We start from the raw sequence: 72,089 nt of genomic DNA, 5'->3' as shown, positions 1-72,089 counted from the left end.
TTAATTATGGACCACACTTGGCAATGCTGAGGGTTACCTCTGGCCCTGTACTAAGGAATTACTCCTGTTAGTCTTTGGAGACCATCTGGAATGCCAGGATCGAACCTGACTTAGCAAGCATTCTACCCACTGTTCTATTGTTTCAGACTCTGGTGTTTATCTTGTCTACTCTCTCTTTCTAGTCCATCCTTCACTCTACAGCTATAAGGGGCCTGCTCAATGGGCATTTGATCGGTCATTTCTCTGCACTGCTCCAAGCCATCAGCAACCTCCTGTGATTTCCTCATTCTAGGCATAAGCTTGAATTCTTACCAGGGTCAGTGACTATTTATCATCCAGGTCTCTTCAGCACTTCAGCACTCTTCAGTTCTGGATCAAATATTTGTGATTTTGATTTATCTTTTTAGGTTAACCCCCAAAGTTATATATGTTTTGGGGGTTCCTAAACCTGAACTAGTCTTGATACCACCTGATCCCTCTGCTTCTCTGATCTGAGTTCCCACCTTACCTCTAAGCTCATATCATTTCCTGTTCATCTTGAGCCCTTGCCAGGTTCATGCTCATCTCAGGGCCTTTGTATATGCAACTCCTTCTTGCCTCAAAGGCCTTTCTTCTCAGTTCCTACCAAGCCTGCTTCCTCACTTCCTTCAGTGCTTTCTTCAAAAATATCACCTTGCTGATCAAATACTTATAAATTGTACCTCTTCCCCCAACCAACCTCATTCCCTTGTTCTGCTGACTGCTTTAGTTCTCTGGAAGTGCTGATCATTGGTCAGCTGGCTTTCTTAACATCTCTCTCCAGTCATCTTTTTCAGCAGTTGGGAAGCCCCCAGGGATGCCACGTTAGTTTCTCAGGTTCCTGCTGCCCTTGGGCTTGCTCAGTTTTTGCCACTGACTGGGGTAAACACTACTGAATGCACCAAATGAACATGTCTCTGCAGGGTCCTAGGCAGGGTCTTTAAGATTTATTCCACCTCACCCTCCATCTTTGTCCTGCCTCCTGGTTTGCTCTGTAGTGGTGAGAGTCATTTGTGGGAATCATGTGTAAAAGTGTTGAAAGGACTTGTTTTGCCTCTGAGTTCAGCAATGGGAACTTGGGGCTCTCTTGGGGCTGTGGCACGGCTTTATATGGGAGAGGAAAGGGATCTCTGATGGAGGAAAATCCTTCTCTCCAGCCCTATTAGTCTGGAGGGGGCAATGAATGAGTGCTGAGTAGTCTGTGAGATCTACTAGCACTGATTATTTCCCCATAAAAGTCCAGGTCATGGAACCCCAATCATGCCTCTTCTCTGAAGTTTCCTTTCTCAGCTTCTTGTTTTTATTTTTGTTTTTGGGTCACACCTGGCAGCGCTCAGGGGTTACTTTTGGCTCTATGCTCAAAAATTGCCCCTGGCAGGCACGGGGGGACCGTATGAGATACCAGGATTTGAACCACTGTCCTTCTGCATGAAAGGCAAACACCCTACTTCCATGCTATTTCGCCGGTCCCCCAGCTTCTGATGCTGAGATCCCACCACTGCTGCTTCCTTCTTCAGGTGCATATTCTCTTCTGCAGTATCTTCCTCCCTGTGTGCAACACATGTGCACACACCTTCCATATCTAATCTAGCTTATAAGTTAAGGACACACTTTCTTGAAGCAGGGCATAGTCTTGATTCTTGAAGAGTTTTCTTTTCCTCCAGAAGCTCGAAGTCTGAGGTTCCCAGGGATTCCCACCTCACAGCAACAGTTGGGTTTCCTTGTTCCAGCCTCATCTGGCATCTGGGCATACTTCCTGTTCTGCCACCTGTATGGTGTGGGTAGAGATGTCTGGAGGAGCCTTTCTACCTGACATCTTTTGAGGGGACAGTGTGCCCTGGACCAGCCTGCTGGGTGCCTCTGTACCCCTCATCTGGGGCCTTTGGGTAGTCTCTAGTTGTGCAAAGGAAAATTTAAGACCTTTCTTCTCTGGAGAACTGTGGGACGTGTGTGTTTCCCTGTAGAGTGCATAGCACCCTGTATTCTGGACAGGAAGGGAACAGGTATGAACCAGCTGTAGGAGGTGGGACTCCAGCTTTTTTTTGAAGGAGAGTATTATATTGGTGGCATTGTCAGAGCCCCTAAAAAGCCCCCCAGTGGGTCCTGCGCTGCATGGACAACTTTGATGGCCCCTAGGGATGGAACTTCAATGGAGGGAAAAAGTTTGCTCATGCAGCCCTGTCAGTGGAGGAACTGAGCTTCACTTTCCAATATGGTATGGGGTCCAGAGGGGATGAGTCCAGAGGCCTCAGGCTTCTGAATTCTCTCCCTGGTGCACAGTGACCTAAGTGCAATCCTATAGTGCCACCCTCAACCTCAAGCCCCCTTTCTAAGATCCTTACCTGTCCTAAGGTTTGTTTGGGACCCATATCCCACAGTGCTCAGAGATCACACCTGGCCAGTGACTGCAAAGCAGCGAAGAGCAGAGCAGAGGTCATGTTGTCCCCACAGTGCCCCAGCCAGGGAAGGTGAGATAGGAGCTCATGGATGGATGTGAACAGCTGGCACTGACTGATTAGTGCTGTACGGATCTCATTTCCTGCTCACTGTGCTTCAGCTGAAGCTATGTGCTTTAGGTATGCCCCACTTTATAGACTGGGGAATAGAGGTCTACATCACCAGGTTGTAGAGGGGATATTGCACAATTGTGTGTAAGTCTGTATATGACTCTGATGTGTGTGTTTATATATTTCTATGTCTCTGTTTGCATAGGTATGTCTCTGTATTTACATGTCTGTGGAGGTGTGTGTCTGTGTGTGTCTATAAGTGAATGTGCACCTCTTTGTGTCCACATGTCTGGCTGTGTATGTCTCTGTACAGCTGCATGTTTCTCTGTATTTGTGTGTGGAGTGATGTAGAGTGTGAGTGAGCTGGATGTAAACAAGGCATTAGAAAAGGCTTCCAGGAAATCTGCCCAGCTAACAGGGAATAAAGTAGCAACAAGTGTCTGAACAGAGGAGAGGGCAGCAGGGCGGGCTCTGTGAGTAGAGCCACAGTGCAGCCATCAACAAGCCTGTAGTGTCCTAGGCTGTCATAGGAATGAGGTTCTGTGTCAATGTCAGGGGAGTCTGCCGAGGGGTGGGCCCAACTTTGGGGCATGATTCATCTGTAGATCAGGTCCAAGCCCTCCACTTCCACAGGCTTGTTAGAAGAAACCATGAATTTGGATCTAAGTTTGGACACTGAGATAGGCTCATGGTGAATGCCCTCTGCCAGCCTTTAGGATTATGGGCAGACAAGGAGGATCCTCTGTTGGCAGGTGCAGAGAGGGGGCACTGGCACGGGGTGGCCTGTTCATAGGACTGGGACCCCAAGGAAAGGGGGGACTGCTCCCCCATCTTATTCAGCAGCCCTTCCCCTTGGTGTCTTTTTGCCAGCCAGGCAGAGTGGTAGCTGCTGCTTTTCTGTGCAGAGAGGCAGGTGCATGAGTGGAAGGATGCTGGCAAGAAAGCTGGCCCCAAGGGGCAGGAAGGTAGAGGAGGAAGGCGGCTGCCATGCCAACCTCCTCCTGAGAAGCAGGACCTCAGGATCTACATGCACTGAGGTCCAGTGCATTGAGAAAAGGTCCTTCCTGCCCACTGCCCACCTCTTTCTTCTCTCCCCAGACTCTTCTTCATGCTCATGTTTGCTCTCACTGCAGCTAACTACTGTGGGGCTTGAACACCCACAGGTGAGTTGATCCTGCCTACCAGTCACCAGAGACTCTCCCTTCAAGCCCCTTTAAGAAGAAACAGTGGACTAGATACTTCCACAGCTTAGCAGTGATGTTTGCTGATGAAGTAGTGGGAAGGGGGAAGGAATAGTGGTATAAAGATTGATTATTTTGGGGATGGGGATGTTGCAAGGGCTGGTGGTGCTCAGGCCTTACTCCTAGCTCTGTGCTCAGGGTTCACTCCCGGCAGTTCTCAGGAGACCTTATGTAGTGCTAGTAATTCAAAATTTGGGGTCGGTTGCATGCAACCCTAGCCCACTGTACTCTCTTTCTGTGGTCCTAGTAGTGGTAGGAAAAGTGATTGCTTCAGCATTGTCTGGATATTTCTTCTTATGGGTGGTTTCATCGCTGGGCACCTGGGCCTTTCTTTAGTAAATGGATGTTGAGAAGTTTTATCCCATTGCTTAAGAATGAAAATCCTAGGGGCCATAATGAAAATAAAAAGATAACTGAATGGGAAGCTGCCCATTGGGGCCAGATACTCCTTTCCTGTTCAGGGCCTTTCAGCCCTTTAGGCATGGAGGAATTCTTGAGAGGTACTCTGGTCACTGCCGCCAGCTTGGGCTCCTGGAATTAATTGCAAGGACTTACAGAGCACTTGATTGATGCCCATCCAACGATGACTTTGTTCAGGCATTTAAAATGATAGAAATACTGGTTTGATGCTAGGCTTTATAGAGGGAATACCTAAAGCTGAAAACTACCAGGAAATATTCTCAAGAGTCCTGGCAACGTGTCTTTTGGATCTCAGAGCCAACCGACAGGGAGCATGGCAATGAAGTCTCTGTCCAGTCAGAATATCTACTGTGGGAGGCCCACGAAAAAAGCCTGTGCTGGCTGAAGGGACAGGGGGCTGGTGATCAGTGAGGAAGAATGGCAGTTCTGCATCCATGCCCAGCTTTCTGTGTTCCTTGGAGGTCAATGGAGGACCCCTGTATTCCAGGGCTCCAAGTATGGATGTAAGGTCTTCAGGTTAGTGACATGGGAGTTGAATGTGGTTCTGTAGATGTGCTTTGAGCTCATATGGTCTGGATAGACCACCACTGCCCCCCCCCCCCAAATTATGCATGCTGTTTCTGAAGACCTAGTGTAAAGTAATGAATCCAGTATGAGTTAAAGTAAGACCATCTTCACTTCCTCTATCATAACCAACAAAGACTCCATTTTCTTCCCTTCCTCTACCAGCCTCACCTTGGAGGAGCAAGAGTTTCAGAGGCCAAAAGGTGCAGCTTGAAATGGAAGGAGTTAGACATTTTAAGTTAGACTTAATTTGCAAATCAAAGTATCTAGTTACTTGTTATTGGTTGGGCCCAAGATGTTGCGAAGAGAAAGGGGAATCTGACAGAAGTTAATGTAGATTAGAGACACTGTTACATCTGCACATTTCAACGAGCTGTGGTACATTAGACTAAAAGCATCAGCTTTCCAAATGGCATGGAGTATTCTTAGTGTCAGGCATTCTTCTAAGTCTTTCCACTGACCACACCTAGGAGAACAGATTTCCATTTTGGGAAGGGATTGTTTTGAGGCCATACCTGGCAATGCTGAGGGGTTACTCCTGCCTTTGCATTCAGAAATTACTCCTGGAAGTGCTCAGGGGACCATATGGGATGCCAGAAATTGAACATGGACTGTCCACCTGCAAGGCAAATGCCCTACCTACTGTACTATCAGTCCGACCCCTGAGTTTTCATTTTACAGATGAGGAAGCTGTGCACAGGCAGCTTGGGGGTGATTTTGGCCGTCCTGTAGCTGGTCAGTAGGAGAGCGAAGATTTATGTTGAGTAATGTGCAGGCCAGGTGACTCATGCTTAAGGATGTTTCTAGCTCTGGGATGCCATTTTGAGGCTGTAGCATAATCAAACTGGGAAACTATGGAGGGAAGGGCTTATGGGCGTGGGGTGGGGGAGTGCCGAACTCAGTCAATTCTGAGTTCATATACATGATCCATTTCTCATTATGCCATTTCACAGATAGACAGGACCGAGGGACCAGTTGGGTCCACCTTTATATTCCACTTTAACGATAAAAGTGAAATAAAACTTGTAGTTCATTCTCCCTGCTGGCTTCTTCAGACTCGACTCAAATTCCTGTCATGGGAACTCAGCAGCCTACAGTGCGCTGTGCGTCTGATCTGAAGGAGGTGTATGGAGGCAGAATCATCTAAGTCAGGGACCTTTTCTTAAGGCTGCTGCCAAGTCACAGGAGTGGGGTTTAGGGAACAGGATTCTGAACTTGCCCAAATGCCCGTGTCATCGGCAAGACAGGTGCTGACCGTGGTGCTGAATCTGTATGTGGCCCTTCCTCAGAATCATCTAAGTCAGGGACCTTTTCTTAAGGCTGCTGCCAAGTCACAGGAGTGGGGTTTAGGGAACAGGATTCTGAACTTGCCCAAATGCCCGTGTCATCGGCAAGACAGGTGCTGACCGTGGTGCTGAATCTGTATGTGGCCCTTCCTCAGAACAACGCCTAGCTGAGTGGAGAAAAGTGTGAGGGAAGTTTGTTTTTGTTTCTGACGGCCTGGCCAGCATAAAGGCATTGGGCTGTGTTTCTTAGGACAGCTCTGAGAACTGTGTTCTCCGTGACCTTATGGAAGGTCATTCTACTGCATTGACATTTTTTCATGTTGTCAACTGGAAGACTAGTTCAACCTAAACCTATTTCTCTCTGAATTGAAACTTGATCCTGTACTGGGGGTTCAATCCTTATAAAGAGTGGGGGCACTGGCTGCTGTGAATGGAAATATGAAAACAGGACTAATTAGAGTCTTAAGGATCCTGGGGGTGGTTTCACAGTACTCTCTTAGGTCATGATTTTCTGATTTCAGGCTCGTATTTTACCCAGGGATCCATGCTCTGCACCAGAGGGTATGAGATCTGGGGAAGGTAGTTGTACAAACAAAGCAGAGCTACTGGTTTTGGAACCAGGCTGACTTAAACTTTAGGCCCTGCTTCTTGATCTAGAAGGGCAAACTCAGCACCTCAGCTAATATTGTTTGTGTATATTTCAGGAGTGGCTAGTGAGGCTAGTGGTACTATCTGAGGGGTAGCATCCTGGGACCACCAAATCAATGCATTTTCTGCATCAGAAGGCCTCCTAAAATTCCTTTCCTCTTCCCAAATCCATTTGGTCTTGGTATTAACAAGTGTTCATTGAGCTCCAACAGATGTGCTTCTAAGATTTCTAAGACTGCTGGACCTGGCAATGATCTTGAAGATAGACATGATACTCATTTGTAAATGTAAAAGGCTAAACACCAGTGAAAGGAGGGCTGATAGTAACACTGAACCTGCTTCATTTGGAGACTCACTTGGCCTCTGAAAGTTACCAGGCCTTTCCCAAACCTTCTTTCTGGCCTAAGAAATGGGGATACTTATTACTGTTGTGACGTGGAGAGAACAAATCGTCATTTTACAAGGGCAGATATGTCATTTTAAACAGGCTGAGGGAGCCACTGGGGCAAGGAAACGTGAATACTGTAGGAGGTGAAAGTAGAGAAACTTCAGAGGAGATTCTTGTCACAGTCATAGCAAACAGTGAGGTTGACACTTTCTTTTGGCACCTGGTAGCCAGGTGGAGGAAATGGATAGTTTGTATACAAGCCAGTCTCAAGCTTTAATGTGCACACAAATCTCCGGGGAAGCTTGTTAAAATGTAGATTCTCATCTAGGAAGTGTGGGTGGGACTGAGATTCTACACGGGGAAGCTTGTTAAAATGTAGATTCTCATCTAGGAAATGTGGGTGGGACTGAGATTCTACACTTCTAACAAGTTCTCGGGTGATGCTGCTGGCGCTGCTGGTCTCAGTGATGAGGACAGAGAACTTCTTCCTTCTAGTCTCAGTAATGAGGACACGGAACTTCTTCCCTTCCCTTTTCAGGACTTCTCAAACTTGCCTGTTAATATGGACTGCCCTAAGAACTTAAAATAAAATCCTATGGCAAGGCCCTTCCTTAGTGGTATATATCTGAGTCTGGGTTGGGAGCCCATGTTTGATATGCATCTCTGGAGGTTGGCTTGGGCCAACCTAGCTCCAGTGCTTCTTGTGGCGTCATGGCCCATGACAGATATCTCACTCACTGGACCTCTGTCCCAACGCACCTTGCTGGAAAGGTGGGAAAAGGGAGCAAGGCCACATTTCTTGGCTCCCTCACAGCTAGTCTTAGAAATGATAAAAGTTCTAACTTGAATACATTCGACTTGGCCCTGAGGCAGGAGCTATGCAGAGCAGGGGCAAGATGGCAGGGAGGTGAGGCTGAATGATAGTACAGCGGGCAGAATGTTTGCCTCATGCATGATTAACCCGGGTTCAATCCCCACTGTCCCCAATGGTCCCTGGAGCCTGCCAGGAGTAACCCTTGATCACCGAGTGTGGCTCTAAAAACAAAAATTAAGAAGAGATGGCAGGGTGGAAGGGGTTTCCTTTCAGGGCTGAGGAAGGAAGGTGCTGTGACTGGAATTATCTTGACCCTCCAGGATCATGATAATGTGATTGATTCTGCTGATTTCTTTATAGAAATCTTTATGTTTTGATTTAAAAAACAAATTTGTTTTCTGCATTTAGATCCCAGGACTGACACTTAAGCAGCCCCCACACCTCCTCTCTTCCTTCTAACTTTTCATTCAGCCCCTCAAAACACTTTATATGCACCTGGGAGGTCTCACTGCTCCCCATGTGCCATCTGCCCCTGTGGATACAAGCCTCACACACACCTCACACTCACGACATCCACATAATCTACCACTTGTGGGGTATTCACAGCCAAGGCCACTCCCTGCATTCTAGGGTCTGTTTTTTGTCACTTGGGTTCTGGTGCCCTCCTCCCAGTGGTCCCATCTTCACGACCCCCATTTTTACCCTGGGCTTTCCCTCTACTCTTTAAGTCAGATTCAGGGCACTATAGCTGTTGGCATTTGGATTGAGATTGGTGGAACCTGGGACTAATCTAAATTTGAATCTCATGAAAGGTGCCGACTGCACTAAGTGCTATAATCTGAGGACATGCATGTAGGGGATCGCCTGCTCCTCAGAGGTGGGACCAGTCATATTGGAACCGCTGAAGAAGTCAAAATTAGAAGGTAACAGGACTCCCAGCATCAGACCCTGAGATTTCCTCTCTGTGAAGAGAGGCCTAGTTTGGTAATGACATCACTAATGATAGGAGACTTCGAGTGAGGCCGAAAATGGAGGGGTGAAATGGTTTGCTATTTGTTTCTAGTGAGGACCACCAAGAAGATGGGCTCTGTTTTGAGCACTCTTGGCATCAGGATGTGACTTTCTAACAGGTTACTCAGTACATCAATCCAATGGGAATCATGGTCAAATGTGAGCACCAGGAGAGTCAGAGGGCATGTAGGAGCTGCCAGAGCTGGTACAATGATGGCACCTCAACAAACTGAAGGATTTGAACCAGACCTTCTATATCTAACTGGATGAACCAAGGCATTTCCGAACCAGTTGAGACCATTAAATTCACAAGACCTGGAAGAATCATGGTCCCTGACAGGCCCTTTCCTATACCATATCCTGCTGAGAACCTTCCCCAAAGTTAAACCCAAATTTGCTGTGCTCACCAGCTATGAGAATCCCAACACCAAAAGCCAGGCTCTTCTTTCCAGAGGCAAGTGGCTCAGCTCTCTTGTTTAGTTTAGGTCAAAATTCTTAAAAAAAAAAAAAAAAGGCAACAACAAAAATCAAAGGACAAACCCATGAAATACCATGTCACACCCACCAGGATTTGCTGTATTTATGAGTACCACGTACTGGTGAAGACGGAATCCTCAATTCTTATCAGTGGAAATGTAAAAATACAGCAAAAATATAGCTTAGCTGCTTTGGAAAAGTCTTAGAAAAAAAAGGACAAGTCCCTAGAAAATTACATGCAAGTTGATTCTGCAATCCTGCTCCTTGATGTGCACCTGAAAAAATGGAAAACACGTCCACACACAAACATCTCTACAGATGACCACAGAAGCCTTGTTCATAAGAGCTCAAAAGCTGAAACAATCAATGTCTACTAGTTGTTAAATGGATACGCAAAATGTGGTGTATACCCCAAACAATGGAATGCTATTTAGCCATAAAAGAATGTGGTACTGATGATACAAGAACTGTTGTACAAGACTAGACACAAAAGGGCCACATACTGTGTGATTCTATTATAAGAACTCTTCAGAATGGGCAACTCTTTAAGGGTAGAAAATAAGATTTATGGTTGAGTCTGGGAGGATTGGGTGAGGTTGGGGGAGTGTGCATTGTGGTAGTTGTCAACAAATAATGAGTTTTGTTCTGGGGTGGTGAAAATGTCCAGGAGTCAAACATGGTGATGAACATACAACGCTGAATAAACTGAAAACTACTGAGCTGACCAGTATAAGGAATGTGAATTATATCTCAATAAAGGCTTTTTTTTTTTAAAAAAGAGGAACAGTTTATTACTGTCAATATTGATTGCTGAGGCTTAAGCTATTTGAGTTCCATTAAATATACACTGAAACCATTCCAATTGGCTGCCTGGTGAATGCTTATGCCTGGAAGGAGGGCAGTGGTCCAGCCCTGACAACTGAACTTGCAAGTGCGTGTAGGCCCTCTCACTTCCCTCACTCTACCACACAGATATGAAGAGTTAGGTTCCTCAGTGTCCTTGATGCAAGGAGGCACACCCAAATGGCTGATTCTGCAGATGAAATCACTTGAGTTTCTGCTTTCAGAAAGCAGAATCACATAGGACTCTCTGTTCAACCTCTGCAATGATACAATCCAAGGAGCAAAATGTATTGTTTTAATCTTGGGTTTTCCCTTGAATCAGGATTCTCAAAGTGAACTCCCTTCCCTTTTTATTGGATGGTTCCTTTACATTCTTTCTTTTACAATAAAGATGTTTTCATGAACAAACTGTCCTAAGTTCTTTAACAAGTTGTACGATGCAGCTTAAAACAAAAATATTCCACTCTTGCTGGCTTTTGAGGTCTGAAGACTCTGGTGATCAATTGTAGTTCTGCCTCACCTGTGGGTCTTTCTTCAGAGTGGAGACTTTGAGGCAATCTTTTATTTAATCAGTACGCGCGATGGAGTTTTCCAGAAAAGCCCAGCATCTGCTCATCCTAACCACCTGCATCCAAGTCGACCTTAGACCTGCTCTGGGCCTCTGGGCCACTTTTGTTCACCTCATAGTTCAGTCACGGGCAGAGCAGACAGGAACTCAAGCTATGTATGGCACATTTACAGGTCCCTCAGGAAGGCTCCGGTAGATTCTTACCTAGAAACACATACAAAGGCCCACCCATGTTCAAATCTAGTTATGTAGTGACAGTTATTAGTGCCTTGATACTTGCCTCTAGGCTGATTCTAGGCCAGCACTGGGTTCATTGCTGTCATGTCTGACCTCAGGTTGAAAGGATCTGGAGATGACCCAAGGTCAGGTGGGCCTTGAGAGAGAGGATATGGCTTCTGAGGCTGGGGTTCCTTGGGGGTTAAAATGCCTTTCTGAGCTGTTAGGTTGCACATCCATTCCGGCCATCAGTATCTACCAAGGGCTTCTGAATTTGATCTGCATACCTCAATTCTCCTGCTTCTCCTGAATTTGACCCATACACTCAGATGGACACTGTGGTCTTGTGCTCCTGTGTAAACTCGCACTGGGATGAGGGGCTGAGTTCTAAATGCAGCAGTACTGTACTGCACACAACTATGAACCTCAAATCTTTTCCTTTGGCCCCAGGTTATAGGTATTTCAACAGACAAAAGCAGGATCAATGTTTTAGAGCAGGCGATATTTCAGAAGCTGACAATAAAGACTCTGGGAAGGGAATGGGCTTTCTTAAGGTTATTCAGTGGCAAATGGTGGCCATGAAATAAGCCTTCATGTCTTTATTCCTCTGCTGCCCGGGCCCAGACTCAGATGGACTGAACGGACTGGCGTGGACAGAGTGGAGGATTTGGGCCATCAGAATGATGCAATATTCTGCGAAGTACCTGCCCCTCTGAAAGTCATTTTTGTGGCCTATGGGATTTCCAGTCACTTGTTCCTCCCCAAGCAGCCAGATGGAGGGAACCCACCTTAGTGTAGTGACATTGTGAGAAAGTTAAGACAGGAAAGAGCTTGAAAAGAAATGGGAGAAGCCAGGTAGCCTCACAGGCTGTGAAGTCTCCTAACTGGAAGGAGCTGTGCAGAAAAGAAAAGTGGGAGGCCGGCAACACAATTTTTGTTTTGACATTTGGTTCTTAATAATAACATCCAAAATGCGTTCTGTTCTTATAGCGCTGCAACCGGGATCGCACTGGGTAGAGGACATCTGCTGCTGGAGTCTCTCATGGGGAGTGGGGAGGAGCTGGTAATGATGGAGGCACGGATTTCTCCTTGGGACCTACGTGCAGCCAGGTGGTAAGTGGCAACAGGTGTTTTGGAACTGATGGGCGGGGAGACAACCAGTCAGCCTACCAGTGCCGAAACTCCCTGGCTACAAGAATATAGGTGCTAAGAGGGTCCGTGGCAGCAGCTCCAGGAGAGTGGAGGAAAATCCGGGTTGTTACATTCTTGAGGCCTTCACAGAAACATGTCATCGTAGCCAGGCGGGGGCAGGTGGTCGGGGTTAGGTCTGGAATGGAAAGATGGGCTAGTGAGGAAGACGGATGGAGGCCCAGAGTACAAAGGTAGACGGGGCTATGAGCAGAGGGGTCTGACCTAGAATGATATGGAGAGTCATGGAGTTATATTTAGTTTTGTGGAGAGGGGAGCCAGCTTGCTCAAGGATCACTTCTGGCTTTGTGCTCTGGGGACCATATATGGTGCTGGGGACTCGAACCTGGGTCAGCTATGTGCAAGGCAAGTTCCTTAGCTGCTGCACTGTCTCTCTGACTCCTGGTTCAGTTTTACAGCATGAGTCAGAAGGCCCGGTTTTGAATCTGAAGTCTCACATACCAAAGAAGCAACTTATCTTTTAGGCCCTAAAGTTAACTTCTGTGAAATGTGGACAGGGGAGTCTGTGAATGGTTTTTACTTTCTCTTAGGTGGAGGAAAACATGGGGGAAGGGAAGTCCCAGGGAGACCTTGCAACAGGGGTTGGGGTGGGGGGGCCTGGTTGCTGCCACTAGGTGCTACTTATTAGGTATGTTCTTAGCATACCTGAGTTGATACCTACCCAGATGGGCTAGTTCCAGTGGGCCCAAAGGGGTCAAAGCGAGCTCCGGGGGGCACAGCGCCTGGAGGAAGCCGGTTTGGAAGACCAGAAGATGGGTCGATAGGTGCTCTCGGGAAGCCAGATCTCAGGGGGTCCACTATCATGCCACCCCTCCGGCACCTGAGGCAAGAACACAATGAGTGAGCAAATATGTCAAGTAGCTGAGGAGATGAGGGTCTTGGGATGACTGGGACAACCACTCTGGGGTCCAGCAGGAAGTGGAAAAGGAAGGAAGACACAGAGCGCCCTTTACTGGCATGGGTGAGTGGTACATGTTCATCTCTGCAATCTCCCTGAGTTTAGTAACAAGAGATTCCTGCCATGTTCTACCATCAAAGAGGTAGATGGAGGACAAGGTGCCCAAAATTGCCAGGCAGATGCAAAACCCTAACAAGGCTCTGCAGGACACTACTTTGGATGTGAGAACTATAAAGGCTCTGAGACAATTCCTGATGATAGTTAGCAAAGCTTTTTTGTGTGTGTGCAAAGAGTCCAAGTGCAATTCCAGAAGACATGTGCTCCTCATGGAGTTATATGAACCTGAATTCATGATTGAAACTAGTATGAATGAGCTGATCTGACACTCAAACTTGAGGTCACTGTTCAAATTCCACTGAATATTTAGGTCGGTAGACTAAAATCCAGACTGAAATAACTTAGATGTTATATACACGCATAACTTAGATGAAAACACTGAGTCTAATGGGAATCAGAGATCTCAATAGCCTGAGCTGCTGGCTCAAAAGTCACTGACCCAGTGCATGTTCTTTTATTGTTTTTCTGGACCATACTTAAAGGTACTCAGAACTTACACCTGGCTTTGTGCTCAGGGACCACTCCTGGTGGGGCTTAGGGGACCATATGGAGGCTAGGGGCCAGAGCAATACAATAGAAGGTAGGAAGGATGCTTGCTTTGCATGCAACCGACCTGAGTTTGGTCCCCACCATCTCATATGGTCCCTGTTCACAGCCAGAAATAATTCCTGAAAGCAGATACAGGAGTATACCCTGAGCACCACCAGGTGTGGCCCAAAAAGGAAAAACAAACAAACAAGAACAACCATGCAGCAGCTTCATGCAAGGTGAAGCGTCTTCCTGCTGGACTATATTTCTCTGACCCCAGTATATATTCCTTAGTCAGCACCTGGAAAACCCTGCAATTTCTTTCTATTACAGGGAGGGCTGCTGGCATGCACAGGGCAAACGGGGCCAGATAAGAGCAGAGCAGAGCAGAGAGGCAGGCCCAGCAGGCTCAGTCTTGGCCCTCTCTGCACTTAGAGCCCTCCCCTCCTCTGCTCTGGGCACAGCAATGATTTCTCAGTGGCGCAGTAGCCACCGCCTCCTTCACCCACAAGGGGGACTGATGAAAAGCTCTAAAATTAGCAGATGAGCTGGGGCTGAGAAGCTGAAAGTATGAGTGAGGCTGCTGCCACCTCCCCAGCAGTACTCACCCAAAGGGGTCTAGGTCCTCTCCTCCGACAGCAAATGGGCCCAGGGGATCACACCTGAAACAAACAAGGGACAATTACCGCATGTCCCTCAGCAGCCAGGCGCCTGGGCTCCCTAAGGCCCTGAGTCCAGGCCCGTGGGGTCACAAGAGTACTCGCAGGCAGTGGGAAAGGGGAACAGCCCTGTCTGAGTCCACTGCTCAAGGAAAGTTGGAAGCAGAACCTTGCCCAGGGGAGCCACAACAATGCGATGGTAGAGCAGGAGAAAACATGCTGCTCCTACAGCAAAGGCATGGAGGATACTGACAACAGGGCAGATACAAAGATCAACAGTGCCGGCCTCCAGATAAACTGTATTTTAACCACACTTTGCTCAAGTTCTTAAGACTGGTGTAAAGGACCAAGAACTTTGGGATCAGGAGAATATTTGTATTTGTTTTGGGGGCCACCCCTGGCAGGGATCACGGCTTATTCCTGGCTCTGGACTCAGGAACTACTCCTGGTAGGGCTTGGGGAACCATATGGGATCAAAACCAGATTGGTGGCATGCAAGGCAAGCATTCTACCCCTGTACTATCTCTCTGGCTCCAGATAAAAAATACTTGAAGCCAAACACTAAAGAGCTAAGAGCTAAGATTTACAGGACACCAGGAGTGCAATGAGAAGGAAGCTATAACAAAACTACATAATCCTTTCCACTGGAGCTCCTCCTGAAATCAGAATACTATAGTGACCATATACTTGTTATATACTTTACACCACTAGACCACCAAAACCACTCAATCTCTTAGAGTTTTTTCCTTAGTTTAACCACCACTCGACTTCCAACAACCAGTTTTTGGCCTGTAAATGCCTTACACCAGGGACAGAAGTGAATCCGTGTGCTCTGTATGCCATTCTCTAACATATGTACACATAAAACTATATTTAGTTTTCCGAAGTTTGAAAAGTATCTTTACATTCTTAAGCCAATCATTTCGAGTCCATCTTAAAGAAATGCAGAGGGCCCAGAGTGATAGTATAACAGGTCAAGTGTTTGCCTTGCACATGGCTGACAATGGTGTGATCCCCAGCACAGTTCTAGGACCTAGAGCAACACCAGGAATGATCCTTGAGTGCAGTGTCACAAGCAATCCCTGAGCACTGCTGGGTGTGGCCCCCAAACAATGAAGGAATATTATAATTATTCATTATAATAATTCAAATTAAGACATTAGACATCATCAAGACTAATCATACAAGCTGGAACTGTCCTAACTGGGGAAATGTTGGGAAATGTTTATGCTCCAGTGTTAACCAAGATAGGGGATTTATTGTCAATAGCCTAGAGAATCAACTATAAAAAAAAAATCTATGTGGGTGTATATATATAAACATAAGGCCAGAAAGAAGCATGCTAAAAATTATAGCAGTATGTTACTCTTGGGTAGTTTCTTCATTTATGCTCCTGTTTTTTCCCTAAGAAGGATATAGGTACAATAAAACAAAAATGATCTAGTTACTGAAAAAATTTCTTTGGAATTTGCTTGAAATTTGCAAGCAATACAAACCTGCCAGCTTTGAGGCCTCTGGCCAGGCATCAGTAAAACTTCCCTGGCAGATAGTACTGAGTATGACGGTACAGGTCAGAGGCCATTCCTTATTTCCAGCCAGAAAGGAGCCTGAAGTAGGTGTTTCTCCAGTCAGTCCTACCTAACGAGCTAGAGAGGGTATTTTGATTAAGGTATATGTAGTTATGTTTACATGATTGGCTATAAGGGGGAGACATGGTACTGGACATGGGTGGGCTTTCCAATGGGCAAGGTAGGCAAGAAAGTGACTGGACAATCACCACTTACTGAGAGTTTGCTTTGTGGCAGGGGGGCTGTGTGAAATGTAGTTTTAAATATGTGAAATAAAAAATAGAAATTAAATGCTCTATGCAGATACCACCTATTGAGCAATCCTAAGATTCAAGAGTAGAGAAAGATGTACACAGGTCTACAATCTTGGGCAAACCATAACTGGAATTCACAATTTTCACATTTTAGAAAGGCTAGGTGAACACAATGCACCGTGTAACACTGAAGCTTGTAAGATTCCAAGAATCAAAACCCAATATCCATGTGTTTCTGCAGAATGAATGACTATTCACACCTCAGTAGAATAAATTAATAAACACCTGGAGCTTTGTGCCACCTCGGGTCAGGTTTTCTAGCAAACATGGAGAGACACCAATCTTACTAAAATAGCAACAAAACACAATTCTGTTTTCATGGCACTTGTGGATTTTGAATTGTAGGTAAGGGACTATTTGAATTGTAGGCAAGAAACTACCCACAAAAGGAAAAAAGGAAAAAAAAACAAACCACAACCTCCCTCTCATCCCTGTCCTCCAGATGACTAGGTCTTCTGGTTCCATGTAAGTCCTGCCAAAGATAAGCTGCAATGAGAACAAGGTACACCCCAATCCCCAATCTCAAGTACATGGTTTTAGGTGGTAGAGACAAGATCTACCACCTACTAGGCCAGGACTACCCAACTTCAAAAACCCAGGCCCTTTTATAACCCATGCTTTTTCATTCTTATTATTTAAACCCATATTCCTTTGTTGTTGTTGTTGGGGGGGGAGCACATCTGATAGTGCACAGGGTTTATTACTCCGTCCGGGCTCTGTGCTGTCATGTCTCCCGGCAGGACACAGTGTACTCTATTCTTCCCCCCTTTTTTTCATTCCTATTTCCTCATTTCTTTTCTCTATTCAATGTTTTCTTTTGTCCTCACCCAGCATTGCTCAGGGGTTATTCCTGGCTCTGTACTTAGCAATCACTCCTGGTGGTGCTTGGGGTACCATAAGACAATGCTAGGGATTGAAGCTGCATTACTGGGAGCAAGGCAGGAGCCCTGCCGCCATGCTATTGCTTAGCCTCTCTATTCAGTGTTAGCTTGTCTTTCTTTTTGGGGGCCACATCTAGCCACACAACTAGCTCAGGAGCTACTGGATTAATCCTGGAGTTGCTCAAGGATCAGGCTGGGATACACCCAGGCAAAGCATATGCTCAGCTTAAGTTTTCTGGTCCCTAACTAGTGTTTCTGACCAATTTCATCTTAGAGATATTTTAGTATCCGCACAAAGCATTATAATACAAATATGGAACTTTTCATCTTAGAAACATATTTATTATTTCAAGTAGAATGTTGATATCTTATTGGCATACATAGATTCTCTGATCATTAATTTTCCCCTTTGACTATAAAATATTTTGGAGTTCAAGAAAATAGTTTATTAAAATTTCCAGAATACAAGTTGGGTATAGCACTCCCCTTACAAGTGGGAGGCTTTGAGTTTTGATATCCAGCATCCAAAACAGTTTAGTGTTTTCATTGCTCTTTATTGTTTCAAGTTTCTACTACTATTCAAATCTTTCTCCTTAATAATCTTGTTTTTCTTCTACTACTCCTTTTAGTTTTTTGGGTTTTTTTTTTGGGGGGGGGGGTCACACCCGGCAGCGCTCAGGGGTGACTTCTGGTTCTGCACTCAGATATCGTCCCTGGCAGGCTCGGGGGACCACATGGGATGCTGGGATGCAAACCACTGTCTGTCCTGGATCTACTGCATGCAAGGCAAGCACCCTACTGCTGTGCTCTCTGGCTCCTCCTCCTTTTAGTTTTTAACAGTTTTTTGATTACGTATGGCATGGGTTTATTTGTACATTTACTCATATAGGGCTTATTGAACTGAACTTATCTCCATCTATATCATCTCTATAGCCAAATCTTAGTCATTTTTTCAATAGTTCAAATTAATGATCTCCAATAACAATTCAGTCTTTTTTCTCCCTGTATTAACACTCCACTGTTCTAATACTCTAAAGACCCCGAATCAGATTTTTACAATCATTCAGTTGCTAAGTATTTACTTTTAAGTCTTTTTATTCTGTTGAGATAGAATTTCCACTTATCAGACTTCAAGTTCAATGAATTCTCATCTCCATTTTACTATAATGATTCATCAATGACATTAGTTTAGTGGTTTTTTTTGGATTCAACATTTCTATTTGATTTTACTTTGTATCCTCTTTCTTTTTTTTTGAACTTTGCATCATTTCTTTGTTAAAAGACTTCTTGCTCTCACACTCCAGAACATTTTTCATTAGAGGATATGTGTCTATCAGAAAATTCCAACATCCATGTGACCTGGGTATTGGCATATATATAACATGTGAGCCCATCAATTTTTTTTCTGTATCTACACAATAATTCTGTATTGAATTCCAGACATTTTAAGTATTTTCTTTTCTTTTTTGTGCCACACCAGGTGGGCTCAGGAGTTACTCCTGGCTCTACTCTCAGAAATCTCTCCTGAGGTGGCAGACTTGAGGGACCATACAGGATTTCAGGAATCGACCCCAGGTCTGTCCCAGGTTGGCCGCATGCAAGGCAAATGCTCTATAGCTGTGCTATCACTCCAGCCCTGAGTATTTTCTTATAAACCCTTGGTGCAATCCTCTTATTGTTCAAGTAGGCAAAACCCAATTGGGTGTTAGTTCCAAGTTCTGTTTTCAGCGCTAGTCTTGTTTTCAAGGTCTTTGCAATGCTACTTAGTTTGGGGCCATCTATGTGCTCTCCAGGTGTCAGCTGGAAACCCGGCAGCAGGGCACCCTGTGGTTCTGCTCTCAAAACCACTGGCTTGCTACTGAGGGTCAGATTCATGACTGTAAAATGTGCAGGAAAGGGCCACCAGAGTCTATCAACAGTTTTATAGGGTTACTTTTGCAGCTGCTCCCTCTGTGATGTTCTCATCTCTTTCCAGCCCACTGTGGTTCCCTTTTCATCTTTTGGCTAGAAAGGTGGTGCTTTATTTACATTCAGTAAAGCTGAATGAGCACATCAAAAATTGGTATTTCAAAAATGGAACAGGGTTTAGGGAATAGAATTTAAAGATTGATGTAGCAAAGGGAAAAGGGTTACTAGGACAGTAATGACAATGACATTAGATAAAAAAGAATTCCCTTTCAAACAAGTGCTTTTCTCATAGTTCTGCAGAGAAACCTGATGGTGAGGACAGACCTCCTACCCATTCCCAGTTCTCCATGACAATAGAAAGCCTCACCCCACAACCCACCCCTCTACACTCCTAGTCCAGAGGTGCTTCAAATCAATAAATGCTAGAGGCTTTGGCAATTTCTGGTACCTGTGACTATGCTCCCAGGGTGGCTTTTCTTTTTCTTTTCTTTTTTTGTCTCCTTCCTTCCTTCCTTCCTTCCTTCCTTCCTTCCTTCCTTCCTTCCTTCCTTCCTTCCTTCCTTCCTTCCTTCCTTCCTTCCTTCCTTCCTTCCTTCCTTCCTTCCTTCCTTCCTTCCCTCCCTCCCTCCCTCCCTCCCTTTTTCTTTTTCTTTCTCTCCTCTTCCCCCCCTCTCCTCTCTCTCTCCCCCTCTCTCCCTCCCCCCTCTCTCCATCCCCCCCCCCCCCCATTAGGGTAGAGACCCACACTTCAGTTTGCATTGAAGGTTTCCAGGTGTGGGAAGGAGCAGTTGTTATTTCCTATCTGGATCTCAAGCTAAACTGTGAAGTGAAGGGGTAATTAATACCCGGCAGCAGTCAAATGGGCCAGCTGCTGTGCTGCTCCTTCCCTTCTGCCAGCCTTAAGGCCCCACCCCCCGGATGAGGCGTTTCAGAGAAAAACAAGGTGAAACTGTGAGTGTCTGGTTGCCCAGCAACACAGTGGTGTCAGTAGGACTATAACAAAGAAATTGGTGTTATTAGAGAGGTCTGTGTAGACTCAGGAGGCTGGCAAGGAGTAGGGGAAGAAGGCAGGGACTAGAGAGGGAAGAACCAGAAATTCTAAGCATTCCATCTCCTCTTCAAACAATGCCACTGGATCCCAGGTACTCACTGGCTGTTGATTAGGGCTGGGGTAGAAGGGAGAGGACTAAATTTTCTCCAGACTCAGTGTGCACTCATTATACTGACCTGGTAGACAAATGGACGATTTCATGAGCTAAAAAGGATACACTGGGGAAAGCTGAGTCAGACCCACCTGGGACACAACCCAATCTTCACTATCCCACTTAAGGAAACCCAGCCCTCTCCTGTATCCACACTCTTACCCACCCCACCTCCATGTAAATGGGAGATACCACTGATCTTTCAGGGATGTTTAGAAAGTGAGCAACCACAAATGAGATAACTGTCTCAATGGTCAAGCCATGTTGAAGAGGCAAGACATGCAGTAACATTTATCTCTATACACAGGGCTGATGGTGACCACAAAACATTGTCCAGAAAGGACCAAGGTCACCCTGCACACTCTCCCCTGGTCAATACTTATACCTAAGAGCTGTCCAAGTTTAAGGGGGGGGTTGTGTCACACCTGGCAGCGTTCAGGGGTTACTCCTGGCTTTACGCTCAGAAATTGGCCCTGGCAGGCTCGGGGGACCATATGGGATGCCAGGATTCGAACCACTGTCTTTCTGCATGCAAGGCAAACACCCTGCCTCCATGCTATTCTCCGGCCCCATTGGGGAGACCCTTTATATTTATTTTACTTATTTTGATCTGTCTCTGCTGAATAGATCTACTGAGTAGCAGTGAACAGTTACTAGCTTCCAAGCAAAGAATTCAACATGGAACATCCTATATCAAAATCAATCCTGAGACACTTCTGAAACAGACATATCTGTCAGGGACCAGATGAGGACATGGACCTGGAGAGATAAGATGAAAAAGCTGAGATCAGGGCTTATACCTGGCTTATCAGCTGCAGAAGCCTGTGCTCCTAATTGCCACCTACTTCTCACTTCTTGACCTGCGCTGGGTATAGTCCCCTAACAAATGAGTAAAAGAAATCTTCAATCAATGGCAGCTTCTCTCATTTTGCATCAGGTTTTAAACTGTTCATATGTATTAGAACATGTGGCAGTACATTTGATGTTTTTTTTTGTTGAGAAATATCCTGTTCTGCACATATATCACATTTGCTTATCCTCCACTTATCAATAGTAGAGAATTAGGTTATCCCTACCTTTTGGCTATTATAATGCTGTGAAGAATATTCAAATGCAAAACCATTGTACACAAAAATGTGCACAAACATCAAAGTGTTACATCACTGTAGGTTGGGTTTCCATTTCCCAAGTGACTAATGATGTTAAACTCGCTTTTCTCTTCCCCAGAGAAATCTCTGCTCATATCCTTGAACCATTTTTTAGCTGGACTCTTTCTATTATTGAGTTCTAAGAGTTCTTTATGTATTCTAGTTACACATCTCTTATAAGATCATTTGAAAATACATGCTCCCACTTAAGGCGCTTTCTTTTTAAAATTTTCTGGGGTTTGCTTCTCTTAACTGTTTTTGGCTTTGGGCCACATCCAGCAGTGCAGGGGCTGCTCTCAGTAAAATACTTGGGGGTTGCTCCCATGTAGTGTGCAGGGGACCACATGATGTCGAGGATATAATTCATCTTCTACATACAAAGCACGATGCATTCCAGCACTTTGAGCTATCTTCCTGGCCCCTCCTTTTACTTTTTTGGTATCATTCTCTAATGCACAAGAGGTTTTAATTTTGAAAAAGTCCATTTTTATTCTTCCCTTTTATTGCTTTGTTTTTGGTATCTAAGAAACCACTGACACAAAGTCATAAATATTCATTCCTCATCTTTCCTCAGGCATTTAAGGGTTCAATCTTTCATACTCAGATCTATGGATCACTCTGAGTTAGCTTTTGTGTAGTGGGTATGGAAAGAAAGGTCCAACATTACTCTTTCGTATGTAGATGTCCAGTTGTCTGAGCCCCATTTAAAAAGATTATTGGGATCATTTCACGTTTATGTTTTGTTTTGTGTATTTGGTGGTGCAAGGGTAAGGGTTTCTTACAAACAGTTCTCAGAGGATTGCTCCTAGCAATATTTGTTCAACCAGTTTTGGTGCATCGATATTTGGGTTCCGTGCATGTGGCTTTGTTTGGGTCCAGCGATGCTATAGACAGAGCCTAGGTCCTGAATATGTGCCCTGACCCCATCTCCTTGACCCTATTTCACTCTTCCAAGTGAAGCACCTGTTTTCGCTAAAGAAATCCCAAAAGAGGGGCCGGGAAGGTGGCGCTAGAGGTAAGGTGTCTACCTTGCAAGTGCTAGCGTAGGAGGGACCGCGATTCAATCCCCCGGCGTCCCATATGGTCCCCCCAAGCCAGGGGCGATTTCTGAGCGCATAGCCAGGTGTAACCCCTGAGCGTCAAACGGGTGTGGCCCAAAAACCAAAAAAAAAAAAAAAAAAAAAAAAAGAAATCCCAAAATAAAGTTCATTTTTATAGCAAAGCAAACAATAAAAATAGCGTCAGCATTTGCTTTTCAGTGAGCCGTTAGAAGAAACAAACATTGCCGGAGTGATAGCAGCAGTCCCACCACAATCACTTACGTTTTCATTTTTAAAACAGAAAATGTTATTTTGATAAGATTCGATAGATTGCTTTTGTGTCCGAGAACCCAAAACTCTCTCTGCATAAACTGTTTGACACAACCATAAACTGACACAATCTGACTTATGAAAGCTTTCACAGGAATACTTTACTTTCAGAAAGTGTGGGGGCATCTATCTTCACAGCTTCCCCACTGAACTGACTTGGAATCCATATTGAAGTCAACTTGCTCTAAATGTGAATGGGGTTTATTTCTGGGCTCTCTCAATTCTATTCCCTTGCTTTAGATATTTCTCCATTTGGTAATTCCACCTTGTCTTGATCACTACAGCTTTCTAGTTAAGTTTTGACTTTGGGAAACAAGACCTTCACCTACGTTCTTCAAGGCTGTCAGCTACTTTGGTTCACTTGCACTTTGATGTGAATCTTTATAACAATTTCCTATTTCTGCAAACAAATCCTCAAACCAAACCCCCTGACTTCCCTCCAAATAAATTCTGAGAATTTAACTGATTGCATACTAAGATATAGATCAATTTGCAAAGTGTAGCCAAGATTAACTCTTCCTTACCACAAACACAAAATTACATTTTCCATTACAGACATCATCCTTCGTTTCTTTCTACAATGTTTTCAGTCTCATACATCTTTTGTTAAATTTATTCTTAAGTATTCATTTGGGAATTATAAGTTTTCCTAATTTTATTTGTGCATAGCTATTGTACAAAACACAATGATTTCTGTTTATTGATCTTGCATTCTGTCACAATGCTAAACTTGTTTACTGGTTCTAAATTCTATTAAAAGGAATTTCTTGGGATTTTTCCACATACAAAGTCCCAATCAGTGGCAAATAAGAGATTGCTTTTCTTCTTATTTTCTAATTTGGATACCTTTTCCTTTTCCACCCAGTAACTGCCCTAATTAAAATCTCAAATACAGTGCTGTACACAAAGCTGTACAAAAGTACAAAAGTAGACATCTTTGTTTCATTTTTGATTTTAGGGAGAATGCACATAATTTTTCTTTATTAAGTAGGATTTAGTTATGGGCTTTTTGAAACGATCGTTATTGGGTTGAGAAATTTCTTTCTATTGTTGAATGCTTTTATCATGAAAGGGTACTGGATTTTGTCAAATGCCTTTTGCTCTGTCTATTGAGATGAATATGTGGTTTTTGTCTTTTGTTCTATTAACAAGGTATAATATACTGATTTATTTTCAAATGTTAAGTCAATAATCCCTGGGGCAAATTTCATTTGGTTGTGGTGTATGAAAATTCTTTTTATGTGTTGCTGGAATTGTTTTGCTAGTATTCCACTGAGGATTTACATCTGCATTTATAAGGGATACTGGTGTGCAGTTTCCTTGTACTATGTCTGGTTACAGAATCAGGGTAATGATGAGCTCAAAAAAGAGTTGGTAGATATTATTTCTTTGCATGTTTTGGGGCCACATCAGGTGGCACTAAAGGGTTACTTCCTGATCTGTGCTCAGGAATCACTCTTAGCAGGATTGCGGACCACATTCCCATATAATTTCAGGCAAGGCAGGCACCCTACCCACTATGCTATTGCTCCAGCCCCCAGTAGATGTCATTTCTATTTTATAGAAGAGTCTGTGAATTAGCACCAATACACTTATTATTAAAGAAATTATCAAATGGATCAAAGATAAGTAGGAATAGTATAAGAGGCTCTTATGAGCCTCTCCCTCCTCCTCGCATCCTTTCACTTAGTTCCAGTAATTATCAATAGCACATCATTCTCATTTTACCTATGTGCTTTTCCTAATGTCCCTAATTTTTCTGGGAAATGAAATTATTTTAAATCAAATCCCAAAAGCTATCACTTTACCCATAAAGATGTCATTATACATGCACATATATCCATGCAAATATATTTCTAATACTTATTTTATTAACAAACTAGGAATTATTGCACCTGACTAAGCCAGCAAGGTTTCCAACTTCCTCAAATGTTTTAATCTGGGTTTTTAGAATTTATCTCATTTAAGATCCAAGCCAAATTTAACACTTAAATTTGTGTTTAAATTTAATTCACACTCCCTCTCCATTTTCCCCCATGCCACTGAATTTGATGGAAAAAAAAAAAGCCTATCTCAACTTAACCTATAAAACTGTTCATTTACAGGTTTTGACTGAACACATGCATCCTTAACTGTTTAACTTGTTTTATCCCTCCTGCTTCTTTAAACTGAGAGAAGTCAGCTCTAGATTAGTTTCCTGTGAACTTGCTATTGCTATTTGTTAGACAGCGGCTGGTCACCCCACCTGTTAAAAATGGTCTATGGTAGATGGAATGATAGCACAGAGGTAGATTGCTTGCCTTGCGTGAGGGTGACTTGGGTTCAATTCCCAGTGTCCATATGTCCCTAAGCCTGCCTGGAGTGATTCCTAAGTACTGCTAGGTGTGAACCAAAAAATAATTTTTTTTTTATCTATAGATTCAGTTGCTGTGGGCCCAATCCATTATAGTGTTTCCCATGACTCTCTTGCCTAATAATTGTTGCCATTAGTGACAATTTGTGCCTAGGTACACTGTACAGCAGAGCCTCAATATAGTGATTTTACAATTCTTACAGTTATTCTTAAAATCGGACTTTTCTTAATCCTTAAATTAGACTTCAGATTTGAGATTCCCAGGAAAATCTTTATATGGAAATCCAGGAGACATCTCCACTGTATCTGCCCCCGAAGGAAGACTGGTCTCAGGGTATTGCACCTGAGCTATCTCCCTGGCCCTGGGGTTGATATTTGTTGCCATGGTGATTTGAGGATAATTATAGGAAGAGATCAGAGATGCTATATGCTCCCAAAATTCGTAGCAACTTATATTTCATGCAACTTGCAAAGTTTTCTTAGACAATCATAAAGATGTAAAGCCTACATAAACTATCAGAGTCTAAAACTATTTTTAGAAGGACAAAATATTTTAAAAACTTTTAATACATATTTTTCCAGTAATGCAACTATATGGCATGACTAAAGAAACACTGTCTAAGTGCTAGCACTAGTAGAGAAGATAGGGTATTTGCCTTGCATGCAGTCAACCATATGGTTCCCAACAACTGCCAGGAATAAACCCTCAGCATCACCGTTATTAGTGTAATAATAACACTATTATTCTTTTTTGCCTTTTCCCTGAGAATTGGTCATCAGTTCAGAAAAGCAACACTGCTGGTACTATCTGTACTGCTGATACACCATTTCTCTAAATGCCAACTTGATTACTGGTGGATTCAAAATGACTCCACACAGAAGTAAAGATGTCTGACAATGTTTCCCAGTGTAATCTTGTAGGAGAATAACTACACAATGAGATAAACATTCATTTCTCATTTACACTACAGTTAGGACTTTAAACTGACTCCTTCAAAACTGTACTTCCTGTTGAGTTAAGATTATCTATAGGTTTCATCTCAAGAGAGTAAAGGAGATTCATGTAACAGTTCTGAAATGAGCCTAGAGTCTAAGCAAACTGATGGGAGGGAAGCCTGTGTAAGATCTAAAACTTTCCCCAGAGTACGTGACTTTTTAGGACTCAGCCTTAAATCTTGCAATCACTTTCTTTTACATTAAAAAAAAATTTTTTTTTTTACATTATGGCCATAGGAATGTACTAGGAGTGAGATCCCCTGGATCCCATGTCTGGCACTGTGTTATTTTATTAGTGTCTGGCAACTTGGGCAGGCATCTTACCTCTGGTCCTGTCAGAAGAAAACAAGCTGTTCACAATCTTTCAACTGCCTTTTTTTTTTTTTTAATTTCAAAATTTTATTTAATTTTTGGCCCCTATCCAGCAGTGCTTGGGGTTTATTCTTCTCTGTGATCAGGAATTGCTACCAGCAGGGTTAAGGGAACCATGACGGGTGACAGGAATCAAAGCCGGGTCAGTGCCCACAGGGCAAACCTCCTGCCCACTGTACTATTGCTATAACTCCTCATGTTAATACTCCATTTTCCCCACAGAACCCAATATTTCCAAAGACTGTCCGATTTTCCAATTATTACTTGGCAACAATAAATTTCCCTTTTTGGAGTTTAACCAAAGACACATCATTGCAAAATAATGAAACAACAATGACAGTTAACACTCGAGTGGATTATGGCCCCAGAGTACATCTCCCACCAACCCTACGTGTTCCAGTGTCACCATTACCACCGCATTGTGGATTCCGAGTTTGGAAATGCCTTTAGAGAGCTACAGACTCCCTAGTCTCCCTCATCCTTGCTCCTCCCTCAGAGCAGAATTCTCTGCTTCTATTGATGCCACCAAAATTTACAAATAATAAAATACTGTAGACATGACTTGCTCATATCCTGTGATGTTCTGGAAAAGTTCTGCATCTGTCTAAGGAGTCAATGAAGTGGGTAAGACACTGGGACTAAGAGTCTATCCATCTGGGAAATTACTTTTTCATCTTTTCTTACAACACCCCCTCTACTGACGCCCTGGTTCAGATGTCTGTGCACAGTGAGGAGTTTTAAAATAAAGACCGTAAGAAACCTGGGAGGGGAGCTCAGAGTCCTCCACACCTGTCCGTAGCATCTCCCTCTTTGGACAGATGGGATTCAAAGCTGGATGCAAAGATGGCTAGACAGAATGAAAGAACTCAGGGCTCCACTCCATACTCGAAGACACAGATGGTCTGGTCAGAGAGGGTTGGGCAAATGGCTGGACCATCCATCCCAGAATGGTCCTGGCTGGAATCCTGCAAAAGCACAGCTGCTTCCTGGAGGCTGTGTACTCACCAGGGAGGCTGCCGGCTGGTGTGTGGATGGTAAGGAGGAATCCGAAGTGGATCCACCTCTCTGGCAGTGGCAGGGGGAAACTCCCGGTGGGGACTGCTCACTCTATCCTTGTCCCTGTACTCATGAATTGGTGTGATGATTCCAGATATGATACGAGACCGCAGTTCTTCACTATTCTTGTAGGCCCTGTAGGAAGGAGATGCAGTGTCAGTTCTTGGCACCTGAGGGGCAGCCCTACGTGCATTATTTGGGTGGGGGCAGCGGCGATGCTGATGGCGGCGTTGGCCCTGGCAGCTGTTGGTGTGTTGTAAGGACCGTTTACAAGGATGGGAACGGGCCGCCCGGAGGCCCTGGGCAAGGGGGGCAACAGCACGGCGCTGTCTCCGAGACTGTGGCCTGAGTTTCTTAGGCATCTGAGTTGCCCCTCATTACCACCCCATTAGAAAGAGGTGATGGCACAGGGCACAGGACCTATTGGCCTCTACACTACACCCAACCCTGCCCCGCCTTCACCTACCCCGCCCACAACTGCATTGTGTGTTCAGCAATGTGTCATAGGGAGGGCCTTGGAAGCTTCTGAGCCCTGGAGGTAGAGGAGGAGGCAGCGGTTCTCAAAGCAGAAGGCGGTGGGGGGCTTCCTGGAAGAGGAGGAAGGAGATGGGGTCCCTGGGCCCAACAGAGAGGAGGAGGAAGACAAAGTCCTTGCACTCTCCAAAGAAAAGAGGAGGAGGTCCCTGGAATCCCCAAAGGAGGAGGAGGAATGGAAGGTTGCTAGGCTAGGAAGCAGCTTCTGAAGGGGTATAAGATAGAGGTTCTGTCACCCACTCAGAGGCCCTTGGGCGGCTGCTCTGAATCTCCTCCGCTTAAACAAGTTGTAAGCAATTTCTATGAAAATTCCAGTGGGCCCTCAAAGCTTAGAAAAACCACATGATCATATCAATTGATGCTGAAAAACCATTTGACAATTCAAGATGAATGTTTAGCCACAGAAATAAGTCAAGGAAAAAACCTTCATAAAGTGTAAAGAGCAAGGAATTAAACTGCTCCTATTTGTAGGCAGCAAGACAATCCACCTTCGACATTCTCAAGATTCTAAAATAAAAACAAACCCACGCATACTCCAAGATTGGGGCTCAGCAAGAGGACGGCGACAACGGCAGCAACACAAACTCAACACACAACTGAATCCAATTTCTATATACTGACAACAAACAGTCAAATTTAAAACTTAAGAATGAACACCAGTCATTACCACCCACCTCCTCTCCCTGCCAAAAGCATTTTCAGATTTGGACCTCATGGGCTAAAAGGTTGTTTAAATTGATAAACAAGTCCTGTATAAGTGGGAGAGACCCACCCCATTCATAGTTTAAAAACAAAAGCCAATGTTTTACATTATAGAATTAGTAACCTATATAGGTTGTATACAATTTTTATTAAAATCCGGTGAGGTTTTCACAGAAAGACAAACTTTAGATGAGTGCTAAGTTTAAATAAAGAGTCCTAAAATAGTGAAAACAACACTGCCAAAGAAGAATTAAGTGGGAGGAATCATTCAACTCAATATTAAGATCTATTATGTAGCTACAATAATTAAAACCATGATATCGCAGAGGGACAGACACTGAGATTAATGGAAAAGAATAAAGAATCCAAAAGCAGATCTACACAATTATAGAAAACAGATTTTAAATAACATTTCAAAAACACTTAGTACAGGGGCTGGAGCAGTGGGCATTTGCCTTGCAAGCGGCTGACCTAGGACGAACCGCAGTTCCATCCCCGGCATCCCATATGGTCCCCCAAGTCAGGAGCAATTTTGAGTGCATAGCCAGGAGTAAACCCCTGAGCACCACAGGGTATGGCCCCAAAACTAACTAACTTACTAAGTAAAACAATGGTCAGGAGATAGAAGAGCAGTTAGGGTGCAGGACCTGGATCTGATTCCCAGTACCATGTTTCCCTGAGCATCCTGGGCATGGTGGCCCTGTGTCACCGGTATGGCAGGCTGGACACTATTGCATCCTTGGGCCCTACCTGTTGGCCTGGCTGGCCCATGGACATCTGGGTGGGGCCCTTGGGTCTCCTAAGCAGACCTCACCTACCCTCAAGAAAGGAATGGAAAAAAAAAAGCTACAGGGAGAAATATTAACCAACACCTAACAGAGGAGTGACACCTGAAATATTTAATGAACTCTCAAAACTACACCAGTCAAAAGATCCCAAACAACCCAGTAAGATGATGGGCAAAAGTTGTGAACATTTTTCTAACGGTGACATACATATGACAAAAACACAGGAAGAGATGCTTGACACCAGTAAGTAAAATGAAAACATGAATATTGATATTGATGCCACCATTTGCTAAAGAAGATTCAAAGATACTGTCTTACTTGCAACTTCCTTCCTTCATACCCACTCCTCGTAGAGCTAGGGGGTACTCTACTCTATGGGATGCCAGACTGACTTTGGTCAGTTTTCTCTAATACAGGGAGGAGTCCAGGACGGCAAGAGGGATTGTGAGATCAATAAGATATCAGGGGCCTCCATTTCTGCCTTCCCTCCACTTTCTATCAGAGTAAATGCTTTTTAATGCACCACCCCAAAGAAAAGTTCCGGTAACAACACCTGCAATGACTTAAAAGATTAAAGGGCCCATGATGGTCCCTCTACAGTCTTATCAAGATCAGGTTTCTACTTAAAAAGCAGAACTCTGGGGACTCTGTTCCTTCTCTGACCAAGCTGGGCAAAGGGTATGACCACAAACTCTTACTTTCAATTAGATGATAGAGCTGGAAAGTCTCCAATCTCCCTTAACAACAGGGTAACATCAGGTCTGATTCAAAATCTGTGAAGTCCTGGCCACACCACATTCCACAGTCCACCATATAAGCAACTGCCCAGCTTCACTGCTTCAGGACTAATCTCAGCAGAGATGCAAACCAAACCTTTGAAATTCATAAGCACACCAGTCTTTGGGCTGAAATCTCTGGGGCACCCTTGAAAGGGAGGTGACCCAAGGCTCCATGCCGCTAAAGCCCTGGCAGCCACAACCGCAGACTGACTTCACAGCTTCACATTCTTGGGCCCATGCATTGACTGCCGGCTTGATTAGCCAAGAATTAACCATAGGGTCTCCAGATCTCCTGAGCACAGTTTAATAATCATAGGTTAAGTGATTCTACTAAAGATTATGTAGGGAGAAGTGATTCTGCTAAGAATTAAGCTGCTAAAATACTGAATCAAAGAATGGTTCAATTTATTTCTTTGGAAAGTAGAGGATAAAAAAGGCAGAATATCCAGTCTCCTTGTATCAATCACTTGCTCCACTCAGTTGAAAGCAAATACCTTTTCTATAGAGAAGTCTGGCAGACATTCTCATAACCAAGTTATTGTCATAACTAACATTGCTTGGAAAGAACTCAATGCCTAATGTAAAACACTGAACAAAGGCTCATCTATGAAGTATTCCTATTAAAAATGTTCAGCCTGAATCAAGGGATGAGAAAATGATCTGAGCTTTCAACATAACGTCCAATATCAAAACACATCTAGGGAACTTCTATATTAAAGGCAATTAAAGAATCCTGAAAGAAATGCAACATGTGCTCTGTGAATAGATGAGAAACACCCTCAAACTCAGAGAGTAACTAAAAAGCACACTGCTGTGATGAGTGAAGAAACTAGAACGCGGACAGAGCACTGAGTGATATGAACACTGTCTCTCCAGGGTGTGATAATTGAATTTTGTACACAGAAACAAAGGAGGATAGTTGAAACAGTTAAAGGGCCATAAAACTGAGAAATAATTCTTAGATTATTCAAAATGAAAAATTAAAAGAAAACTTAAATGTGGCAAGATGATAAAATGGGTCGATCTAGGTGATGGATATAGTCACTAGTATTTTTACAAACTATCTTTTCTAACTTTTTTGTTTTGTTTTGTTTTGTTTTTGTTTTTGGGCCACACCCGGTGACGCTCAGGGGTTACTCCTGGCTATGTGCTCAGAAGTCGCTCCTGGCTTGGGGGACCATATGGGACGCCGGGGGATCGAACCGCGGTCCGTCCTAGGCTAGCGCAGGCAAGGCAGGCACGTTACCTCCAGCGCCACCGCCCGGCCCCTCTAAATTTTTTTTTTGGCCACACCCATTTGATGCTCAGGGATTACTCCTGGCTAAGCGCTCAGAAATCACCCCTGGCTTGGGGGGACCATATGGGACACTGGGGATCGAACCGTGGTCCTTTCTTGGCTAGCACTTGCAAGGCAGACACTTTACCTCTAGCGCCACCTCTTCGGCACCAGTCTTTTCTAACTTTTGTTTGTTTTGGGACACACCTGGTAGCATTCAGGGGACTATATATTGTCTCAAGGATTTGAACCAAAGTCCCTAACTCAATAGCATTACAAATTTAAATAAAAGGTTAAGAGCATAATACAAGAAAAAAAATATTAGCAAAGACACAATAAAAGCTCAAAGGAAGACCCCTTTCCAAATAACATATACACATGGTAGATAAGCATTCTGAAAGGAATTAGTAAATTTTCCTAATTAGGAATTAGGAAACCAAAGACTAAAACACTGAGATGTCACTACAGACCAATTAGAATCTGTAAAACACAACTCCTGATGAAGCAATCAAACTCGGTTACTGCTAATAAGGATACACATGGGAGAGCCACTTTGTAAGGGCTTCTCCGTTTCTTATAAAACATACTATCAAGACCACAAGAATGACCACTAAAAGTATTACTATAAAGTTGTGTGAGTGTTATTAAATGTGGGCTCATGCACTGCAACAAAAGAAGCTCTCTGGGACAGAAAGCTGACTAAGAGAGCTGTGCAGATGCAAACACGTGTGTGATGAATGCTATGTAGGAAACTGCCCTTGATGTGAGCTACTCTGAAAAATTAAGGCTGTGAAAAACCAAAGCTGGCAAGGAGCAGAGACCTGACAAGGTGTCCCCTATCTAGGGATCTGCTCTCTGATCCTGCTGGTCTGGCCCCATCATCCCTACCCTCTATGGCCATTGCTGCTCTGGTGGCCTCCTGCTCAGGTCACTTTATTTCATGAGGCAGTTAAGGGAGTCTTCTCTGAGAACAACACCTTTCAAGTGATGGTGAGCAATATTCAATTAAAAACAGAAAACAAGAATCAGAAGGAAACTGGTTAGGAGACAAAGATTCTTCCACGAACTTTCCTATGCACATTCCCACCCATTCCTTTGATTTGAGCACTGATCTCCTTTTTCCCTGGAAAATAAACCACCACTCAGAAGTACCTGTGGAAGTCAACCAAGTGTTCTGAATCAATATAATCATCCAAGTTCAGGGTCAAGTCTGACACTTGCTGTGAGCCATATTCCTAGAAAAATGCAAACAGAAAAATGAGAGACGAGGAATATTTCTGGGCTGATGAAATGGTGGGATGGGAAGAGGGAGCAACAACTGTTATCTTCAACCTGCAAAAATGCATCTATGCACTAAGTCTTAGTGACTAAGACATTACTAGGACTGTGATATATGAAATATTCTTTTAATGCCCAGGAGCTTCCCTGACTTAGGAATGTCCACCTTTCCAAGGCAGAGCTCAGAAACCTCCTTACCAAGCTCTTTAGAAGCATAAGCACATGAATGTAATCAAGAGGCCTAATGGAAGCACAACTATGACTGGGGGTTGGGCCCCAAGGAGAAGGCAGTCTGCAGGTGGCAGATGTCTGACTCTAGGGCCTCGATGGCGAACCTATGGCATGCGTAGGCCTTGCAGCTGGCACGTGGGAAGGTCCGCAATTAATAAATTTATAAAATTTATAAATAGTCTTTAGATACTAAAAATCTTGTTATTAAGTTTAATTGCCTTGCTGGCACTTTGAGGAAATTCTTCGGTTTTGTGCGGCAGTTTGGGCTCTCGGGCTCAAAAAGGTTAGCCATCACTGCTAGGGGGTAGCAGCTAGGGCTGATGGCACTGGCCAGTACCCAATGCCCAGAAGTAGTAGCAGTGGTCTCCACGGCACAGTTTGGGACACTGTCCTGGAAGCCCAGACCGAAACTGAGTGATTCAATAAGTTACCCCAGTTCTTTTAATAAACCTGATCTGTTTGTTCTTTTTTTTTTTTTGTTTTTTGTTTTTTTGGTCACACCCAGCATCGCTCAGGGGTTACTCCTGGCTCTATGCTCAGAAATTGCTCCTGGTAGGCTCAGGGGACCATATGGGATGCTGGGATTTGAACCAATGACCTTCTGCATAAAAGGCAAAAGCCTTACCTCCATGCTATCTCTCCGGCCTCTAAACCTGATCTGTTTAAACTAACTTAATGCACTGATAAAAATGTCAAAATAGTTAATGAAGAGGAAAGAGCTGAATAAATTATAGAATCAAAGAATACTACATAGTAAGTAAGGTATGTTTAGAACCACTCCATGTAGTCTCCAAAACGTACTGATTGACAACACAAGCTACAAGACTGCTCCTTTAACATATGCACAAATAGTCAGGACACACTTATCAATGGTCTGCCTGGTGCTATTTATAGGCAGAATGAGTATTATCAAAGAATAAATATGATTGCAAATAGTGGCAAGCACCATGCAGGAAAAGGGGATGATGGAGTAAAGGCAAAATGTAGATTTATTCTGGGCAGTGAGAGCTGGTCAGGCATGCTTGTAGGTATGGTGACTAAGAGCAGAGAGGAAGAGCTTTCCAGCACAAACAGCATAAAGTGTTGAACTTTCCGGCAGCACAGAGAAAGGCTCAGCTAAATACGAGAAGGCCTGGCTTCTTGAGTCTAAATGAAGTTTTGTGCTCTCCTGCTATCATTTTACCCATCAATAGTCATGTACCATTTCTCCATAATGGCAAGTTCTCCCTTTTACAAAACTAGGTGGTAGATATCTTCAAGCACAAGGCTTTTCCTGTATGTAAATATTTTTTCTGATATTCTCTATTTCAGTATTGAGGGTTCTTACCAAAAGATGAAAGTGATGAGAATCAACAGGTAAAGACTTCATAGACATTTAAGGTTCAAGAATCACACTATTTATGGATTTCAAATGGCCCCCAATATCTACGCCCGTCGACAAGCTCCTGACTCACCAGCACGTTGATGATCATGCTGTTCTCCACAGTGACAGCCTTCATGAGGAGCTTTTTGGATCCATCCTTGGACTCATACCGGAGAACATACAGATCTTTGTTTTTGTTCCACTCGGCAGGCAGAAGTTCTGACTTCTTATCGTTGGGCCCTGGCTGAAAAGGATTGAGAGAAGAATTGGGATCCTGGCTGTAATCTCATCCCTTACCTCATTTCATACATACAGGCATAGAGGCCAGAGGCAGAAATCCCAAACCACACAGCAAGTTAGAGGTGAAGGAGGCAGGCCTCAACTCTGTTCTGGTGCTTTTCTTCACCGCTCACTGTCTTTATAGTACAGCCTGGGAAGGAACCTTTCAAGGAATCACTCCACATCCTGTCAAGAGCAAGGTCAATCATCCCCAGGACTACAGCAAGATCCTAAGGCAGTGCCTTTCAATATTTGGAATTTAGGCCCTCTACAACTAACTGTTCATAAAACTGTTGGGGGAAATATACATTCAATGTACCTAACCCCATCCCCTAAGTTCTGAGCCTTGACACATACATTATGAACAATTTTTAAATTTGCCAGTAATGCTCAAATGGCATAGCATGTGTACAAGGTTTAAGAAAATGATACAAATGGACTACCTCAGCCTAGAGCAGTGGTCTTCAAACTATGGCCCACAGGCCACATATTGCATTTGCTCCTGTTTTGTTTCTTCACTTCAAAATAAGATATATGCAGTGAGCATAGGAATTTGTTCATAGGTTTTGTTTTTACTATAGTCTGGCCCTCCAAACATCTGAGGGACAGTGAATTGGCCCCGTTTAAAAAGTCTGAGGACCACTGGCCTAGAGGAACAGCGTGAGGCTTAGAGTACCCACTCGAGGAGTGTATGGTCAGAGTTCAAATCTCTGGTCCCTAAAACTGTCAGGAGTGACCCCAAGCACCACTGGGTCTATTCACTCCCCTCAAAGAAAAGGAAACCATTACGTGTCTACAACCAGCTTAACAGGAGAATGTTGCTGATACAGTGAAGTATGAAACAGAACATCCTCAATCAGAATGTCCTTGCCATTTTCCAACTACTAGCCTCTTTCGTTTCCTCACAGTGCTCTGGCCTACAGGTCGGCCCCAGACTAATGTCATGGCCCTAAGTGTGCAGATTTGATCATGGGCCACCTGGTCTCAAAATTATGCCCAGAGACTGCCCCACCAACTGCAGGTAATCGTGACAGTATTTCCAAACTTGTTTTTCTAACCAGCTCCTCCCTAAGTGTGTTTACTTTTCCTTATAATTGCATAAATATATACTCATAACCCTAAAGATATATCTCAAGGGTTTCTGAGTTTTGTAGATATGTTACTATTTTTACCACTTGCCCTTTTACTTTGCTATTTTTTAGGTTTTATTCATGAGAACTACTTACTACAGTAAGTCAGGCTTTCTTATGATGCAGCAAGCCATTGCATTAGTGTAGAAAGCAAGTACTCCATCTTTGAATAGAATGTACCACATGTGCACTTGGTGCTAGGTATCAGGTGTTTGCAGTTTGTTCTGTAATAAACATACTTGAACAGATCAAATATATTAAACTTTCTTTTACACATCTAATATATATGAGAAGGAATTTCCACAGAAAATAAAAGTTCTTTTGGGGGAAGAACTTTAAACTTGTAAGATAAAATCTTGCTTTCCAACAAGGTACTAACAAATACCACATTATAGCTGTTCTGTTTTTAAATTCTGCCAACCAAGTGCAGAAAATGCATCTTGCGGAGTTGTGATGTTCTTCTTACTTTTTAAATAGTTCTAGGACTTCCCTTTAACACACTAAAATGAGAAACAGTTCTCAAATTAGTTCAATGAAAAATGAAAATAGTGCAGGTAGGAGAAAAGATCTTAAATTGGAGCCATAAAAGATAAAGGGTTACCTTTGAGACACCATAATGAAGGTCTCTATCGACAACAGATACTTGCACATTTAATATTAGGCCAGAGACCAAGATAAAGCATTTTTACAGCTACAAATGAATGTCTAAAAAATTAACAGTAAGGACTGAGAACCTACTTGAAAATTTAACAAAAGATACAAACAAGCAACTTTTTAAAGTAACCAGGGAAGCACAAACTTTTCACTCTTGGAAGAAATCCTGGAGAGACAAAAGTGATCTTTATCAAAGAGCCTGGGGCTGAAGAGTATAGATAAAAATGCAAAACTTGTTAACAGTAGAACAACTAGAGGTTGTAAGAAACCAAGCTGAGCTAATTGTAGCACTACAGGTAAAAGTATGAAATATGAAGGAAAGAAAAGTTTAAAAATAAATTTTATAATCTGGTGGGGTTTTTGTAAAATGTAAGAAAACACACCAAAAAATTCTGTTTTGTCTCTGTGTATGCAAACTTATAAAACCTAAAACCCAAAGAAGTAGACTGAAGAGTTTTAACTCCTGAAAACAGCAGAGGGAGTGGGACCAACAGTGAGAACCAGCACTTAAGAGATGGTGGTCTGGGTGCACAGCACAGACATAGGAGGCCACAGATGGATGGAGGTATATTTTTGTTTGGTTTGGGGCCGTACCTGTTGCTTCTCAGGGTTTACATTGGACTATGCACTTAAAATTATTGCTGGCAGGACTCAAGATTACTGTGAGTACTATGGGATGGTGGGGATTGAACCCATGTCAGCAGCATGTAAGGCAAATGTACTATGACTTTGGCCCCTCGACATAGGTTGTGAGGTCTCTTCTCCTGGGCATTCCTGTTGCTCAAAATCAGCTGGGGCAATGATCCACAACTATTATATATAACAGGCACAAAAACTTGCTGAAATAAGGAAACTCACAGGCCTAAAGTAAACAAATGAAACCCACAAAAATAAAACTGAAACTAATCCACCCACTCTGCTAAGTAGGAAAGAGAAACTAAAGCCCTCTCCAAACAAATTCCTGTAAATTTGGTAAACTTCCTGTAACAGACTCCTCCCCACCAGATGAAAAAGAGCAGAGAGTGCAGGAAAGTACCAGGAGTGCAACGGAAGCCTCAGGTTTAATTGGGAGTACTTTCGGCTTTTCACCTAAAGAAGCTAGATATGCATGGGGTGGGGGAGGGCTTGGGGGCATAAGAAGATTACAGATTCTTTGCCTGAAAAGGTGGCAGGCCAAGTAGGTTTGGGAATCTCTACTGCCAATATGTGCTGAGGATTATTTTCTGGCAGGGGCCATGCCTGAGGGTTCACTCTGGGAGGTTCTTGGGAGACCAAGCAGTGCCAGAGATCCAAGTCAGGACTCCAGCTCCCGTATAAGCTCCAGTCCTTGGAGGCATCTTCTTGGCTAATGGGAACTGAAAGTTATCTCTGGAAGCCAAAGACGACACTAAGTCTTCTTTACCTTTTGTCAAGAGCCTCTGACTTTGCCTCAATATCCTCTATACACAGTATTCAGTGACCAATTCAATTTTTTTTAAATTTTATTTTGGGACCACACCCAGCGGCACCCAGAGGTTGCTCCGGATTAGAAATTACTCCTGGCAGGCTTGGGGAACCATATGGGATGCTAGGGATCTAACCAGGTCAGCTACATGCATGGCAAATGCCCTCCTCGTTGTGCTATCACTCCCTACCCCATTCAATTCTTAAATCTGGGTAATTTGGTCAGCTTACTATCCTGTATTTTCTAGCTTCTAAGTGACTGGGGTCTAGAGAGGCAAAGCCTGCTATTACCCTAGAATCAGTGCTTCCCAGTCCAGGGGCAGCCCTGATGTGGGGGAGACTGATGGGACACTGACTCTGATGATAACAGGGCAACTGGCTGTCTTCTAGGCCATGATGTCAAGTATCAGGCTTTCCAGAGGGCCACAGATGGAAAAGAGCCAGAGAATGTGTATTAAAGTTGAACTCCCTTTTTTTGACGAAAAAACCCTGTGGCTTAGAGTGGCTGAGAGCTGCCCAAGGTCATTCAAGTCAGATGCTGAATGGACTTGGCATTCAGCACCCAGGATACTGCTAGAGATTTTTGTCAGCAAGGTCAGCTGAAGAGGTCCCCAGAAAGAACTGACCCTTCAGACAAATATCTGGGAATAGAGATGTTCTTAACACTCATGAATTCATCCCAAGGACTATGTACTAAAATATGCCAAAGGGAAACATCATATTGGGAATATTCTGATTCCTAATTTCTTTTTTTGGGCCACACCTGGTGGCGCTCAGGGGTTACTTCTGGCTATCTGCTCAGAAATATCTCCTGGCAGGCACGGGGGACCATATGGGATGCCAGGATTCGAACCAACCACCTTTGATCCTGGATTGGCTGCCTGCAAGGCAAATGCCATGTGCTATCTCTCCGGCCCCATGATTCCTAATTTCTAGATTCCTACAACAGAAACCAAAAAGATTTTTCTTTTTTTTTTTTGGGGGGGGGGGGCACAGGGTGTTTTTAGGTCATACTTGGCATCGCTCAGGAGTCTCTCCTGGCTCTGCACTCAGAAGTCACTTCTGGCAGGCTTGGGGGACATACGGGATGCTGGGAATCAAACCATCCGGGGATGGCCACAAGCAAGGCAAACACCCTACAGCTGTGCTATCACTCGGGCCCTCCAGAAGCCAAAACTGTGTAACTAAAATTTATGGCCACCTTTATCCCCTTTATTCCACATAACCACTTGAAGAATTGTAAAGCTCTTAGGAGGAGTGGTACTAAATTCAAGAAATAAATAATTTAAATAAAGGATTTTTAATGGTCAATGGCTATGTCACACATTTAGTAAAATTATATGCAATTTACCTGTGTCCTGGGAGACAAAAAAGAAAGAGAAAAAGAAATTTTAGTTCTGTATGTTGGAGTCAATATGATGAAACACACTTTGGACGCCTAAGTTATAAGATAAAGTACAGATGTAACTGGACGCCTTCCATGCTCTCTTATCACCTCCAAAAGGATGGGGAGAGGTGACCAGAAGCAATATAAACATCCTTAGTTTAGCAAACACTAGTCTGCTGGCCTAGGCTAGGCAGTTAGCCTCCCTAAATAAAACAACAGTAACTATTATGCCTCTTCAAATAATGCTTTGCCTCTCTAGACCCCAGTCACTTAGAAGCTAGAAAATACAGGATAGTAAGCTGACCAAATTACCCAGATTTAAGAATTGAATGGGGTAGGGAGTGATAGCACAACGAGGAGGGTATTTGCCATGCATGTAGCTGACCAGGTTAGATCCCTAGCATCCCATATGATTCCCCAAGCCTGCCAGGAGTAATTTCTAACCCTAAAATATCTGAACCCAAAAGCACATTTAAAACTTGCACATACACACATACACAGCACACACCTGCTGGCCTCCAGAGCTGCTTTTGGCCTTTTCGTTATACCTACACTTCTTATCACTTGTCTTGACTTTCACCATTCGCTCCTGGGGAATCAGATAGGAAGCCTCCAGTCCTACTTTTTGCCATGTTTCCTCTTTCAGGGATCAGACCACAAAACAGAAGCTTCAAGTGTCTCCCACTGGGCCCACTCCAACTTCTGGTCTTGAGGGGCTTTCACTTGCCCCAGTCATTCATGCATCCCAGAAAACCCACATGGGGAAACTGAGGTGTGAAATAGAGCTGGGGACAGTGGGATCGCAAGGAAGAGTAACACTGGACCTCAGGCTCCTCAACTGGTCCTCCAGTCCCTATGCTACCCCTTTTCTCTCCTTCAGATCTTGCTGGTCCCTGCTGCACTCTCCCCTCTTCACATGCCTCGCTTTTGCCATTCACTTTCAGCTGCGAGTTCCAGTCCCCACAGGAGCTTGTTGGAGAAGCCTGCACTGCTGCCTTCTCTGGCCCCCATAACAAATCCTTCCTCCTCCTACACCTCCCTCCCTTCCTGTCAACTTTGTCTTTTGACATCTTCAGGACATATTGTATAGCCTCTTCCAGCTTATGCCTGTCAATCATCTTGGCATACACAACGGGCCTCCAAATTTTAAAGAATGTGGGAGAGAATAGCATCCCATTTTATTACTGACTTGAAACAATCCTTAGATGATAGCCAGAGTTTCATCTAACTCCTCTCTACTCCTGTGCCACATGCTGATTTCTTGTAGACTAAAAAATAATGCTGACTCTGGACCTGTCAGTAAGGAAGCGAGGGGTGCCCACTGTCCAGGCCCATGCTAATCATACCTGCCCTCCAATTCATGGTGGGGATGTACTTTTACCTCTCTGTGGTGTTTCTTTACATGCTGGAATGTCGAGTGATTGCACTTTGCTGTAAGTGAGAGTGGGTAAAGTACAGCTTGAGCCTTGAAAGCATGTAAAGAAACATCACAGAGCTGGAAATCTTTGACAGTTACTGTGTTCTGGCTCCTATTGGTGAAGAAAAGTCATGGTCTTTGCCCTGCTATGGAAGAGGATTGAGGGACTCAGCGGGGTGGTGTGGTGTGTGCCCAGCAGCTGTCGGACCCCCAAGTCCACGGCTGCAGGAGACAGACATATGCAAGCAATGGGACAGGTGGGAGCGGCTGGTCCTACAGCAGCAAGGCCTGCTCCCTCCAGGAGTGCGGCTCGGGGGCGACAGCTCCGAGTCAAGTGACAACCCAGCCCCGGGCGTGCAGGCCGGTCCCGCCAGCCCCGCAGCCCCCGCCCGGTGGGCGCGGTACCTGGTCGCCGGCGCCCAGGCCAGAGTAGCCGTGCGTCACCAGCTCCCAGTGCAGGAAGCAGACGAGCGCGTCCTGCGCGCAGGTGAGGGAGGGCGCGGCCGACGCGAACAGCACCTCCAGGCCCGCCATGTCCGCCCGAGGCGGGGGGATCAGACGCCTCCGCTCCGCTGCTCCCCCGGTCCCGCCTGCGGCTCCACCTGCGGCCAAAATGGAGAGACCCGCCGGGCAGCTGCCGGAAGTGGCTGCTGCCGGAAGTGGCTTCCGGCGAAGGTGCAGCGGCCCAGCGCGCCCGGCTAGGAAACCCAAGCCCGGCGCTTTGAGTTCCGCTCGAAAGGAGAGGAGAGGAGGACAGGACCATAATGCCAGGCCACACTCTTTCAAAGGTGGCTGAAAGCATCCTTACCCAAAAGTAAGAGACAATTTTTGCAACAATCCTCAGAGACAAAATAGAGGAGGGCTGGAAGGTCCAACTCACTACATGAAGCTCATCACAAAGACTGATGAGTGCTGTTAGAGAAATAACTACATTGAGAACCAGCCTAACAGTGTGAATGAATGAGGGAAGTAGAAAGCCTGTCTAGAGTACAGGCAGGGGTGGGGTGGGGAGGAGGGAGATTTGGACTTTGGTGATGGGAATGTGGCACTGGTGAAAGGGGGTGTTTTTTACCTGACTGAAACCCAACTACAATCATATTTGGAATCAAGGTGTTTAAATAAAGATATTATTAATAAAAATAGAAAGTATCCTTACCAGCTGGTTATATTTAATTGTTCTGAGCCACTGACTGCCCAGCCTCAGAATAATCCAGGTATTTGTATGCCAAATGGGGGAAGAGGTTAGGAAAAAGGTAACTGTTGGCACAGAGTAACTGTTAGCACTTCTGCAGTGCCCACTGATTCTAGGTTGTTTGCTTCCGTTCTTTTACTTACCTACTCCTCAACAACCTAACCCTATAAAGTTGGCACTGATCATTCCATTGGTCTGATGAGTGATACAGGCACTGCGATGACCAAGATGTTACAGCCAGCCTGGGAGTAGTGCAAGAACAGAACAGTTTGGATCCTAGAACAAAACCAGTACAAAGTAAAGTTTTGTGTGCCCCCAAACTTTACCTTTCTATCAACCATTCTGATGTATGTTACATGATCATCTCCCTTTGCCCCTGACAAAATCAGCTCTGAGAATTGAAGCTACTTCTCCCAAGGAGACCTAACTGCTGAACTGCAGAGCTAGAATGCTGGATCCACTCTCAAATGTCAATCATTTGCTAGAGTGGCTGGTGGACCTGAGTGGCGCAGTAACGTTGAACATTAGAAATATGAAAGTTAATATGATTGTTAGCTATGTTAATTAAACTGTATTTTTTTTAAAAAAAGAAACAATTCAATCCTGCATTTGCCTATCTTCTTCATGACTTTGGCCACTTAGTATTTGACAAATTTCTTCAAAGCCGTTTATTGTTTCTATGGAAACAAAATTTTTTTCCATCTCAGAATGATGGAAATGATGTGCCATCAGTGAGAACTGGCATGTGAACCAGACATTGTTTACCCGAGTTCCTAAAGTGTATGTTCTATATGCAGCAGCTAGAGATTCTGCATACTTTCAAGCTTCCATTCTGCTTGCTATGCCTTCCCTGTTCATAGAAATTTGCAGTGGATAGTTAATTCAATCAAGCCATCCTTCACTAAACTAGACTGAGTTCACATGAACAGGTAGTAGAGAGTGCCTAAAAGTACCCACTCAGGAGAGCCCCATTCCTTAGTGTTTACTGAGTCATATCCAGATTGACCAACTGCCTTGCCTGCCCCTATGGAACTGTGTAGTGATTTAAAAAAAAAAAGAGAGTAAGACAAATATAACAAAAATACAAAAACTGCCAAGCCAGTGAGGCCCTTGAAGGACTGCGCAAACTCCAAAGTAGTCTAGGATCAAGAGCAGCTCCTTGGAATAACATATATAATATGGTTGAACCTGCATGGAGAGTGACTGAGGAACTAAAGGTGTCCCTCTAAAAGGGGGAGCATATCTGTGAAATGCAGCTAACCATGTCTGCCAACAGTATCGGTCTCCTGTGTCCATTAAACCACAGTAGAGTGGTCAAGAAAGAGCCTGGGGCAGCATTAGAGCCTCTGGCTGCCTGTGTGGGGAGAATTTTAGCATTGCAGTTTATTAGAGTGGCTGGTTTGCAATGCTAATAAAAAGCACACCAACTTCTGGTCTGTTTATTACCACTTTAAGTCTTTTATGGACATGCGCACTCCTCTCAGCTGAGCTTTCCCATTTCCAGTTCTTGGTTCATCACTGCTTTCCGTACAATCATACTGAATTTAGGTTCTTTGTATATACCATTATCTTTGTGAACTTAGGTTGTCTTAGAACTCAACATGGGACAAGGATTTGAGTGTTTGGGGAAACTGAGTCTGGGAAGCAATCATTAGGGAGTGAGGGCAGCATGATGTAATGAAGGGAGGAAACCTGGAAGCATTGTGTCACCAACTGGATTGCCTTTGGGATCCTACTGATCCTCAATAGGCCACATAGGGAATGTTTTACACTGGCATAATTCGGAGCTTAGGAACTGATTTTTTTTACCCACCCCTATTTCGCCACAGGTTGAAGGCAACTTCTGGGAACATGAAAACCTGTTACCTATAGGTATTTAGAGAAAGCAGCCTTAGGTGGTTAGAGATGACCTCATAGATGTGAGTTGGCACACTGTAAGGTCAGCTACTCCCACCCCCACCCCTCCAAGAACAAGCCAGTCCTTGGAGTCTGTTGGCCCTACTGCCAGCTTGGAGTGGGCACTTACATCTTTATTTTGAGAATCAGGTGTGCACTGTCTCTTGCTCTAGTTTGTGAGTCACTTGGGGGTTAATAATGTGTTTTATCTGCCCTGGATCTCAGGGTTACCCATGGATGGGAACAAATGAGAGAAAGTCCCACCCCTGCCTGGGCAAAAGACTTTTTCATGTTTCCTCACCCCCTGGCTATCCAGCACTTTCTGTGGCCTTACCGCCATCAACAAGGGTCTTTCTGTGAGATCTGTGAGTGACTGAGAAGGGAATCAGATGGAAGATGTTTTTCCCCGATGGGGCCCCCACTTCCTGGGTATTGGGGAGCCCATGCCAGAGAGGAGGATCCAAGACGGTGGTAAGAATGTTGTGAGTGGCTGCATTTACTAGCTCACTAGTTCTTGGTTTCTAGGTGACAGTAATGTAGGTATTCCAAGCTCTCTTACTCCTTGGCAACCTTGGAGAGTTAAGCTGAGAGGCAGGCCAAGGAGCATTAAAGTGAATTCATTTACCGCTGGAATTCTTTTTTTTTTTTCTGGCCTAAATTAAACCCAAGCACCTGACTTCCTTCATAAAGCCATCAATGATTTTTATTGTTTAATACTAGCAGAACCCAAGTCTAGTTCCTCTTGTCAGTGAGGAATACAAATTATTTTTAAACAAGTTATTTTAAATATAACTATTAGTTTTAGGTTGTACTGGTTTGGGATAGAGTATATATAACATACAATTTTGCCATCATAGCTACTTAAAAATTGGGCAGTTTAGTGATATTAAGCATATTTATGCTGTTGTATAACTATTACTCGATTTCATCTCCAGAACTCTTGGCAAGATGAATCTTGCAAGACATGAATTTTGAGCTGTGGGCTAAAAAGATGTAACAGTGGAAAAGGCACTTGCCTTGCAAGTAGCCAACCCAGGTTTGATCCTTGGTACCCCAAATGGTCCCCTAAGTCTCATCACAAATGACCTATGAACATAGAGCCAGAAATAAGCCCTGAGCACTATGGTATGGCCCCACCTGAGACTCTGCCTATAAACAAACAGAAAAATCCCTGTTCCTACCATGTCTCCATCTTTGGGAACCCTTGTTCTATTTTATCTATCTAAGAATTTAACTTGTCTTAAGTATTTTATGTAAGTGTGATAATGGCATTTGTCTTTCTGTGGCTGGTTCATTTTAACAGAGCATAATTTTGCCAGGTACTTTCCTGTTTGGTGGTGGGCTAGATGCATTCCCAGCATGTGCTGATGATCAGTCCCAGCCATGCTATCTGGTTCCCAGCTACCTTAATGCTCAATCTCAGTTATACAGTGTTGGTTGGACCTTGCTATGCTAGAGGCCATTATGATGGTCCTCAGGTGCCACACACACATAGGAGACCACCAGGAGTATACCTGGTGATGCTTGAGCACCATGTGGTGCTAGACACATGCTCCACGTTTTTGAGCTAGTTCCTGGGCTCTGTCATCAAGGCTTATCCACATTATAGCAGGTGCCAGATTTTCTTTTCTGCCTAAGATCTAATAGTAGCCACATTCAACACATTCATTGTGTTCTTTCAAGCTGTTTATCATCTATCTATATGTCACAGTTTTGCTTATCTAATATCTTATTGAATAGGGGTGCTCATGCCTTTTGGATATTGTGAATGTTTTCACAGTGGGGGTGGGATTGTTATCTTATTTGGAACTTGATTTTAATTCTTTTGAATTTATACTAACAAATATTAAGTCAATAGCATTGATTATTTTGAGGAATCACCATATTGCTTCCATATCTATGCTTCCATTATACCACTCCCCAACCCCAATAATTCACAGAGACTCTAATTTCACTGGTACAGACTACTTATTTGCTTTAGTCAAAGGTATCTATCTGAATGGGTCAGAAGTGCTCTCTCATTGAGGGCTTGATATCCATTGCCTCAGTGTTATTTGTATAATTTGATCAGTGTTATTTGTATAATTTCTTTAAAGAAATGTTTATTTAAATCTTAGGCTCATTTTTGGGAATTAGATTGTTTTTTTGAATATACATATTTTATGGCAGTTTCATATTCATGGAAAAATTAAGTGGAAAGGACAGAGATCCCCCTTTTTTTCTTTTTTTATATATTAATAATTTTTATTTTGACCCAAGTGAACTACAAATCATTCACAGTAGTATTTCAGGTACATAGTGACATTGATTCAGAGATTTCCCCCTTATACCCGCTGCCCTCACTCATGAACAGCTTCTCCCTTTATCAATATTCTCCCAGAATGGCATGTTAGTGACAATTGGAGAATCTATATTCAAACCTCATTATCACCTATAGTTCATCATTAACATTGGGGTTCACACTCACTATTATATGTTCAATGGATTTATACAAATGTATGACATGTACTCACCATTATAGTATCAGTCAGTGATTTCATTGCCCTAAAAGCCTGATTCTGTACTGTACTCTGCCTTATCTCTCTCTCTCTTTCTAACTTCTGCTAACCACGGATCTTCTTATTGACTCCTAGTTTTTTGCCTTTTCAAAAATATCATATATTTGGAACTGTGCACTATGTATTCCTTTAAATTTTTTTGGCTCTTTGTTTTTAAATTTTAAGGTATACACAGTGGTGCTCAGGGATTTTTTCTGGCATGCAGACAACACACATGGCAGGATTAGGGGGACCATATACTGTGCTGAGTATTGAACCCAGGTTGGGTACTTGCAAGGCAGAACATTGTACTATCTCGACAGCCCACAGTACATATTTTTCCTGACTGGCTTTGTTCACTTAGTAGATTACATTTAATAGTTTTTTGTATGTTGTAATGGCGTGACTGCTCATTTCTTTTTAATACGGAATAAAATTCCAATTGTGCTGAGTGATATTTATTTGCAGGTGTATAAATTTATTTATCCATTCATCTACTGAAGGATATGTTAGCTGCTTCCAAGTTTTGGCAATTATAAAGTAGGTAGAAATATCTTTATGCTGATTTTTATCTATACACATGTTTTCACCTTTGGATAAAATGAGGAGCATGGTTGCTTAATTAGATAGAAATCCATGTTTAGCTTTGTAAGAAAACCACCAACATTTTCCCCAAGTGGCTCTGTCCTTTTCCATTTCTATTGAGCAATAGATAAGAATTTTTTTCTCTGTTATAGAATTGTTCATGATTAAGCTTCACTCATATAATGTATAACACCCATCTCACTAGTGCACAAATTTTACCACCAATGTCCCCAGTTTCTCTCCTGTTCTCCCTCTTGCCCTCTCACCCTGCCCCTGTGATATTTCATTTTGGATATGAATTCTTGTTACTTCACATCTTTGAGCTATCTGCAGTTGTCAGTATCCTGGATTTGGGAAATTTTATCAAGTGTGTAGCTGTAATTTGTATTTGATTACAGATATCTGATTGGAAAATCTTTTTTTTTTTTTTTGGTTTTTGGGCCACACCCATTTGACGCTCAGGGGTTACTCCTGGCTATGCGCTCAGAAATCGCCCCTGGCTTGGGGGACCATATGGGACACCGGGGGATCGAACCGAGGTCCGTCCTACGCTAGCGCTTGCAAGGCAGACACCTTACCTCTAGCGCCACCTTCCCGGCCCCGGAAAATCTTTTCATCATCTGCATTTCTTTTGGGGTGAGGTGTCAATTTAGGTCTTTGGCCCATTTTTCATTGGGTTGTTGGTTTTCTTATTGTGGAACAACAAACACATTGTTGCTAAGCTGTATCTTTTTAAATTTAAACACCATGGTCACAAGATTGTTCATAATACATTTTTTTTGTTTTTGGGTCCACCCAGCAACACTCTGGGGTTGCTCCTGACTCTATGCTCAGAAATTGTTCTAAGTAGGCTCTGGGGACCATATGGGATGTCGGGACTCTGCATGCAAGGCAAATGCCCTACCTGCCATGCTATCTCTCCGGCCTCCATAATACATTTTTATAGATAAAGTTGTTCATGATTGAATTAGTCATACAATATACAATAACCTTCAACCAGTGCACATTTCCTATCAACAATGTCAACAGTTTCCCTCTCACCCTCCTAATGCTCTCTCCACTTTCTGTCTCTGGAGCATATCTCTCTCTCTCTCTCTCTCTCTCTCTCTCTCTCTCTCTCTCTCTTTCTTAGGTGTATATTTTGCAAATATTTCTCCTGGTCAGTGACTTATCATTTTATTCACATGACAATATCTTTTAGAGCCAAAAGTCTAATTTTAATGAAGTCCAACCTATAGTTTCTTTTTTTCGGGGAGTCAACTGGGGCACACCCAGGGGTACTCAGGTCTTACTCCTGGATATGCACTCAGAGATCATTCCTAACAGTGCTCAGGGCATATATGGGATGCCAGGGCTCGAACCTGGATGAACCATGTGCAAAGCAAATGTCTTACCCACTATACAAACACTCCAGCCCCAATAGGTTCGTTTCCAAATGAATCATACCTTTGGGGCTGACTCTAAAAAAATAGTTATCATCAAACCTCAGAGACCATGATTTTTTCCCTATGTAAGAATTTTATAGTTTGTGTTTTATATTTTGATCTTTGGTTAATCCTGAATTCAAAATTTTTGTGAAGGATGCTATTTTTGGGGAAAAAACTAATAGCTTTTCTTTCACCATTTGTTTAAAGAGTTTTATTTTTTCATTTATATATAAATGAAATACAGATGTAGTCGCATGGCCATAGGGGAGCAGACATTAGAATAAAATTTGCAGTACAAGAGATTTATTGCAGATAAAGCCTGTGGAAGAGTGAAGGGCATGGGGATAGGAGCAAGTAGGAACATTTTCTGGCCCATCACACATGAGTGTGGTGGGCCAGATCCCCAAGGAAGGGGACAGAAGGAATGAGTTGTGCAGGAGAAGCTCCATGAATAGCACTATCCAGTCTGCAAAATGCACACGGCATGAGGATTCCCCTAGAATTCTATGATGGATGGAAGTGGGCAGGCATCCCTCTGCGCTCCATCTGTTTCCCTTCACTGTGGGCAGCCAGGAAGAGCATGGCCCAGGTCATGTCCAGACATGACAGCTGGAGGGCACTGGTAAATGCCAGGTCTCCCTACTTACTGGCATTTTTCCTTGAAGCAAGACTAGCACCCGTCCATGATAAAGTGCTTAGCTGGCTCTCACTGGCTGACTAATTCAGTAGCTCTTGGCAAATCGCCTTGGACGATGTCAGGTTTCAGGTCCTTCTGTCCACAAGAGGGAAATAGGCTTAACATGTTTTGGGGGGTGGGAGGGTGGAAAGCAGGGATGGTATTGGAACTTTAATAAACAAAATAGCCAATAGATATTTTCCCATTTAATTCCCATCATCTTTTAAGATAGATGATAGAGGTCAGGAAATAGGATTGGGGGTGGGGAGACACTTACTTGCCTTATATGCCACCAGCCCCAGTTTTATCGCCAGCACCACCTATGATCCTTTTAGAACTGGCAGGGGCCATTTTGAGCACAGTGCCAGGAATAGTCCCTGACTATTGCCAGGTAGCAAATATTGTGACCTTCATATTTTTCCCGATTGTTTAGGAGAAAAAATATTTTTATTCAGTTGCCAATAGTGTAAATGTTTATGTCTTTGGTGTACAAAGTTACTGCTCTCCCACCACTAACAAAGTACCCCAAATCCTCTATTACCATTCCATGTCACTTCTAAACCATTTAATTTCCTCCCAAACCAGCCCCTGCTCCATCGTCAGTTCTGTGATCAGAATCTAAGTGTTCGTTTTCACAGATCATTGGGTGCCCATGATCTCTTGAAGGAAAAGGAAAGGTTAGTTAGGTTGTTCAGTAGCTCCTGAGTGTCATAGTCAGGATTTAAACCTGAGGATATGCCTATTGCTTCATCATCAGTTGACTTCAGATCTTCACCATCATCTGATACAAGATTTGCAGATAGGGGCCGGTGAGATGGCGCTAGAGGTAAGGTGTCTGCCTTGCAAGTGCTAGCCAAGGAAGGACCGTGGTTCGATCCCCGGGTGTCCCATATGGTCCCCCTGAGCCAGGGGCGATTTCTGAGAGCTTAGCCAGGAGTAACCCCTGAGCATCAAAAGGGTGTTGGCTAACAATCCAAAAAAAAAAAAAAAAAAAAAAAGATTTGCAGATACTTTCACATTCTGTATCCTGAGAGTGCATTGGAATATCCCAAACAACTGTGACTATGGGCCTCAGGCCCTGCCTGGATGGAGCAGGAAAGGCCAGGAACAGAGACCAAAATGGTCTGCGCGCTGGAACCCTTGGTCCATGCTGAGACAAGAGAGGCCACAAGAGGGCGTCTGGGCTCATACAAATACCCACAGGGACAGGAGGGTGGGGTGGGGCAGCCCCTTAATTCTGATTACCTACTAGGAGCTTCTGGGCACCGTACTAGGGAACCCCACAGCCGGCTTTCCCCTCGGTGGTGCTATCAGCCTTCCTATTAGGAAATAATTGTTTTTACCTCCAGGCGAATTGACCCCAGGGAGAAATCCTCAGAAATCTCAAGTCCTGTAAGATTGGCTCTGTCTGTCTCTGAGATCCTTCTCTGTCCTGCATCCCCTGTGATCCTCTGCAAATGTTCTTGCCTCCATCCTTTCATGGGCATGGTTATGACCCTGTACCTCCTGTGCCAAGCCCTGCTCCAGCCAGAAGCTCCATCAGGCGCTCACCTCCAATTAGTCAAGACTGCACCTGGGCACCCAGTCTGACCCAGGGAGAGCCAAATTCTGTCTCCCCCACTGGAGCATCACCTATGTGCTTCACTACTGTGTACCCAGCACCAAAATATGTTAATATTAAACATGTGTGTTTACATAGACATTATGCAAATATCTTGCATACTTTCTGAATCACTGGCTACATGAATGAATGCAGAATGAGGCTGTGCCCAGTTCACCAAATCATGCATCCTGACTTCACATGTGTCTCTGAACCATGCACTCTGACTTGACATCCTAGCCTCATAGTTCATTCTTTGGGCAAACTTATCCCACTGTCCAGACAGTGGTGAGGGTCTCTATGGGAGGATTTTTGGAAGGTATACTGAAGATGAAGTGCCTCCCTCAATGCCTGGCATATGAATTGTTGAACTAAATATTAATTATAGAGTCCTTGATGGTGGTGTATAAATGGTGGATGTAGCCTTTCTCGGTCTGCCCGATGCCTGCAGCTTCTTTGGCCTTGTCTGAGGGTTCAGGATAATGGTGAGGAAATTACCCACAGCAGTCAGATTTCAGGAGACATGAAGCTTTATTTAGGCCCTAATGCCATGTGCAATTTTCACATGGCCTCTAAGCTAAGCATCCTCTTTCCAGGTCCTGCATCTATCTTGTCTCTCATCTCTCACTGCTGCATCTTCCTTCTGAGGCTTCCGTTGCTGAATCTCTTTCCTCTACCCCTCCCTCAGGCAACCCCTTAAATTACCAATCAGACACCTTCCAGCTATGGGAGGGTCTCCCTCTCCAGGTGAGATTGCCAGGAAGTTTAGGAGGGGGGAGGGTAACAGGAAGGTTTACTGAAGAAGAAGTCGCTAAAGTGCTTCCCTCAAAGCCTGGCACATGGCAGATGTGCCCAAGCAGTGGCCCGTTATTTGAGATAATGAGTCCCAGGAAAGTGGCTGGTGTTTATTTGGGGATTTCCCAAGGTGCCTGAAACTTGGCTTTCCTGATAGAATTCGTGTTTTTAATTAGTTTTTAGGAGTGATCAAGTAGCTCAGAGAAGTGCAGTAACTTGCCCAGTGGAGAAGAGTAAAGTTGGATTTTGAGATCTTGAAGAACACACATGGTGACGCATATTTCCTGAATTCAAGTCCAAGCAATCACCTACCAGCAATGTGACCTGAGGCACATTTCCTAGAGTTCTAAGATGGGACAGAGTAGGCCTCTGCATGGATCTATGTATTTACCAGAACCTGGAGAGGTCCAAGATAACCATCTGTGGAGTTCCCACCTCATTACTGTAGGACAGAGCAGCTCCCCAAACCTCAGCCACTTACTCTTCAATCCCAGTGGCAGCTGTGCCCATCACATACCAATTCTTTCCAAACAGGTGTGCTGCACTGACAAGCTAGTCAGAGAGACTGGACTACACCCTGCTCATACCCTTAGTCCCCAGAAGGGGGGAAATGTTGGCTTTTGCTGTGTCATCTTGACTCAGAAGTTTTGCCTCCAAGACCATGTTCCCTCATCTGGACAGTGATGGGATGATGCATAGAATCTAGGAGGAGGCTTATCTAGAAAATACTTGTGAGAGGCCTGAATCTGGAGCACTGGAGATGAGTAAGGGACAATGTTACAAGATCATGGCCATAAGTTTCAGGCTTTGGGGTCACAAGGTAGATCAAGTGATAGAGCACATGTCTTATGTATGTAAAGTCCTGTGTGTGAAGTTCAGTCCCCACACAGTATGCCATTCTATTTACCACCAGCCCCTGAGCATCACTGCCCTAACGAACCTCAAGTACCCTGGAATTTTCTGGTACCCCTGAGTGTGGGCCTTACAACAATTAAAAATAAACAGGTTGCTGGGGAAATAGTACAGGAGTAAAGGTTAGGGTTATGCCTTGTTTGTTCCTGACCCTGGTTCTATTCCTGCCCTAACCTCATGCCTGAGGATCATTCTGGAAGCCCCCAAATATTACTGGGTATGGTCTTAGTGTTTCCACTCTGCTGGATCCAAGCAGCACAGCACCTTCACATGGACCTGCTGGTCTAGTTGACTGAGAATTACCAAGTATTGCTCCAAGGACCCCTGAGTACTGCTTAGGGGTCCCCCCAGAAAAAAAAAAAACAAAAGCACACCAGCCTTTGTTTTATAAGGCCCTTCTAAACAATGATTTTCAGAAAAAAGTAAAGTCATGACTCTCATACAGACCTGAAAAGGCAAAGGTTTTATTTTGCTTGTTCAACAATGCAAGAATCAGGCAGGTGATAGCTGCTTTAATGGAAAAACCAAAAAGCACAGGAAACACATGTATAGGAAGTAACGGAATTCAGTTGTAAATGGAGGCAAAACCCATTTTCCCACCAAGAGGAGGGAAGTCAGTTCCACCAGATGAGACAGAAACTCTCTATCCTAGCCCAAGCCACGGGGTCTTGGGTCTTTGGTCCCAGGTAGGCCAGCAGGCTCTACTCCAGTCTTCTCCCTGCCCCCAGCCCCAACATTCAAACTTTTTCTTTAAATAACCTCAAATTGTTCGTTACAGGGGCCATGTCCCAGTCTAACTACCATTACAGGGGTGTGCGTCATCCTCTCTTAAAGGTGTACTAAATAGTTCCTTTAAATATATCAACACTTTGGCAGTCTTTTACTTTATAAAGGGAACCATTTATTGTATGGCCTGACAGAAGAAGCAGACACCTATATATTTTGGTGAAGAGGGAGTTGAAGTGGGGGAAGTAATGAGGACAAAGGGGTGGGTATGAGAAAAGGACCACCCCCTCACAGCTTGTTTCTCCTGGGCCTTGGAAAGTCTAGAGAGAAGCAGGAGATTTATTGGCCTGGACTCCAAAGCACAGCTAAAAAGGAACCTACCATTAGTGACACCCCCAGCAGGCCAGAGTCTCCTCAGAAGTCACCTCAAACCACCAGGCACAAAACGGGGGCCGGAGAGATAGCATGGAAGCAAGATGTTTGCCTTGCATGCAGAAGGATAGTAGTTCTAATCCCAGCGTCCCATATGGTCCCCCGAGCCTGCCAGGAGCGAGAGCCAGAGGAACCCCTGAATGCTGACCGGTGTGGCCCAAAAACCAAAACCAAAACTAAACCAAACCAAACCAAACAAATGAAAACAAGACTGGGCCAGGACAGCTTGTCACACTTCCTGCCACCCAGCAGAGCAGCAAAGGACATCTTTTAAGAGCAAGTGCAAACCTCTCTCTCTCTCTCTCTCTCTCTCTCTCTCTCTCTCTCTCTCTCTCTCACACACACACACACACACACACACACACATCATCATCATCATCATCATCATCATCATCCAGGTAGTAACTTCTTGGAAGATGACCTGAAAGAATAATAATAGGGCAGGAGAAATCCACTCTTGAGAGAAAATGTCAGCCCAGCACTTGATTTTTGCCTTAGGGAAATTAAGGCAGGAAGGAAGTGGTATAGCCAGAGTCAGATGGATGCAGCTGCCAAAATGGGACTTGAATTCAGACTTCCTGACTCCAGAGACAGCGGTCCCTCCTCAGAGGTGTGCTTTATATGCACAGGACCCCAGTTCAACCCCAGTTCCTTAGTTCTAGAGGGGGCAACCAGACTAGAATTGAGCTGCCTCCAAAGCCTGGCTGTGTGATGTGGCCACATCACTTCAATTCCCGAGCCTCAGATTCCTCACCTGTAAAACAAGTCAATAAGAACAATAAATATGTCTGCTATGTATTGGTGGTGAATATTAGAGGTGAGACCTGTGAAAGGCTGTGAAGAGAAAATGGTGTTGGAAGACTTCTGAACATTCCATTTTAGGAAAGCAATGGGCAATATTATCAAAATGGGACCGGAGAGATAGCACAGCAGTAAGGCGTTTGCCTTAGATACAGAAGGACGGTGGGTCAAATACCAGCACCCCATATGGTCCCCGAGCCTGCCAAGAGTGATTTCTGAGCATAGAGCCAGGAGTAACCCCTGAGCACTTCCCAAAATAAAAAAAATTAAAAAAAAGCAAAATGGTCAAAGTGAACCTTTCTAGAATTCTGCAGATTAGAAGGCCTGCAGCAATTAAAGGAACATTTATTTGAGGAAATTCACAGTCAACAACAGAGACATTTGCAAAATTTTGACTAGCCCTATCCTCACCTCATTACCTTCCAACTCTGCTAGACTTGGTATTCAGAAACCTAGCAACTACTAAAGGGGACAAAAAGAAGAAAAACAAGAAGGCTTGAAACTCCATTTCCAGAGAGCTGTTCTTATTTGGCCTATTTGCATATTCCTCCAATCACCTGACTTGCAATGCTTCTTTATTGGAGTTGACTAAGATTTTACCTAGTATTTTAAAAATACCCACTTCAGGCAAGAGAGAGATAGCTTGGAGGTAGGACGTTTGCCTTGCATGCAGAAGGACAGTGGTTTGAATCCCAGCATCCTATAGGGACTCCCAAGCTTGCCAGGAGCGATTTCTGAATGTAGAGCCAGGAGTAACCCCTGTTGCTGCCAGGTGTGACCCCCAAAAATTCAAAATATAATAAAAATATAATAAATACCCATTTCAGGGGGTGTTTGTCAAAGTATTCGGAGGCAGGCAGTTGTTTAATTTGGGAGCTTTTTGAGGGGATGGGTAATGTTTTGGGGAAAAAAACAATAGTCTAACCAAATGCTTGAGCAGAAAATCTGGACAATGAATTATCTTCAGAATTTTTGAAAAGCTTTGAAACATTCTTGGGACTTCAGAAGGCCAAATTCATGGGTAGGTTTATGTGCATGCAGTGGGCTGTGTGAAAGCACAGGAAAGCTCTGAGAGGACCCTCAGCCCTCCCTCTGGCTCATCCAAAGTCTGCAAAAACAGGATGTGATGGCTATGGCAGAGCTGTCATCTGCTTGGCTGAGTGTTGAGAGCAGAGCAGAGCCTTTGCTTTAAGTTCTGTGAGTGTAGGGAGTCTTAAAAAAAAAACAACACTGGGAAACTTATGAGTTCCAGCCACACAACGAAATCTCTGCCCAATCATTAACTGCCCAACAGACATTTCAACGCCACACACATAAGAACACAAACACAATTAGTTTAGAGAAGTTATTGCAACAAATAATTGTGATTCCTGGGGTTGATGAAGAATATGTTGATCAGGGTAGCCACCTTATATTATGTAAAATGTCCATTTTCAACAGAATAGTTATGAGACATGAAACAAGAAACAATGGCCCCTATACTAGAGAAAAACAATCAATAGAAATTGCCCCAGAGGAAGTCTAGACTTTGACTCACAGGACAAAGACTTTAAATTAGGTAATTCAATTACATTCAGAGAACTAAAGGAAACCATGGCTAAAGAAGAAAAGGAAAGTGAGAAAGATGTTTCACCAATTTGAGAATAACAATACAGACAGAAATTCTATAAAGGAATCCAAATGGAAATTTTGGAAATAAAAAGAACAACGAAAAAGTCATGAGGGGCTCAACAAATTGAAGCAGGCAGACAAAGAATCTGAAAACCTGGTATTTGCTCAATGGGAATAATCCAGTCTTAAAGAAAAAGGGGAAAAATAAAGAAAAATGAACAGAACCTCAAAGACTTGTGTAGTACCATTAAGTCCAATATTATATTCATCTGGAGAATCCAAGCAGGATAAGAAAGTCAGAAAATTTAAGAACTAATTTGATGAAAACTTTAAGCATTCAAGTTGTTCAGCAAACTCAAAGAGGGACATATTCGGTGATTCCCACTTGGACACATCAAAGTCAAACTGTTAAAAATAAGACAGAGATTCTTCAAGAGAGCAAGAGGGAAGAATAAAGATTTTCAAAAAGATCAACCATGCCAAGCTTAGGGGAAGCTGCAGGGCTCTGCCTCTCCCCAACAGCCTTCCCGCTCCTTCCTCTCGGTCTCTGGGGCTATCCCTGGGCACTGGCTCAGGGGGTCAGCGAGGTGGGTGCTGGAGAGGAGTTTAAAGGGAACCCCAGGCTTTCCCTAACCGCCACCTTGCATTAGAGGGGCTGTCTTGGGGAAGTCGCTGGCAACTTTTCTTCCCACCAATGTCCATTCTCAAACTGCTCGGGGACTAGTGCAATTCTACTCCTTAGCTTCTACCCAACAGAAATTAGTTTATATGTGCACCAAAAGATATATGTATTTATACATATACATACACATACATATGTGTAGAATGTATTCCTAGAATTGTTCCTAAAATTTATCCTGAACTGGTAAGAATTCAAATGTTCTTTGCCTCTGCCATGAATGCATAAGCTGTTGTATATACTATATATGTTATACTTGAATTAAATGGCTTAAATTTTATTAATAGTGCTATGATTGGGGGCTGGAGTGATAGTATAGAGTGTATATTGTACATATATTGCACATGGCCTACCCAGGTTTGAACCTGTCACTCAGTGTGGTTTCCCAAACCTACCAAGAGTAATTCTTGAGGGTAGAGCCTGGAGAAAGCCATGAGCACTGCCAGGTGTAACCTACCTTCTCTAAAAAGAGTACTATGACAATAATTACATTGTGAGAAATAAATCATGATGACAAATAGGCATAAGTATGTCTACCATAATCACACATACAACATCTATGTATGTGTCAGCTACCAAATAAGTTTTATACATACATATGGGGTTAACATATGGAGTACATCAATGTTCTCATCCCTTTCTAATTCCTTTCTAAGATCTAAGATCCAAGTCTTTGTCTGAGCAGCCAGAGGCTTTCATGTGTCATTCTGGAGGATCAGAACCACCATATCAGAAGCCCAAGAGAAAATGATGATGCTTAGTTGGGCTCTTGAAATAGTAATTCAGAGTCTCTTAAAAATTATTCTTCAAAGCCTGTGCTATTTAGGGTAAAGCAATTTTTCTCAATCCCTGGGATGCAATTAACCCACTAAGAGGTCAGAAAGATGAATACTGACTATAAACCACATATATAAAATAAAACTTCAAAATGAGTTGTCGTGGAAAGAAAGACTAGAGGCAAGAGGTAGTTGGGGGGTAGGGGCAAAAAACCCTAGTGGTAGGGCACATGCTGAGCATGGAAAACGTAAATTCTATTATGGTGCCACATGATCTCTGGGTGTTGGTCCTGGTATCCCCAAGTCAACCCAAATGCTGCTGAGAATGGCTCCTATTAAAAACAAACAAAAAGTAAAAACATACAGGTGGAGAGAGGAAGGAAGCAAGTTTGCTGTTTCATTCCCACATGTACGTTGGGGTGCTGCTAGGTAAGCTGCTATCTCATGTCAGAAGCAAGGCTTGGTTCCAGAAAGCAAAGGCTGTCTTGTTTATGCCTGTCTGCTCCTGAGGCATACGACTGATACATACATTTTCCTTTCATCCTCACAACAAACAAGCATCAAGTGTCCAAACTAAACAGCATTAACACCTTCATATATCACACTAGGAAATTGAGCTCAAGGTCAGAAAGTGACTGCAGATAGTCTTATTGATGATATAACCCTGTATGCAGCTCTTCCTGTACTCAGGTTTTCCCTGTAGCACTCAGGCCAACAATGAACTGCATGGGTGACGAGCACTGAGAGGAACATCAGTGGCTCTGTACTATACATAGTCTAGGTGGGTTAGAGCTTAGTGCATCTAAATTTGTTGGCAAAGGATGCAATCTCTACTACTTTCTAAGTGTATCCCTGATAGGGAGAATGTGACTTTGTTGGAGGTTAAAGCATCCTTTGGTTCTTCCCTTTGCCTGTAGGGAGCATTGAAATTAGACATCCAATAAAATTTTAGACAGAACTTATTTAGACAGAACAGATTCCACCCCCAACCAGCAAGAAGTCCTTGACTGGAAGATAGTGACAATGCCTAGCTGCCTGCTGTCTTGTCTGCTCCTTAATGTTGGGTGAGAGATGGGGGTGGAATACCATAGGCATGCAACCCTGGGGAGCAAGAAATGGAGGTATTCAAGCTTTTTGCCACAAGGGAGTTCATACCAAAGACTGCTTCTCCCTGAATGGACCTCAGTGGCACCTCTCTGTTGATTAGGAGAGAGGCCTCAAGATGGACACTCTCTGAGCTCTTTTTTTCTTTGTTTGTTTTTGAGTCACACCTAGAGGTGTTCAGGAGTTACTCCTGGCTCTGCAACCCTGGGAATAATTCTGGCAGAGCAGGGGGGAACTATCTGGGATTTTGATCAAACTCAATGGACCACGTGCAAGGCAATTGCCTTACCTGATGTGCTACCCCTTAACCAAACCTGTTTGTTTTCAGAAGTCTGGAGTCTAAGGGAAAGGGAGGAGGCGGATGCTGGGAGAAAGGGAGAGGAGGGAGTGAGGAAGCAGAACTGAGTGAGTGCTAAAGAGGTGGTTTCAGTTTTGGCTTTTATTTCCTTAAGATCATAATGAGAGAAGATTTAAACCAGATGCTAGTCCTAGTGGCTTGTGGTAGTTAAGAGTGGGACTATGCTGTGTTGATGCCCTGTGAGCTCAGAGCCACCCACCCATCCCTCCATCCTCAGCCCGTCAGGATGAAGCAGTTGGCATCTGCAAGAACCGTGTCCCCATTCTTGAGTTCAACGTTTGAAGGACCTCAGACCCAAGCTGGGTTTCCAAACCCTTCCAAGAAGGAGGCATTCTTGAGAGTCCAGCCAGCCCCCATTTTCCACTCAAGCTTCCACTCAGTCCTCGTTCAGTGGTCAAGGCTAGGACCCCAGTAACTTACTTGGCAACATATCTAAGGCAGGTTAAGGAGGTGGGAGTAGCTCTGAAGAGCCAGGCCCAGTGGGGGCTCGTGGAGCATGGCCCAAATAGCCCATGGGTCACCAGCTACAGTATTATTAGTTTTTAATTAAAAGGGCATTTTCCCCCTTATTACAAAAAGTCATGTCTGTTTATTTTAGCAAAATTAGACAGGCCAGACTATGTAAAAAGAAAGAGCTGAAAAAAGATCCATGACCCAAAAGTCACAGGGTGTTTTGGAGTCATAAACTGCCTGGGAACCAGACAGACAAAGATAGACCATGGGTGGCAATGCAATGCCTATAGATCAGGGGTCCTCAAACTTTTTAAACAGGGGGCCAGTTCACTGTCCTTCAGACTGTTGGAGGGCCAGATTATAGTAAAAACAAAAATTATGAACAAATTTCTATGCACACTGCATATATCTTATTTAGAAGTGAAGAAATAAAATAAATACAATATGTGGCCCGCGAGCCGTAGTTTGAGGACCATTGCTATAGATGGATGAACTGAGTGGGGTTAATATAAATGTATGAATAGAGTATATGAAGATAAATATTAATATCAATTTACAATGTTGAAAAATACCAGGAATTTTTTAAATCTGTGGCATTATAAAAAGTACATGGTGAAGTCAGAGCAATAGTGCAGTGATAGGTTGTTTGCCTTGCATGTGGCTAATTTAGGATGGACCTCGGTTTGATCCCTGGCATCCCATATAGTCCTTTAAGCCAGGAGTAATTTCTGAGCACATAGCTAGGAGTAACCCCTGAGTGTCACCAGATGTGGCCCCAAAACAAAATAACAACAAAAAAATAAGTACATGGCTAGTCTAAAGGCATTCAGAGTTCAAGGTGATTTTAGTACTGGCTTCCACTCCATGGGATACCTATTTAAAATGTTTGCTAAGTAATCTTTCTGGTTCTATGTATGTATATATGTATCCATTCATAAATTCCCCTATATATAATAAATACATAGTTACATCTACTGTAAGCAGAATCTAAGCCTAAAATCAATATGCTATTTAGATAACAGTGGAAGTGTTTGGATTGAAGGAAGATTGGGGTTAGTGACTTACCCTTTCACTTCATCATCTTTTCTTAAAAAAGTTTTTAAATAATTTTTGGACCTTACCTGATGGTGCTTAGAGGTTTACTCATGGCTCTACATTTAGGAGTCACTCCTGTTAGGCTCAGGAGGCCATATGCAATGCTAGGAATCAAACCTGGATTGGCTGCAAGCAAGGCAAATGGCCTACCCATAGTTTACTTTGACCCCTCTCCCAATATTCTTGCCCTAACAGTAGTATAAATGCCCCACACGCCATATTTTCAACTCTAGGTGAGCAGGTCTGAAGCAGGTTCTCCACACAAATGAATAAGCCAAGTCATAAGGGAGAAAAGCATGAAGTTGGATGGATTCTAGCCTCACAGCCCACCAAATAGACTTCTCTTTATTCGTTACCTCAAACCCAACTTAGAGAAGATAGGTTGAATGAGGACAAAAATACCTTTCAAGCTAATCTAGTTGGGTGTACCTTTTACATGTCAAAGGGATGGATAAAAAGGAGAGAGGATGCTGAGGAAAGTCTTTGTTTTAGGTAAAACAGGGTGTAATCCAACAACTCACCCCTTTCTCTTCAAAAAATTAAATAAGTCACATTCTATTGTTTTCCGCAAGAGGCGAGAATCCCAAATCAGCGCTTATAAAAGTGACTGTTATTTTGCATAGTTACAGTAAAGCTGGGAAAATAAAAGGGAAAAAAACCTTTAGCAGCAAGTAAGGTGATGATAAAATATTAAGCTAGCTACTGTAGTAGCTAATTCCTAGAAATCACTGCTAGTAAGAGTAGATTTATCTATAAAAGCATCATAAGTTAGATTGTGCATACAGCATTCTCAAAAACAATCAGCTTTTTCCACATCCTTGTCACAAATATCCATATCACAAAACTTTTCATCAACTTCTCTGAACATAACATTAGGACCTTTCTGCAGATATATTAATTTTGAAAACAAATTGTTAAATGACATACACAATCAAGCATCATAGCAATTTGGAAACATTCACTAAGATAACCAAGAACGATAAAAAATATAAGAACATGCATTTCTCGGGAACTGTGCAAATTAATATTAAACCACTAGAGTTGAATACATAATTATCTGTTTGCAATGGGGCATAGAACAAAAGAGTAGCTATTAAGATCTATACAGATAGAACACACAGTTTAACTAGCAATATAATAACCAATGCAAATAGGATCAAGAAAATAACCTAGAGCAAAATTAATTTTTAGAGGTGACCAAGGTGCAGGAGCAGCTTCTCAGTTGGACCTTCACTCAGCTTGGTTTCTCCATATTCACATTCTGTGGTAGGCTTCTGAGGTCAGCTGAAATGGAAAGGCCTTCTGTACCTGGGCCAGAATCTGAATGAAGGGACCCACTCATCTTCCTGATGTTGATTCCCCTTCAATGGGCTGTATCTTTGGATTCTGTCTCATCAGTGACCTCAATAAGTTGCTGCAGATTGGGGGCCAATGCTCTCACACAAAGCACCTTCAGTAGAAGAAAGACAGTGGGCATCAGCATCTGGGATGCTACCCAGAGTCTTCAGGTCTTCCCTGCACTTCCTGGTTCTGTTCTGCCTGATGGGGCCTCTGCTACTATGGGGCGGCTGAGCAAGGCCAGGGGTTGTTGTGAATTGGAACCTATGTTTTTGGGAGCATAGAGTTGCTTTCATTGGCAACCCCCAGATTAGACTTCTGCACCCTTCTCTGCTTCCACCTTTTTGTTATTTTTTGTTGTTGTTTTTTGTTTGTTTTTTGGGCCACACCCGGTGACACTCAGGGGTTACTCCTGGCAGTGCACTCAGAAATCACTCCTGGCTTGGGGGACCATACGGGATGCCAGGGGATCAAACCACAGTCTGCCTTAGGTTAGCGCATGCAAGGCAAATGCCCTACTGCTTGCACTACCACTCCGGCCTCTTCTCCTTCCACCTTATCAAACTTCAGAGTCTTCCTTGAATTTTTCCTCTTAATAGATATCTATTGAATAAAGACATTCTCCTTGATGTCAATCATGCTGATGAAATAGTAACCACTCTGGACATTGAATCATTTGACAATGGCCACGACTTGGATTGCCAACGACTTGTTCACCTAAGTCCAGGCTTGGGGTGCAAAGGTATCTCTAGTTTAGCCATTTTCAGACTTTGTGTAAGAAGAGGCAGTATCTGGCTCATCATCCTTGGGAGATAGGGCTCTCTAGTTTGTTGCTGTAGTGAATGATAAATTATTGGCCCTGGGAAGGTCTTTAGATTGAGAATGCATTACCCCTTCCCTATTGGGGCTTGTACATGGGAAAATCTCTAGGGAGCCTGGCATGTACAATTCAGAGTGAGAAATCCAGGTAGATGGACCAGAGAAACATGAAGCAGTTTGGGGAGAGGGGCATGTTCACTGATGCTCCAGTGAAGGGCATGGCATACTCAGTCCAGCATGTGGGGGATTTCATGGTGATGATCAACCAGAGGGTCATGCCACTCACTATTGTTGAGGTCTTTGTTCTCATGTCCCTGTTCTGGGCACCAGATGTAAATGTCTCCACATGTCATAATCCCACAGGGGAAGAGGGTAAGCATGTCTGGAGCAGGACTTCCCCAAGAAATAATCCAAACAAGGCTGAAGAAAGATGAAACATGAATCTGGGGACTTTTCCACCATGTGGAGCAAGAGGAAGTAGCCACCTGGGACCATGATTTTTATTGGAAAGTTAGGACCACCCCCATCGGTGTGCGTGTGTGGGGGGGGAGAACTAAGGTAAAGAACCTATCTAAGTTCTGACCTACTTAACTAAAGTAAAAAACTAAGGTAAAGAACCTAGGCGTTCTTCTCACCTAGATTGGTCTTTGACATGTAGAAAAGGAAGCCATTATAATTAAGGGCGAAGGCTGACATCACCATCATGGTTTAGGGTGAAGACTACTGCAAATAGTAGTTGAAGTACCTACTTCCTGAATAACAGAAATCTTGTTTTAAAACCAGTCATATATCTCAGTGGCTCCTAGTCTTTGGCATTTCATGGACCAGTAAATCCCACCTTCCAAAAATTAGGGGTCAATGAGGGTTGCCAGCTTACTTTTTATTAATCAAGACAGACAAGGGTAGGTGGCTTCCCTTCATGAATTTTGTAAGGGCATATTCTTAAATAGGAATTTTTAGATAAAAGGATGTATAATGTTTTAGGCATAAGTTCATAGTGCTCAAATGTCTTCTACAAATAAAACACCAAGTTCCTGGATAAAGAACTCAATTAACCCCTTAAGTCCTTCCCATTTTGTGTTTTGGATCAAGGTGGTTAGAATTGACTACTTCTGTCTTTCTACAACCAAGAATCCTGATTTATACACTTATGTCACCTCCACTTCTCCAATATGAAAATGACTTGCCTGTTTCCAAGTGATACCTGCCTATCTTTCTCTTACCCACTGCCTATCCCACTCCCCTACCCCCACCCTGGAACCAGGAGACCGTAAAAGTTCTGGTCAGCCTTGGACATTGGGTTGTGTTATAGGCACATTGACATTGGCAGCCTCATTGCCTATGTCCTCTCTGCACGTCCAGCCATATGTATCTATTTACTGTTCTACAACCACATTATGCTTTTGTGCCTTTATACTATGTGCACGGTGTTCCCATCCTGGGCAGGCCTATATCTCTTTCTTGCTCACTCATGTTTATCTTTCAAAAATTCAGCCCAAGCACCACTGCTATGTGACAAGGGCCTCACTTTTCTCTCGGATGCTTCTCCTCTAATGCCTTGGTCATACTCTGTGGCAAAAGTTGGTTCAGTTGTCTTAGCTCTCCCTCTAGCAAGTTAGCTGCATAAAGGAAGAGAGAGAGTGTGTGTGAATTAAAGCAGAGTTAAAGAAGAGGAAGAGTGTATGCTTTGGGAGGGAAGATAATTCTCTTTCCAGCTCTCATGAAAACCTCAAAGACTTACAGAATCCTGAACCCCAGACCCTTCCATAGTGTCCTAGGAGCTCTGCTGACTCTTTGGGATGGATCACCTGGCTTTATCCCCAGAGAAGAAAGTTGTCTAAGATGAAGGCCTAGAACTATGCCTAATTTTGCTATTTGTTTTGGGGTGTAGTTGTTTTGAGTTTTGGACTATACACAGTGATGCTCAGAGGTTACTCCTAGCTCTACACTCAGGAATCACTCCTGGTGGTGCTCAGGGGAACATATGAGATGTTGGAGATAAAACCTACGTTGGCCACATGCAAAGCAAGTGCCCTACCCACTGTACTATTGCTCTGGACCCAGGTTTTGCCATTTGTGTTAGCTTAGGCACCTGCAACAGAACACCATAAGTTGATATGTGTGTGAGTGTGTGTTGGGGGGCGGAGGGATAGGGAAAGGGATGGGTATGAGTATGGAGATTGGGATGGGTTTGGAGGAAGAGATACAGGGAAGCAGGGGAGAGGTACTTAAATAATAGCCATTTTTTTTTTCTCACAGTTCTGGAACTTGGTAAGTCCAAGGTGTAGATGCTGGCAGGTTTTGTTTTGTTGAGTGCTCCTTTCTGATTCGCAAATGGTGGCCTCCTTCTCACTGTGTTCTCATGGAGCAGAGAAAGGGTGCTGGCCTCCTCATTTCCTGGTAATGGTACATCTCATTATAGGACCTGACCTTAGTCAAACCCACTTGCCTCCCAAAAGTTCCCCTCTAAAAAGCATCACCATTGGGCAGGGTTAGGGGTTTTGCAAAAGAATGGGAGCACAAACTTTCAGTCCCTTTGCACCATTGGTAAACTATGTGGCCACAGGCACATTTGGTCCCCTCTTGCCAATTTCAAAGAGGGAAAATTTGGAAAGAGAGATTTATAATTTGTGATTTTATCCAGTCCAGCATCTAAAGGCCTTAGTTTTGAAAAAAACAAAACACACACACACCAACATCACAAACATATGCACACACATTTGCACACATACACTCAGAGTTTTTCTTTTAGGGAGCCTATTGTCTGCCTTCCTTAGCCCAGGAGGGCTGGGTGAATTCAGGTCAGCGTGACTTAGTTTTTTTTCTGGCCATATTGATTGGTTCAGGCATATGGGCATATGACCTGGGAATCTATTACAGTGAATTCTGAAATTGCAGAAAGATTGCCCATTTTGTGCAGTTTTGAAATCTAAAAGCTATAGCAACTGTCATTGTTGCAAAGTAGACTCCAGACAGATGAATCAAGAGGCAGGCCAAATTTTGAAAGACACTCTGCCCTTGGTCCTGTCTCTCCTGGTCTATGTGATCTTTTCTTATCCTTGCCTTTCCCGCCCCCCCCCCTTTTGTTTCTTTTTGGAAGCAGGTGGGGCCACAGTCGATGCTGTTCAAGTTTCACTTGTGGTTTTGTGCTCAGAGATCACTCCTGATGGAGTTCAGGGGTTATATGAAGTACCAGGGATCAAACTAAGATAGTCTGTTTCCAAGACAAATGCCTTAACTCCTGTGCTCTTTACCCTTACTTACCCTTGCCTTTTCTTCACTTTCTCCTCCTCCCCTTTAATTCTCTCTTCACCTGCCCCTACCCCATGTCTAATATATCCTTTTCCCTCTGTTTCCTCATCAACCTAATGTACAGACACTTTAGATGTAGGTCTGTCCGTTAATCCCAGTAGCCCTGAGTCGACCTGAAAAAGGATGATACCTGAGAACAAATACCAGGAAATAAGGACAGATTCATACATGAACTTCCCTGGCAATCTAATTTATAGATGTATATTCTTAGATTTGCATCCTGCTTTAATGTTAATTAATTATTTTAATTATTAATTAAATTTTATTAACTTTTAATTTTGGAAATTTCACAAACTATCCGAATTATCCCTCATTTCTGTATATAAAAAGAGCTCTTCCTTTATATGCAGCATGATTCTTTCCAGTTTACCCCAAAATCTACCATTCCTCATTAGAAACTGTGCGATCATATAATTCTCCTTAGGCTTTTTTTGTACTGGAAGGGAAATACTTCTCTGCAGTCCCATCTACATTAGAAGGTAGATTAAAAATAGATTAAAAAGGCCCCCTATTGGAGCATTTGCCTTGCATGTAACCAACACAGAACAGACCCTGGTTCGAATTCCAGCATCCCATATGGTCCCCTGAGCGTAGAGCCAAAAGTAACCCCTGAGCACCATCGGTTGTGACCCAAAACCCAAAAAAAAAAAAAAAAAAAAAAAAAGGCCCCCTATTAAAATGACTACTTTTTTTTTTTAAATGACTACATTTTTTTATAATTTTTATTTTGACCATAGTGACTTACATCTCTTTCACAGTAGTATTTTAAGTACATATTAACATTGAATCAGGGGAATTCCCATCACCAAATTTGCCCTCCCTCCACCCCCGCTCCCATCCTGCATCCCATATTCCCCACCCTCACCCTCCGGGCTACTAGAATAAGTGGTCCCCTCTGTGTCTAGCTTACTACTTAGTGATCATATTTCTGGTTTGGTCCTGGTACCCTCCCTTATTTCCTTCTCTGTTTGAGAGGTGGAACTAGATAGTACAAGTTATGTAGTTTTGTTTGAAGAAAGAAAAAGCAATAAAGTGGAGTAAAAATCAAATTAACCAAAAATGGGTGTAGTCCTTCTAGAGCAGGGGTCCTCAAACTTTTTAAACAGGGGGCCAGTTCACTGTCCCTCAGACCATTGGAGGGTGTGACTATAGTAAAAACAAAACTTGTGAATGAATTTTTTTTGTTTTGTTTTGTTTTTTTGGTTTTTTTGGGGGTCACACCCGGCGGTGCTCAGGAGTTACTCCTGGCTGTCTGCTCAGAAACAGCTCCTGGCAGGCATAGGAGACCATATGGGACACCGGGATTCAAACCAACCACCTTAGGTCCTGGATGGGCTGCTTGTGAGGCAAAAGCCGCTGTGCTATCTCTCCGGGCCCTGAATGAATTCTTATGCACACTGCATATATCTTATTTTGCAATGAAGAAACAAAACAGATACAAATACAATATGTGGCCCGAGGGCCATAGTTTGAGGACCACTGTTCTAGAGGCTCTCAACCTCAGTTTGAGAGAGGACAGGAAATAAGGAATTGAAATACCACAACAATACAAAAAGAAATATCGACCTCTACCAGGGAAGACCCTACAGCTGCTCTGACATCGATCTACTCAAAAAAGACTTCCCTTAACACTAAGAAGACTTAACAAAAACAATGACCTGCTTACTGGACAGGACTTACTGTATTGCCCCTTAATTGTGAGGTTTGTCTATAACATCACCTGGAAGCAATCCTCTACCACGGAAGACCCTACCACTGCTCAGACATCGTCCTGCTGAAAAGAGACTTCCCTTACCAATGAGAAGACTTAACAACGACCTGCTTACAGGACAGGGCTTCCTGCATTGCCCTTTCATGGTGAGGTGAAACGAGAAGACACTCCACATCATGACTTCAATGTAGGATATGCAGATTCCAGAATCTTTAATACAGAAACATGATACCAACAACAGAGACTGTGTGAAAAGTGTGTTGGCACTACGGACAATGTCTTGGATAGGACGATAACTTGCCTGAAGCCTAGAGTTGGTCTTATGCCAGAAAACTTCAGGGGTAGGATCTCTTTGTATTTAGGCCAAGGTTATTCCTTTCCATGCCTCTCATATTTTGGTGGGCCTATGCAAACAACAATTGCCACTCTAACACCGTTTTTACTGTGCTCCTTTGACTCTAATCCTTAAAATGCACCCACTTAAAATTTGAGGTTAACAAGCTAATATGCATGTACATGGAAATGTAAAAAATACTATGCTTCTAATGTTTAAGGAGTTACATAAGTTTTATGGCTTTAGATTGCCTTGTGTGCTGTTAAGAAATATTATAATGTGCTACAATCTGGGGACTTGAGGGACAAAGTAATTGTACATGGATTCTGTTTTATTTATCTTAACGTTCTTTGGCTGAAAGTTCAAAGTTAAGATATCAGCAAGGGGACTTCTGAGAATTATGTTATGGGTGATTGTCCTTCCACTGTAACTATACCTTGTCCTCTTTCTTTGCATCTTTTGTTCTCATAATTCAAAATAAAAAAATTAAAAAAAAGAAGAAATAAAAAAAAAGATAAGAAAAAAAAAAAAGAAGGGGCCGGAGAGATAGCATGGAGGTAAGGCGTTTGCCTTTCATGCAGGAGGTCATCGGTTCGAATCCCGGCGCCCCATATGGTCCCCTGTGCCTGCCAGGAGCAATTTCTGAGCCTGGAGCCAGAAATAACCCCTGAGCACTGCCGGGTGTGACCCAAAAATCACAAAAAAAAAAAAAAAAAAAAAAAAAAAGAAATATCGAATAAAATATCCAGTGAGCACTACAGCACTAAAGGCAAGGACCACTTAATAGTCTTGGTCCTGGAATAAAACCATACCAGAGTGCAAAAAGAAAGAAAGATGAAATAACATAAAATAAGATTGGGGACATCAACTTCAATATCTACACCAAAACACAGAAGTCAAAAATGATAAAAATAAAAAATAAATGGGGGCTGGAGAGATAGGATGGAGGTAAGGCATTTGCCTTGCATGAAAAAGAATGGTGGCTCGAATCCCGGCATCCCACATGGAAAATGACTACATTTTTAATGAAAGAGAAGAATGCCCTGCATACTAAATATGCATATAAAGTTATGTATTTTTATTTTGCTTTTTATTTTATTGAAACCGTTGTGACTTACAAGATCCTCCATAGTTGGATTTCAGATATACAATGAATCAGTGCCATAACCAACACCAGTGTCGGCCTCCCTCCACAAATGTTCCCAAGAATGCATCCTATAGCACCACTTTTTGTCCCCCAGCCTGCCAGTATAACAGGCCCATTTTAAGTTTAGATTGCTATAGTTTGGGTGATTTTATTATTTTATTATTTTTGACTTTAGCTTGGATATCTAGTCTGTCCTTTTGTTTTTTCCTCCACCAATGTACCTAAGACCACTTGACCCCTGGCCCCACCCTTTCTTTTTTCTCTTTATTAATTTTATAGAAAAATACAAAAATATGAAGTAAAACAAAGTAATTCATGTCCCAAGGTTCTATGAAAAAGGTGGGAGCCCCTATCTAAAAGATAAAAGGATAAGTGTGGCAGTTTTTTGTTTTGTTTTGTTTTTGCATAGGCGCAGCAAAAATTGGAAAAAATAGAAAGAAAAAGCCTTTTTCCTAAAAACATTAAAAAATTAAATGTTAAATCTAAAAATATTTCTAAAAAATTAAAATAAAATGTTTCTGTGTGCTACACACATTTTACATTTACATTTGTGTAATGTTCAGGGGTTAGTCCTGGCTCTGTGCTCAGGGATCACTCCTAGTGGTGCTCAGAACCATAAAGGGATGCTGGGGATAGAACCTGGTTGGCCATGTACAAAGCAAATGCTTTACCTGCTGTATAAACTCTTTAGATCAAATAATGCGTTTTAAACTAGCACTTTCACAATTTGTAAACATTACTGCCAGACCTGTAGAGACCAATGTTCTTAGCACTGATCAAAGAGTCTTTGATATCTGGCTCTTCCTGGCTGGCTTTAAAGACACCATGGCATAGAGATTAAAAGTTCAGGGGCCAGAGAGATATCCAGTGAATAGGGTGCTTGTCTTGCATGCATTATCCTGGGTTCAATCCTTGGCACCACATGTGGTCCCCAGAACCATCAGGAGTCATTCCTGAGTGCAGAGCCAGGATTAACCCCTGAGCACTATAGGCATCATGCCCCAAACAAAGGAAAAGAAAGTCCAGAGCCTGTATTTACAAAACCCTATAAGCAACAGTACTATAAACCACAGTGCAAATATACACATATTTGCATAAGTACACACACACACACACACAGCTTCTTGTAAAAGCAGACTGGTGATAGGTAAATGGAGTGGGGGTTTGTGGTAGAGGTAAGTGGACACTGGTGAAGGGATTGGTGTTTAAATAGTGTATGCCTGAAACCCAATCATGAATAACTTTATAATTTCATGGTGACTATATAAAAAAAAAGTTAAAAAATTATTTAAAAAAATGTTCAGAGCCTGGAGTTGAGGAGGTAGTAAAGGATTTAGGGCATATTCATGATTTGCTTCCCTGAGCACTGAGCTTTGCCCCAAACCCTTGACAGTAGTCTTAAAAATATGTTTACCAATGTACTTACCTTTTCCAGTGAACAATAAGATAATAACTCCAAGGCTAACTCAGCATCTGACACAGAGACATTTAAAAAATGAATAGATGGTTAAATGCATGAATGGTGAAGGAAAATTGGGCAACCGCATGGTCCCTAGCACAGTGTATGAGCCTAAATGACTAATTGAGTGATGTCTGATATATCTCAGCAGTTCATTTATTTGCATCATCTTTTCTCAGGCATAGCTCCACATGAGAGGCAGTTGAAGGCCCAGTTTAACAGGGATCTTGTTGCTCTCTTTTTGTTGTTGCCCCTTTCTGCAAAATTCTCCTGTGACTGTTTAAAGCCAGGAAACAAAATCAAAGGGCCATGGATTCAAAGAACACTAATTACCTTTCAAAGAGTTCCCCTTGGCTTTAGCCGCATGATTCCCGTCAGAGGCTGTGGGAGTTTGTGGTTCCTCTGCTGGACTTTGAAACTGGGAGGGATTAATAGACTTGATTAAACCACAAATGCCAGGAAGTGTGGAGGGCATCTCAAAATGCTGGCCATCTCCATCCTGGGAGTGGGGACAGCATTGACCTCTCTCCTTCCCTGAGGCTTGAGTGTGTGATAAAGGAAGTTAAATGGTAGCCCCATATTCCATAACAGTCTTGTGCTAAAATAACGGATACAGTGAGGTGTTGGGTACCAATTAACTGAGTGTCTTCGTTAGTAATAGCATGGGAATAAGTGCCTGATCTGATTATTCTCACTTTATCCTCACATCTCTGCATAGGGAGAGAGCCCACTTCATTAGTCCACTTCACAGACGATGAAACTGAGGCTCATAGAGGAAAAACCCCTCGCCCAATTGCACAATATGGAAGTTAGCACTGACTCTCTGATTTAAGGACTGGAAATGCTCTTCCTTCTTTGCATCTTCTGATAAATTCTGAAGATCCATCTCTATGCTATTTCAGAATAGATAGTTCTGCAGAAAACAAAAATATGATAAAATAAGATAAACAAAGATATGTTTGAAAATTCTGTAGTAACTATAGAATTATCTTGTTTTAGTAGGTGATCCAGACCTGGGCCTGAGTTTTTGCTGTTTTATTAACTCCCTCAGCCTATCAAGGAAAAAGCTGGATAGACATTCCATCAAGGAATTTTTTGACTGTGAGTAGCTAGAACTCAACTCAGCAAACAAGACACTGTGGACTTGCTCACCCTTCACCATCACCAATCCTCGGTTGCCTTTATTATAAAAGTTAGGAAAACCAAACATGCACTTTCTCAGATTTCTTTGCAACTAGAGAAACCCATGCAACCAAAACTGGCCAATCAAACTAAATCTCCTGAAAGTAGCTGAGAAGCTTCCAATTTCCCTTTATAAGGGAAAGCTTAACTTGCAAAGTCTTCCCACTTCTTCCTCCATCCTGAAAGAGAATGTGACATTCGCCATCCTATGTTGCTTATTACAAATGGTGGAGGTCGAGGTGTGGTCGAGGGTAAAAGACTGAAATATTTTTGCATGAAAACCTGCCATTA

The 72,089-nt window shown here is 43.3% G+C and overlaps 1 protein-coding gene across 1 annotated transcript; it reads right to left on the bottom strand.

Moving 5' to 3' along the window:
* Positions 1-11,932: 11,932 nt before the first annotated feature.
* PSMF1 (proteasome inhibitor subunit 1) lies at positions 11,933-41,463 on the bottom strand. The gene is made up of 7 exons (XM_049779341.1): positions 41,247-41,463; positions 34,623-34,775; positions 32,812-32,894; positions 27,530-27,715; positions 14,362-14,415; positions 12,872-13,030; positions 11,933-12,328 (listed from the first exon to the last, which is right to left on the bottom strand). The coding sequence occupies exons 1-7, from the start codon at positions 41,373-41,375 to the stop codon at positions 12,277-12,279; spliced, it is 816 nt and encodes a 271-aa protein (XP_049635298.1). The 5' UTR covers positions 41,376-41,463; the 3' UTR covers positions 11,933-12,276.
* Between the last annotated feature and the right edge of the window lie 30,626 nt (positions 41,464-72,089).

The sequence above is a fragment of the Suncus etruscus genome, chromosome 9 (genome assembly GCF_024139225.1).
Source record: "Suncus etruscus isolate mSunEtr1 chromosome 9, mSunEtr1.pri.cur, whole genome shotgun sequence".
Taxonomy (NCBI): Eukaryota; Metazoa; Chordata; class Mammalia; order Eulipotyphla; family Soricidae; genus Suncus; species Suncus etruscus.
Note: the sequence above shows the minus strand (reverse complement) of the source record. Positions and strands in the feature narration are given on the sequence as shown.

What these genes read in the sequence shown, in the direction of transcription:
- PSMF1 (XM_049779341.1), bottom strand. Translation starts at nt 41,375, where the DNA reads ATGGCGGGCCTGGAGGTGCTGTTCGCGTCGGCCGCGCCCTCCCTCACC. An exon ending in GCCTGGGCGCCGGCGACCAG is followed by an intron (nt 34,776 to 41,246) that starts GTACCGCGCCCA and finishes AATCCTTTTCAG; the next exon opens with CCAGGGCCCAACGATAAGAA. An exon ending in ACTGGAACTAGCCCATCTGG is followed by an intron (nt 12,329 to 12,871) that starts GTAGGTATCAAC and finishes TTTCCATTCCAG; the next exon opens with ACCTAACCCCGACCACCTGC.